The sequence below is a fragment of the Bufo gargarizans genome, chromosome 2, assembly GCF_014858855.1.
Source record: "Bufo gargarizans isolate SCDJY-AF-19 chromosome 2, ASM1485885v1, whole genome shotgun sequence".
Classification (NCBI taxonomy): domain Eukaryota; kingdom Metazoa; phylum Chordata; class Amphibia; order Anura; family Bufonidae; genus Bufo; species Bufo gargarizans.
This window is the reverse complement of record NC_058081.1, coordinates 200,826,173-200,898,261: the sequence shown is the minus strand read 5'-3', so window position 1 is coordinate 200,898,261 and position 72,089 is coordinate 200,826,173. Positions and strand designations below refer to the sequence as shown.

Genomic DNA, 72,089 nt, shown 5'->3' with positions numbered 1-72,089 from the left:
ATCACCCATGATCACCCCATATAAACTCCCTGATCACCCCCCTGTCATTGATCACCGCCCTGTCATTGATCACCCCCCTGTCAGGCTCCGTTCAGACGTCCGTATGATTTTTACGGATCCACTGATACATGGATCGGATCCGCAAAACGCATACGGACGTCTGAATGGAGCCTTACAGGGGGGTGATCAATGACAGGCGGGTGATCACCCATATACACTCCCTGATCACCCCCTGTCATTGATCACCCCCCTGTCATTGATCACCCCCCTGTAAGGCTCCATTCAGACGTCCGCATGATTTTTACGGATCCATGGATACATGGATCGGATCCGCAAAACGCATACGGACGTCTAAATGGAGCCTTACAGGGGGGTGATCAATGACAGGCGGGTGATCACCCATATACACTCCCTGATCACCCCCTGTCATTGATCACCCCCCTGTCATTGATCACCCCCCTGTAAGGCTCCATTCAGACGTCCGCATGATTTTTACGGATCCATGGATACATGGATCGGATCCGCAAAACGCATACGGACGTCTGAATGGAGCCTTACAGGGGGTGATCAATGACAGGCGGGTGATCACCCATATACACTCCCTGATCACCCCCCTGTAAGGCTCCATTCAGACGTCCGCATGTGTTTTGTGGATCCGATCCATGTATCCATGGATCCGTAAAAATCATGCGGATGTCTGAATGGAGCCTTACAGGGGGGGTGATCAGTGACAGGGGGGTGATCACCCTGATCACCCCCTGTCATTGATAACCCCCCTGTAAGGCTCCATTCAGACGTCCGCATGTCTTTTGTGGATCTGATCCATGTATCCATGGATCCGTAAAAAATCATGCGGATGTCTGAATGGAGCCTTACAGGGGGGGTGATCAGTGACAGGGGGGTGATCACCCTGATCACCCCGTCATTGATAACCCCCTGTAATGCTCCATTCAGACGTCCGCATGTCTTTTGTGGATCCGATCCATGTATCCATGTATCCGTAAAAAATCATGCGGATGTCTGAATGGAGCCTTACAGGGGGGGTGATCAGTGACAGGGGGGTGATCACCCTGATCACCCTGATCACCCCCTGTCATTGATAACCCCCCTGTAAGGCTCCATTCAGACGTCCGCATGTGTTTTGTGGATCCGATCCATGTATCCATGGATCCGTAAAAAATCATGCGGATGTCTGAATGGAGCCTTACAGGGGGGGTGATCAGTGACAGGGGGGTGATCACCCTGATCACCCTGATCACCCCCTGTCATTGATAACCCCCCTGTAAGGCTCCATTCAGACGTCCGCATGTCTTTTGTGGATCCGATCCATGTATCCATGGATCCGTAAAAAATCATGCGGATGTCTGAATGGAGCCTTACAGGGGGGGTGATCAGTGACAGGGGGGTGATCACCTTGATCACCCTGATCACCCGCTGTCATTGATAACCCCCCTGTAAGGCTCCATTCAGACGTCCGCATGTCTTTTGTGGATCCGATCCATGTATCCATGGATCCGTAAAAAATCATGCGGATGTCTGAATGGAGCCTTACAGGGGGGGTGATCAGTGACAGGGGGGTGATCACCCTGATCACCCTGATCACCCCCTGTCATTGATAACCCCCCTGTAAGGCTCCATTCAGACGTCCGCATGTGTTTTGCGGATCCGATCCGATTCCTGCCTTCTAACTAGCTGGTCGGTTGTACTCTGTGGTACTTCTGGAACAAGAGTCTCTATCTGAGGCCAGGCTGCAAGGAGAGGGGAACACATACAGCATATGGAGATGGCAGGTAAGCAAAACCAATAACACACTTACCTGCCACAGACACACTGATTGGAACCCGTGCACTAGTTCTGCTGTCCACACCAACATTAAAGGACACAGCACACACCACAAAACCACACAGGAACCCAGGACACCATAGCTGCAATAACATGATACAGGGGAATGTCTAATAAACATGCTGGACACCAAACACCACCAGACATGTAACACCAAACTAGACATACCAACACCCTGAACATAACCCACTCCATACAAATAGGGACAGGAAGGGAAGGAGACACCGGGATAACATTGACATCTATGACCACAAGGGTGGCCCTCACAGGACAGATGGAACACCCTGGACTGGAGCAGAGCTCCAGCACCAACGACAGTTGAAGTACCACTGACTCCAGCCAGGAAACCACAGAAGATATAAGCCAAGTGACCACACCCAGTCAGGGAGTTACCCTTACAGCACCAGACAGAGGGAGGCAACAACTTAAAGGGAAAGTGCACACACAAGCATACTAAACCACATGTTACCACCGGCAACAGCATGCGTGGCAACCATGTCACGGCAATTACCCAGAAGACCAAGACACTGCCACCGCATGCTCTCACAGCAACACGTTGCCGCGGGCAACCGCAAGTGTGGCAACAGTGTCACAGCGCAAACCAAAGGCTGTGACAGGATGGGGCCTTAACCCCTTAAGGACTCAGTCCTATTTCACCTTAAGGACTTGGCCATTTTTTGCAAATCTGACCAGTGTCACTTTATGTGGTAACTTTTTAAAACGCTTTGACTTACCCAGGCCATTCTGAGATTGTTTTTTCGTCATATATTGTACTTCATGACACTGGTAAAATGAAGTCCAAAAAAATTTTTTTTTCCATAAAAAAATACCTAATTTACCAAAAATTATAAAAAAAATGCAAATTTCAAAGTTTCAGTTTCTCTACTTCTGAAATACATAGTAATAACCCCCAAAATTGTGATGACTTTACATTCCCCATATGTCTACTTCATGTTTGAATTATTTTGGGAATGATATTTTATTTTTTGGGGATGTTACAAGGCTTAGAAGTTTAGAAGCAAATCTTGAAATTTTTCTGAAATTTACAAAAACCCAATTTTTAGGGACCACTAAAGCTCTGAAGTCACTTTGCGAGGCTTACATAATAGAAACCACCCAAAAATGACCCCATACTATAAACTACACCCCTCAAGGTATTCAAAACTGATTTTACATACTTCGTTAACCCTTTAGGTGTTGCACAAGAGTTATTGGCAAATGGGGATGAAATTTGAGAATTTCATTTTTTTGCCTAATTTTCCATTTTAACCCATTTTTTCCACTAACAAAGCAAGGGTTAACAGCCAAACAAGACTGTATCTTTATTGCCCTGACTGCCGTTTACAGAAACACCCCATATGTGGCCGTAAACTACTCTACAGCCACACAGCGGGGCGTAGAGTGAAAGGTGCGCCGTTTGGTTTTTGGAAGGCAGATTTTGCTGGACTGGTTTATTTACACCATGTCCCATTTGAAGCCCCCTGATGCACCCCTAGAGTAGAAACTCCATAAAAGTGACCCCATCTAAGAAACTACACCCCTCAAGGTATTCAAAAATGATTTTACAAACTTTGTTAACCCTTTAGGTGTTGCACAAGAGTTAATGGAAAATAGAGATACAATTTCAAAATTTCACTTTTTGGGCAGATTTTCCATTTCAATATTTTTTTTCCAGTTACAAAGCAAGGGTTAACAGCCAAACAAAACTCATTATTTATGGCCCTGATTCTGTAGTTTACAGAAACACCCCATATGTGGTCGTGAACTGCTGTACAGGCACACGGAAGGGCGCAGAAGGAAAGGAATGCCATACGGTTTTTGGAAGGCAGATTTTGCTGGACTGGTTTTTTTGACACCGTGTCCCATTTGAAGCCCCCCTGATGCACCCCTAGAGTAGAAACTCCAAAAAAGTGACCCCATTTTAGAAACTACGGGATAGGGTGGCAGTTTTGTTGGTACTAGTTTAGTTTACATATGATTTTTGGTTGCTCTATATTACACTTTTTGTGTGGCAAGGTAACAAGAAATAGCTGTTTTGGCACCGTTTTTTTTTTTGTTATTTAGAACATTCATCTGAAAGGTTAGATCATGTGGTAATTTTATAGAGCAGGTTGTCACGGACGCGGCGATCGCTAATATGTATAAATTATTTTTTATTTATGTAAGTTTTACACAATGATTTCATTTTTAAAACAAAAATAAGTTTTAGTGTCTCCATAGCCTAAGAGCCATAGTTTTTTCAGTTTTTGGGCGATTATCTTAAGTAGGGTCTCAATTTTTGCGGGATGAGATGACTGTTTGATTAGGACTATTTTAGGGTGCATATGATTTTTTGATTGCTTGCTATTACACTTTTTGTGACATAAGATGACAAAAAATAGCTTTTTTTACACCGTTTTTATTTTTTATTTTTTTCGGTGTTCATCTGAGGGGTTAGTTCATGTGATATTTTTATAGAGCCGGTCGATACGGACGCAGCGATACCTAATATGTATACTTTTTTTTATTTAAGTAAGTTTTACACAATGATTTCATTTTTGAAACAAAAAAAATCATGTTTTAGTATTTCCATAGTCTAAGAGCCATAGTTTTTTCAGTTTTGGGGCGATTATCTTGGGTAGGGTATGATTTTTGCGGGATGAGATGACGGTTTGATTGTTACAATTTTGATCACTTTTATTACCTTTTTTGGGAAGTAAGGTGGGCAAAATTTCAATTTCATCATAGTTTTTTATTTTTTATTATTATTATGGCGTTCACCGTTCAGGTAAAGTAACATGACTGTTTTATAGATCAAGTCGTTACGGGCGCGGCGATACCGAACATGTGTAGGGAATTTTATTTTTTTCATTTTTAATCAGTGATAAATGTGTTATTTGATTTTTACATTTTTTTTCACTTTTATTTACTTCTTTTTTACCCAGACCCACTTGGTTCTTGAAGATCCAGTGGGTCTGATGTCTGTATAATACAGTACAGTACAATATATATTGTACTGTACTGTATTTTACTTACACTTTGTCTGAACAGATCTATGCCTTCAGCACAGATCTGTTCAGCACCATGGACAGCGGGATGCCTGAGAAGGCGTCCTGTTGCCATGGGAACCTTCCCCGTCTGCTCAGTTGTGGCCACAACTTCGCAGACGGGGAAGGGTAAGGACGGGGGCTCCCTCCCTCTGTCACACCATCCTGTCGGGGGGCTGCAAAGGCACAGCAGCCCCCCGATGGGAGAGGGAAGGAGCCGCATCTTACTGTTAACTCTTTCCATACAGCGGTCCGTATGGACCGCTGTATAGAAAGGGTTAGACAGCTGACATCGCATCACCAATGTCAGCCGTTTATACCAGAGTGTCAGCAATGTGCTGACACTCTGGTATACCACTGTACACCAACGATTATTCAGCGGGAAGCCCGCAAGACCCCCCCTGCACCACCCGCCGCCATAAAACCATTCAGGGGTGCAGGGGGGGTGGAAAAAAATGTATATGGGGAATTTTAAAGTTTCTGATCCCCGTGGCCAGGGACCGCGGGGATCAGAATCAGCAAAAAGCACAGCAAACCGCAGGTCTGAATTGACCTGCGGTTTGCTGCAATCGCCGATACCGGGGGGTCATATGCCCCCCCCCCCCCGGCGTTGTGACAGGATGCCGGCTGAATGATTTCAGCCGGCATCCCGTTCAGATTAACCCCCGTGGCGCCAGAATCACGATTTAAAGTTAGGACGTACCGGTACGCCCTGAGTCCTTAAGGACTCGGGAAATAGGGCGTACCGGTACGCCCTGCGTCCTTAAGGGGTTATAGGCTGTGTACACCTTCGGATGTAAATTTTATTAAAAATATTTATTTATTTAAAATATTGAGCTGTCACAAAGGGTTAACCGTTTGTCTAGCTGTGTGAATTGTACTTTCACTTTGTGCCGGTCATCTAATAACGGCTATCTCTAATTTACTAAGTGGTCATAAACACTTATTTAAGCCACATTCTTATCAGTAATATAAAAACTGAGCTATAATGTGTTTATAAAGTCAGAGAGCAGATATAAGGAGCCCTTCAGATTAGCTGGGTGTTGGAGCAGAGACAAAATTCAGATCCCTCTATGAAAGCATCTCAGCCCTTTACAAAAAAAAAGGGTTCCAAATTTGTACTAAAGACCAATTTAAAAAATGATTTTTATTTCAAAATGAGTACAATGCAATAATAATAATTAAAAAAATGCCCCCAAAGGTGTTCATAGCCTTTAAGTAACCATGGGTTCGAGTCAATGGCTGCTGAAGATTAGCGTGCAATCGTAGCCCTTTAAAGCCGCTCTGTCACCAGGATCAACCCTATAAAACCAGACATACTGGCTGGTAGGTCTCATCATGCTGGCCAATCACAGCGCTTAGCTCATAGCCTGAGAGGCTTTTTTCTCTCTCAGGCTATGAGCTGAGCTCTGCGATTGGCCAGCGCTACAGCATGGGAGAATGAGCCGATGGCAGGTTCCCCTGGGTGGAGCCTAACTATGAAGATACCGGAGGCTATACCGGGAGAACGGAGTGGCGCCCAGGTATAACAGTAAGTGCAGGGGGATCCTACATGTAAGTGCAGGGGGATCTACATGTCTGTATAGTTAGTTTAGAAGTTTTATTCTGGTGAAAGGTCCTCTTTAAAACAATGTCTTTCTTTAGTCTGTTACTAAACAGCTGCAGAGAAAACAGTATTTTTATTCATATGCAAGTGAGAAGTTGGAGCACCAGGAGTCAGGGTTGAATTCTCTTACCACTGCTTTGTAACACCCCCTGTGCTCTGCACCAGGAGTGTCGTTAGGTCAAAACATTCAGGGCTGGAGGCCCATATGTTTTGTGTCCAGTGCCCCGAATATTTATGATGGTGGGATTTTTTTTATTTTTATTAGGCTATTCCGAGCCGTCTGAGTAATCCCACAGTCAACCCCTCTTGTACTTGTTCGGCTACTTGTAGGCTGCGCAGGCATGAGTTCAGAACGTTATTCATTTCGGTCCGCAATTCTGTTCTGCGGCGCGTGATCCCGTGAGACTCCGCCTTGGGAGGTCACGTGTCTCGCAGGATCACGCGCCGCAGAACATAAATGCGGACCGAAGTGAATGAAGTTCTGAACTCATGCACGCGCAGCCTGCAAGTAGAGGAACAAGTACAAGGGGGGTTGATGTGTTCCAACTGCTGTGATTAGTTTATAGTTGGGGGGTTTGCTTAAGTTTAAATTAGGCTGACCATAGGTTAGGGTGATCTGTGGGGTTGCCCAGACGGCTAGGCCCTTCACTGTAGTTTTTAACCCTTTCAGCAATCCCCCATTTACTGAAGGGGGACTGATGAAAGGGGTTAATAACTACTGTAAAGGCCCTCTTCCTGGTGGCGGTGAGGGCGTGGCTTCATGCGGTGGGGGCGTGGCTTCACATGGGCTCATAACCCGGATGTCTTCAGACCTTAGCAACGCCCCTGCTCTGCACACTCGCCCCTCCCCTTGATTGACAGGGCTAGACATGCTGATGGCAGAGCTGTGTCCTAGCATCTACATATCATATACTGTATGTACAGTCGTGGCCAAAAGTTTTGAGAATGACACAAATATTAGTTTTCACAAAGTTTGCTGCTAAACTGCTTTTAGATATTTGTTTCAGTTGTTTCTGTGATGTAGTGAAATATAATTACATGCACTTCATACGCTTTTATCGACAATTACATGACATTTATGCAAAGAGTCAGTATTTGCAGTGTTGGCCCTTCTTTTTCAGGACCTCTGCAATTTGACTGCGCATGCTCTCAATCAACTTCTGGGCCAATTCCTGACTGATAGCAACCCATTCTTTCATAATCTCTTCTTGGAGTTTGTCAGAATTTGTCGGTTTTTGTTTGTCCACCCGCCTCTTGAGGATTGACCACAAGTTCTCAATGGGATTAAGATCTGGGGAGTTTCCAGGCCATGGACCCAAAATGTCAACGTTTTGGTCCCCGAGCCACTTAGTTATCACTTTTGCCTTATGGCACGGTGCTCCATCGTGCTGGAAAATGCATTGTTCTTCACCAAACTGTTGTTGGATTGTTGGAAGAAGTTGCTGTTGGAGGGTGTTTTGGTACCATTCTTTATTCATGGCTGTGTTTTTGGGCAAAATTGTGAGTGAGCCCACTCCTTTGGATGAGAAGCAACCCCACACATGAATGGTCTCAGGATGCTTTACTGTTGGCATGACACAGGACTGATGGTAGCGCTCACCTTTTCTTCTCCGGATAGACGAACAGTGTGACTCTTATCGATATAATATCCCTCGGATTATAGATACGATTTTTTCTTGCAAATTATTTAGATGTTCGATTGTCTCTACTTACGAAAGACTTGATTTCACTTACTGCAGGGGCATCCCTCCTGCAGTACAGCTACTGACCCGGACCGGGAGCTTTTTCTTTTCGTAATGCACTGCTGTTGCGCTCAAATATCGGCATCCCACGTGATAGTTTGTGGTCACGTGACTTCGCTGCGAATGTGTACTGGGGAAAAACTAAGATCTTCTGTTCGTCTTTCTTTAATCTTTCCGATTTTTTTCCCAAGTGCGCACTTTTAAATCCTGCAGATTATATATTCGCAGAAGAACAGAAAAATGGAGCTCAGAGTACCAAAGAATAAAAATATTTTATTGAAGCATGATTAAAAATACACATAAATATAATGCCGTGAACAGGATAAATGAGAGCAGAGGAAAGGAAAAAAGTGCCACCCTGGGAGGGCACACAGGTCACTAGTACATGAATATATAACAGTCATAGAGAAATACTCGGTACAATGACCGATCTATGAGCCAAGTACATACACAGATATATGGCGGTGAGTAAAGGTCAACTAGGCACCAACCATGGCATAAACATGGTATGTTGGGCAAAAAACTGCAAAGTAATAGATGAATAGAAAGTAAGAAAACAACCAAATTGGAATAATGACCAGGTGGAATACCAAGGTCCAAAAGCCGTGGAGGTATACCCTGAAACCGGAACTCACCTAAAGCGGACCGTGTGTGAAACAACCCAGGATGGCGCTACCCCAACGCGCGTTTCGGCGTGCCTTCGTCAGGGGGTAGCGCCATTACTGTGAATCTAATATTTAAGACCTCTCTAAACCATGACGAGTCAATACTCACTCATCCCCAGGTGTGCATGTTGATTGGCGCACGAAAATCCCACACAAACACATCCGGCTGCCTCGCGCCCACCCCACGTGACCTAGTCACCTGATCGGACGGCTATGGCGTAAGGACGCTCGGGCCCGAGGTGCCGGAGGCGGTGCCAGGACGACGCGCGCACACATCACAGAGGGGGAGGAGAAAAAGGGCGCCAACACAAAAATACATACAATACATGAATCCCCCGTCCGTGAACACAATTATCTCCACCAGGAGCCATAATGTATAACAAGCAGCACAGCATGAAAAAAGCAAGAAGAGCGCCTACATACATGTCTATGTTGGGGGCACCAGTGATATTGAATAAAATATATACATAACACAATATCATAGGATATAGAATCAATATAGTATAGCACAAGTATACAATAGTGCATAAGAATAATAATATATGAGATGAAATAAAGTGTGATAGAAAGAATAAATGACATAAATAGGTATGCAAAAGTGAAAAAAAAGGGGGATGCTCAATGTGAAAAAATTCATACCATTTTTATACAGACACAATGTAAAATAAATCCATAATTATAGTGAATGACATACAGACATGCAGGGCTATATTAAGGCCTAAATTCCGTAATTAACATAAGCATAAATAATTAAGTACATGATTGTATTCCATAATTGACACAACCATAAATAATTGGGTACATAGTTATGGAAATAGAGGCATATAGTGATGAAAAAATGTGAAGACATAGATACATGAATACAATGCTATATTGAAACCAATAATCCATGATACTTATACAGTGCAGCGTGCAAAGAAAGTTTTTAGAATGTATACATAGTATACATGAATCAAATGATGACCAACAGAAACATCATAGAATAAAATTATAAGGTCACCAGAGTGACAATCAAAAAGATTTAGTGACAACACCCAAGGGAAGGGAAAGGGAAAGGATGGGAAGGGGGAAAGGGGGAAGGGGGAGTGAAGGGGAGGGGGGAGAAGGTAGCAGAAAAAGGGGGGGGGAGGGGGGGGTAATGGGTGGAATGGAGGGGAATGGGGAGGGAGGGAGAGGGAGGGAGGGAGAGGGGGGGAGGGAAGGGGAAGGAGAGGGAAGAAGGAAGGAAGCAAAGAGTTGTGTGCGAGGCACGTGATGCAAATGTATCTGCATAGATGACAAAATACAGTAAAAGCTCAAAAAGCGGGAACAAAAACGGACAGAGGAAATCCAATACAGTAGTGAATCAGGCGGAAGTTAAAACGGTGTGGCGTCCTGCCGGGACGCCGGGCGCGAGGCAGCCGGATGTGTTTGTGCGGGATTTTCGTGCGCCAATCAACATGCACACCTGGGGATGAGTGAGTATTGACTCGTCATTGGTTTAGAGAGGCCTTAAATATTAGATTCACAGTAATGGCGCTACCCCCTGATGAAACGCACGTTGGGGTAGCGCCATCCCGGGTTGTTTCACACACGGTCCGCTTTAGGTGAGTTCCTGTTTCAGGGTATAACTCCACGACTTTTGGACCTTGGTATTCCACCTGGTCGTTATTCCAATTTGGTTGTTTTCTTACTTTCCATCTATTACGTTGCAGTTCTTTGCCCAACATACCATGTTTCTGCCGTGGTTGGTCCCTAGTTGACCTTTACTCACCGCCATATATCTGTGTATGTACATGGCTCATAGATCGGTCATTGTACCGAGTATTTATCTATGACTGTTATATATTCATGTACTAGTGACCTGTGTGCCCTCCCAGGGTGGCGCTTTTTTCCTTTCCTCTGCTCTCATTTATCCTGTTTACGGCATCATATTTATGTATATTTTTAATCATGCTTCAATAAAATATTTTTATTCTTTGGTACTCTGAGCTCCATTTTTCTGTTATTATCTTCTGCTATTGTACTCGGGAGCTTGTACTTAGTTACCTTTTACGGGTGCCCCTTGTGGTCACATTGTGCGGGCACTGTCCTTCTCCCCCCTTGGGACACCCGGGATCGTTTTTTGTTTTCAGATTATATATTCGGTAGTTTGGTTTGTTATCCATGCCAGACATGTTTCAAGGTGACCTCACCTCTTCATCAGTGGCCTAAATGAAAACCAAACTCCTTTCTTCTTATATATTGTCGATGGTTGCATCCACAGGATAAGAGATAAATGTTTGATCACTGGGGTCTGACTGCTGGGCCACCCAGCGATCTTGAGAATGGGGATCCAGATGTGCTGCCAAACTGCCCTATGGTAATGAAAGGGTTAGTGTACATGCGAGGCCATCGGTCCAGTCACTTCCATGAGACTGCTGAGTACAGTGCTCCCAGCAGTCCCATAGAAGAGTGGTTGACGCACATGTGCACCACCACTCCATTCTCATGAGGCAGTTTGGCGGCACTTGCAGATCCCTGTCCTTCTGATCGCTGTGGCTCCTAGTAGACAGACTCCCAGCGATGAGACACTTATCCCCTAACTGACAGCACTCTAAATGTACTGTAGAAAATACCGTTCAGCTTCATTCATACATTACAAACACCAATACAAAACAACTGACATGCTACCAAATAGTGACATCATCAGACAAATAATCTAGCAACATTTACTAGAGGTGAAATAGCAGTTTTTTCTTCCTGTCTCATCATGCATAGTGTCTCTAATCAGGAGATATTTTTATACATATATCATTTACTATATTTTTTTTATTATTTTCCAGTCTCAAAAAATAAAAAAAATGCTTTTGATGTAATAGCTGTCGTTTGTAACAATCTTTTTAGATATACAAAATGTCCTTTAACTTGCTCTGACTGCGCTGTCCTGGAAAAAATAGCCAGTGGCTGTGCCAGATTTACTTCATGCCTGGATCACTAGCAGCTACTGAACCATTGGCCTTGCAAACATCAGCACTTCCACTGCATCCATTAAATGCTTCACTGGATTTCGCTGAGATAAGGATGTATTGCTTTGGTACTGTTCACAACACCTGAATTGTTTCATCAAAAGGCTATAATTATCTTGTATACAAGGATAAACTAGCACACACAAAAAGAAGGCACTACCAAATCGAATTATGTTAAAAATATATCACTAATAGATATATTGTAAGGCCTCATGCACACGACCGTTCTGTGCATCCGTGTCCGTTGTTCCGTTTTCCGTGATTTTCTGTGGAACCATTGACTTTTAATGGGTCAGTTGAAAACTCGGAAAATACACCGTTTGTCATCCGCGTCCGTGATCCGTGTTTCCTGTCCGTCAAAAAAATATGACCTGTCCTATTTTTTTGACGGACAACGGTTCGTGAACCCATTCAAGTCAATGGGTCAGTGAAAAAACACAGAGGCACACAAGATTGTCATCCGCGTCCGTGATCCGTGTCCGTTTTTTTCCTATCATTTTCAAGGCAAACTTGACTTAGATTTTTTTTTTTACTTTTCTGGTCTGGTGATCCTCCAAAAATCAAGGAAGACACACGGAAGAAAAAACGGACACGGATCACGGAACAACGGAACCCCGTTTTGCGGACCGTGAAAAAATACTGTCGTGTGCATGAGGCCTAAATCTGTTGAATTATTCATTCATTAATGTTAGTAAATGTGCTCCTCCATTGCTTGTAGCAGAGGTGTAACTAGGCAAGGATTCACTACGGAACCCCTCCGCACTTGGCAGTACCTTTTTTTTAATACTAAGACACCCCTTTACTCCACTCAGTGCCTAACTGTACTTAACCAATCCCACCCAGTCTCCTTAGGGTTATGGGTAAATAGCTTAAAGCGTAACTTTTAATAATAACCTTACAAATATTTTTACGGCAGTTTTAGCACTAAAAATAGCTGCCAGCCCCATTTTTGCAACTATTTAAGAGTGGTGAGGGTGTGACGGGTGCCTGGACTCTGAAAACAGGCATAATAGAGGCATCAAAAGTTTTTACTTAAGGCGCACAGACTGTCAGAGATGAGCCAAATTCATAAAATAAATCCCCCAAAATGATACACACATAATGTAAGTTCAATCTTTATTGTTTAAAAAGCAAAAATAAATACATATTAAAGCCAAAATACATACAGTGGTAGCAGTGCAGGACAGTACTGCGACAAATATACGTCCACCATCCCTCCAATAACAATGGCTCCTATTATTCGTTTTGCACAGTCAAGTAGGAGATTATAAGCCGCAATCTTAGTACAGATATTGTGTAACAAACACATATAAGAATATAAATAGCTCGTTTACGACGCAGTGTCCATACGAAAGGGGAAAGGGGTCACGTGACCATACTCACGTGACCTCCCGATATCTCGCTGGATTAGGGGCGTGTCATTGTTCTCTGACAGGTAGATGTAGGAGAGTTCGCTGCTCTCAGATGGGACGCGAAAGTTTGTGAGACCTTGACGGCCATCTTGGTGTGGGACTGTGAGCGAACAGGAGTGAATGTTTAATCAACACAGGTGAAGGATATTGAAGGTCCTATTGTTTCAATTTGATTGGAGTATCAGGGGGGTATATATATGGCTGCTTAGTGTAGTTGAGGGACACGCCCCCTGAAGAAGTGAGGCAAAACGAGCGTCGGGTTGGTGCCATCATTCCTCCTCTACTCCGGGTCATTATTTGCTTTTCTCATGCCTACCACTTTCCGTTTGCTAATTTTTGCATTTAGGATTTTGCACACAATGTTAAAACATGGTGCTGGTTGTATGTACTTGGAGTATGCCTTGTGGAGACTCCGTGTTTAGTATATATTCATTGGTATTAAATGGGTATGGCTATATGATGTGGCATGAGGTCAAGATATGAGATATTTGAGCTATTTATATTCTTATATGTGTTTGTTACACAATATCTGTACTAAGATTGTTGTTTATAATCTCCTACTTGACTGTGCAAAACGAATCATAGGAGCCATTGTTATTGGAGGGATGGTGGACGTATATTTGTCACAGTACTGTGTCTGCACTGCTACCACTGTATGTATTTTGACTTTAATATGTATTTATTTTTGCTTTTTAAACAATAAATATTGAATATACGTTATACGCTGCCTGTCCCAAAAAAAAGCTGCAAAAAAAGGGGGTTAGTCAGCACCTCCCAGTGCGCAGGTGCACGCAGCGAAGTCCTAGAGGAAAAAAAGACAATGCAGCAGCACCCTGCAAATCAGATAAAGTACAACAATGTCATAGTCACAAAAATTATAGTGCTAATGCTACGCTTATTTATAAAGTGAGATGCTTGGCCAATTCATTTTGTACAAAACCATCTGAGCCCAAGCATCTCACTTTATAAATAAGCTTAGCATTAGCACTATAATTTCTGTGACTATGGCATTGTTGTACTTTATGTGCTGCTGCATTGTCTTATCTCCCTGTCCAAATAAAAAGTCGCCACCTGGATTTAACTGAGCAAATAGTTATGAGCCTTCTATTGGATAATTACTGCATGGGCGATTATCTTTCAGCTGGCAACAAGTTATTTAACCCCAACTGGTGCAATGAGTTGCTTCTCATTTCTTAAACAACCTGTCGAAAGACACATCTTGTGGTCGTGGAAAAGATGTTAGTCTGTTTGAGAAGGGTCAAATCATTGGCATGCATCAAGCAGAGAAAACATCTAAGGAGATTGCAGAAACTACTAAAATTGGGTTAAGAACTGTCTAAAAGCATTATTAAAAACTGGAAGGATAGTGGGGACCCATCGTATTCGAGGAAGAAATGTGGCGGGAAAAAATCCTGAATCATCGTGATCGGCGATCACTTAAACGTTTGGTGAAATCAAATCGAAGAAAAACAACAGTGGAACTCAGGGCTATGTTTAATAGTGAAAGTAAGAGCATTTCCACACGCACAGTGCGAAGGGAACTCAAGGGATTGGGACTGAATAGCTGTGTAGCCGTAATAAAACCACTAATCAGTGAGGCAAACCAGAAAAAAAGGCTTCAATTTGCTAGGGAGCATAAAGATTGGACTCTGAAGCAATGGAAGAAGGTCATGTGATCTGATGAGTCTAGATTTACCCTGTTCCAGAGTGATGGGCGCATCAGGGTAAGAAGAGAGGCAGATGAAGTGATGCACCCATCTTGCCTAGTGCCTACTGTACAAGCCTGTGGGGGCAGTGCTATGATCTGGGGTTGTTGCAGTTGGTCAGGTCTATGTTCAGCAACAGTATGTGCTCCAAGAATGAGGTCAGCTGACTACCTGAACATACTGAATGACCAGGTTATTCCATCAATAGATTTTTTCTTCCCTGATGGCACGGGCATATTCCAAGATGACAATGCCAGGATTCATCGGGCTCAAATTGTGAAAGAGTGGTTCAGGAAGCATGAGACATCATTTTCACACATGGATTGGCCACTACAGCGTCCAGACCTTAACCCCATTGAGAATCTTTGAAGAAGCCTCTGGAGAAGGCTTTGCGCAGCAGTCAGACTCTACCATCATCAATGCAAGATCTTGGTAAAAAATTAATGCAACACTGGATGGAAACAATGGCACAACGAATACGTGCCGTAATCAAAGCTAAAGGCGGTCCAACGAAATAATAGGTTGGCACAAAAAGCCAGTCTTTGTAAATGACCCCCAATATTTTACCTTGTAAAACAAGGGTACATTGCAATAAATGAAAGAACCAACTGGTCCTACCGCATCCAAGGGAGCGACATCATCATCATCATCACGCCACCTGAGCTGGGCAGCATACAGCGCGGGACACAGGCTGGCACAGCTTTACTGAAAGCAGCATGAAGGTAGGTATTTTATTTTATTTTTTCATTTGACACTATGCTCTTGAACCATTATGAGGAAAGGGGAAAGAGGAGCACTATAGGGACATCTACTGGAGGCACTAAATAGGGACATTTTGTACTGGCACGCATTATGAGGGGCACAATGGGGATGTTAACTCAACTTGGGGCACTAAAAGGGGGTATTTTTTGCACTGGCATACACAATGGGGCATTTGCACACATTATGGGGGCACAATGGGACATTGGCGCTACTGGGGGAACTAAGAATATGTACTGTACTTTTTTACTGGCACACAAAAGGGGGACATTTTTGTACCGGCACCTATTATGGGGGCACTATGGGGACATTGACTCTACTGGGGTCACTAAGAGGGGGTATTTTTTGTAGTGGCACACAGAACAAGGGAATTTTTTGTACTAGCACACACTATAAGGGGCCACTTTTTACAGACACACATTTTAAGGGGTTGTTTTTTGCACTGGCACACATTATAAGGGGCATTTTTTTTGTAATGGCACACATAAGTGGGCATTTTTTGTAAGTATTTTTTTTTTTCTTTTTATTTAATAACTAATGGCCCTTGAATCTGGGATCTTTTGATCCCTTGTCCTAGAGATCTATTAGGGGGAATAGGATTCTGACACTGTGCCTGCTGAGCTTCTCATGCATAGTTCGGCAGGGGGCTTACTATGGCAGGCATGGAAGGTTTTCAGAAGCGATTTCACTGCAGGGGCTCTGATCAGAAGGCAGTGGGAGCCGTATCCCTCTGCCTTACCTCACAGATGCCATGATCAGCGTTGAACTCGGCATCTGAAGGGTTAAATAACGGGGTTCGGCACAATCGTCGTTCCCCATCATTGGGCCCAGGTGCCTGCTGTATGATATGCACATAGAGCAGGCTCACCGCATAACCCACTTCATACGAATGCGGGTGCATAATGCCGTACATGTATGTCGTTATGTGTTAAGCGGTTAATGGATGGCTGTCAATCACTGATAGTGACTCCTCCTTGAAAGCCCATAATGAGCAGGAATTTAAATGAATAAAATGTAAAAGTTATCCTAGCTTCCTATAAAACTATATATCAATCTGCTCAGCTCCTTCTGCACTATATCATTTTGCCTGTAGCTTACAATGCATTTTCATGGTGACAGATTCCCTTTATGTCAGCACCGCCTAAAAAAAATAAAACAGACAAATCACCGGCTCCAGATGGCTTTGACCCCTCTCCCCCGAAGAAATGATGTTTCATTATAGAGTTAGACAGACCCCTATTTATAATATTTAAGTATTCTATAATAACAGGCTCTGTCCCACAGGACTGGTGCATATCAAATGTAACAGCAGTCGAAAAGGGGTCAAAATGTGAGCCTGGAAACTACAGGCTGGTAGGTTTAAAGGGATTGTCTTTGTCTATTTGTATCTCTTTTATTTGAGTTTGAACAGCTAATTTTACTATTTTTATGTTTTTTTATTCCTCTAAAGCCTTACCTTTTGAATTGTGCTCCGTGGTAAGCGTGTATAAAATAATCTAACCAGAAAACCTAATCTGCTGTAAACTGTAAGTTGTTTTATAAGGGAGTATGCAGTTACATAAAACAGAGGACAAGTAAAACCTCATTAACACATTTTCATTTCTCAGAAGAGGTCGTCCGTATTGATTCTCCTACATTTAGTGAGGCATGCACACTGTTAAACACTGGATCAACAGTTGCATGTGACTTCTATTAAAAGCAGTGAAGCAGATTTAATGTGACTCTCCAGGGGGGGGGCATCACGTTCAACAAAATGATGGGGTCTTAATAATTAAAATCTGCCCAAAGATATTTTTCAGAGTATAATAAAACCAGGAAAGGTCAGACAACATCTACTGTGCAATCTCTATGTTTACACTGGGACCATTTCCTAACATATTAGCTGAACCACCCAAAGATTTTAAGGGTAAATCCACACTTAGAGGATACACTTATTTTCCATCACAGCAGTTTATTTGACAGAACATAAATTGACATGCTGCAAACCTAAAATCCGCACACAGAGGCAATGTATGGTATGTGTGGATTGTTCTCCTGAGCCGGCACAGTGGAGAAGGAGAGAGTCCCTCCCTCCGCACTGTGACGCGGCTGCCGCTGGCCACCAATGACAGTAGCACTGAGTAGGAGGGGAGGGACTGTTAACACTGCGCCACCAATGAAAGGATTAAGGGAAGGGTGGGGGAGACCACGGTGCCACCAATGCATATTATTAACCTCTTAATACAAATGTACGCAGCGGGCTCTTTCACACAGCCTGCACCCGCCCTCAATGACAGGGCACAGTGATCCGCTGAACCGCGTCCATTAACCACTCGGGTGCTGCACCTGAGGGGCAGGAAGCTGTCTTACATTCAGAACTGCCGCTGGATGCGCCAAAGTTATGGAGAGGCCTGCGCCTCTTCATAACCTCAACAGAACCACCGCCAGCCTAGGGCTTTATTAAGACCGGCATCTAAAACGCCACTCTTAATAAATGTGCCCCTAAATGTTTCCCGGTGTTTTGAGGCCACTTTCACACAGTCAGTATTTGGTCAGTATTTTGCATTAGTATTTGTCAGCCAAAGCCAAGGGTGGGTCTTACATATGGAAGAGGCATATATACGTTTTCTCAGTGTTTTGGACCCATTTCTGGTTTTCGCTTATTAATACTGATGTAAAATACTGACCAAATACTGACCGTGTTGAAGTGGCTTTATGCACATGGCCATATTCCGGATCCATAGCATGCAGATCCCAAATACATTGCGCACAGTACGCTATGGATGCTACTCAGATTTTATAAGGAGGTTGCTAAAGTACAGTCATATGGATTCAATGCAAATGTCGCTGTCCATACAGACTCTAAGGTACAATTTTTTAACAAAAGATTTGCATCAAGTGGCTCTGTCACCTGAATATGCCATATATTACAGGGAAAGGTCTGCTGTACTATTAGTTCAAATGCATTTGCTTGAAAATAAAAAAATCTGGAAAAATGCTGCAAAAACAAGGAGTTTTCCTAAAAATGCTATGAGACCAGAGTGGGGAGTGCTTTCTTCATGTATACAAAATCATAACTGTCTGCTGTATTCTTGTTAGGCTCTATTAACCAGATGGCACAGCATTTTTTGGGTGTTTGGGCTAATATCTAATAGTAGAGTGGACCTATCCCCATAATATGCTGTCATTGACTAGGGCAGTATATAGTGTCTGATCTGCTGTAACAATGTACACCAAATATGTGCCATGCTGTAAACATTTCTACCAGGCTAACAATGGTAAGACCCAGCATGACTGCCACTATGCTTATGTGACAGCCATGTTTTATGTGCCGTACCGATGGCAAGGCAGAGCTAAAAACAAAACACATGATCCGTGAGTTCCTATTTCCATGGGTCTCCTGCCATCTGCTGACAGATTACCATACAGCATTTGTCAGCCATGGAGGAGACTTCCTTTCACACACTCCTTTTATATGGATGCACGAGCTCCTACAAGCACCATCCAAAGATATCATTTCTAGGTCTCATGCTTTTTCAACTTGGTTCTCACCATCCAGAAAATAGCGATGTCTTGACGTATTGGTTGTTACCCATACCAACAAATTGTAAAAAATGTATAGCATATTAAAATGATTTCCTAGAATTAGTAGAACATATAATGAGGACAAAAGGAGTAAATTAACTTGCTGCAAACCAAGCACGGTGTGTACAGCATACAATCACTTCTTTCAAAACTGACTACCCAGCTGTGCCTCACCAACAACTGAAATGCAAAGATGTCAACCTGGGAGAGCCCTTAACAGGGTGATACTTGCGCAGCAGATGGGGAAAATTGAGAGCGGTCTTTCCGAGGTGCGTAGCTTGCCAGGACGTGGCTAAACTACTATTTAAGATACATTAGTGGCGGTTCCATACCTACCTCATTGCATAAATACAGCACCAGTGCCAAGCACAGTACATATATATACTACACCACAGCTAAGCATAGAACATACATGCAGCGCCAGTACAAAGCTCATTAAAAACATACATCACCAGAAACAAGCTCGGAACATAAATACAGCTCCAGTACAGTCAGTTCCATAAATATTGGGACATCGACACAACATTTTTGGCTCTATACACCACCACAATGGATTTGAAATGAAACGAACAAGATGTGCTTTAACTGCAGACTGTCAGCTTTAATTTGAGGGTATTTACATCCAAATCAGGTGAACGGTGTAGGAGCAGTTTGCCTATGTGCCTCCCACTTGTTAAGGAACCAAAAGTAATGGGACAATTGGCTTCTCAGCTGTTCCATGGCCAGGTGTGTGTTATTCCCTCATTATCCCAATTACAATGAGCAGATAAAAGGTCCAGAGTTCATTTCCAGTTTGCTATTTGCATTTGGAATCTGTTGCTGTCAACTCTCAAGATGAGATCCAAAGAGCTGTCACTATCAGTGAAGCAAGTCATCATTAGGGTGAAAAAAGAAAGCAAACCCATCAGAGAGATAGCAAACATTAGGCATGGCCAAAACAACTGTTTAGAACATTCCTAAAAAGAAGGAATGCACCGGTGAGCTCCGCAACACCAAAAGACCCGGAAGACCACGGAAAACAACTGTGGTGGATGACCGAAGAATTATTTCCCTGGTGAAGAAAACACCCTTCACAACAGTTGGCCAGATCAAGAACACTCTCCAGGAGGTAGGTGTATGAGTGTCAAAGTCAACAATCAAGAGAAGACTTCACCAGAGTGAATACAGAGGGTTCACCACAGATGTAAACCATTGGTGAGCCTCAATAACAGGAAGGGCAGATTAGAGTTTGCCAAACGACATCTTAAAAAGCCTTCACAGTTCTGGAACAACATCCAGTGGACAGATGAGACCAAGATCAACTTGTACCAGAGTGATGGGAAGAGAAGAGTATGGAGAAGGAAAGGAACTGCTCATGATCCTAAGCATACCACCTCATTAGTGAAACATGGTCGTGGTAGTGTCATGGCGTGGGCATGTATGGCTGCCAATGGAACTGGTTCTCTTGTATTTATTGATGATGTGACTGCTGAAAAAAGCAGCAGGATGAATTGCGAAGTGTTTCGGGCAATATTATCTGCTCATATTCAGCCAAATGCTTGAGAACTCATTGGATGGCGCTTCACAGTGCAGATGGACAATGACCCAAAGCATACTGCAAAAGCAACCAAAGAGTTTTTCGAGGGAAAGAAGTGGAATGTTATGCAATGGCCAAGTCAATTACCTGACCTGAATCCGATTGAGCATGCATTTCACTTGCTGAAGACAAAACTCAAGGGAAAATGCCCCAAGAACAAGCAGGAACTGAAGACAGTTGCAGTAGAGGCCTGGCAGAGCATCACCAGGGATGAAACCCAGCATCTGGTGATGTCTATGCGTTCCAGACTTCAGGCTGTAATTGACTGCAAAGGATTTGCAACCAAGTATTAAAAAGTGAAAGTTTAATTTAAGATTATTATTCTGTCCCATTACTTTTGGTCCCTTAACAAGTGGGAGGCACATATGCAAACTGTTGTAATTCCTACAACATTCAACTGATTTGGATGTAAATATCCTCAAATTAAAGCTGACAGTCTGCAGTTAAAGCACATCTTATTTGTTTCATTTCAAATCCATTGTGGTGGTGTATAGAGCCAAAAATGTTAGAATTGTGTCGATGTCCCAATATTCATGGATCTGACTGTATATACCACATCGGAGCTAAGCATGAAGCATACATGCAGTGCCGGTACCAAGCTCATTTAAAACATACTGCACCAAAAACAAGCTCAGAACATAAATACAGAGCCATGCTACATATATACAGCACTAGCTCAAAAAAACAACTCACTACCAATTCCATTTGCATAGTCGGGTTAGCCCTTGCAACATAAGGGTGTAATGTATGAAACCACAGCAACCAGTATGGCCTGTTGTAAAGGTAAGCTGGGTGTTGCTATCTCACAATCAAGAATGCTACCACCCATCGTTACACTGTAGACCACACGAGTGACTACAGCGCTGATCGAACACTGTTTGTGGCAGAACAAACGGTTATATTTAGTGACTTAAAGGTAACGTCTCCTGTGGAGTTCTTCTCTTTGCTTTGCTTTCCATTCAGAGTTTGCCACCCAGATGTCTTCAGTTTTTCACTTTACCAACACGACACCCTATATACCAACACAAAGTTCTTTTAGTGCCACACTCTGTGCTGTAGAATACAACCATACACACAGTGTTCCTAATGGTAGTGCCCCCTAGATATAGTGCCAGGTTCTTTTCTTCCCTTATATAGTACCAGGATCAGAATGGGTCGAGAATGAATCAAGACGAGAATGGATCAGGGCAACAATGAGAGTTTTGTTTCTGTAGTATGAAAGGGGCAGATTCTAGGGATGTTTTTGAGGTTCAGGTGGCATGAGTGGGCAAGAAATTGGGGTAAAAGAAAGACTGATGTCAAACATAGCCCTGGAGAGCAAGTATGCTGGCTTGGCATTATGGTAGTGCCACACACTGAGATGGAGATATCAGGTTTAGGTAGGTTAGTAGATGGTGAAAACACAAGAAGTTCAGTTTTTGAAAGGACAGACAGTCACTGATGTTCTGTAGCACAGCAGGGGTGATGTCACAGGATGAACTGCATAGTTGGGTGTTGTCAGCATAGAGATGGCGATGAAAACCAAATCTACTGTCTATCTGTAAGATAGGGGCTTTGCAGAAAGAAAAGAGGAGAGGGCCTAGGACTGAGGCTTGGGGAACCCCAACAGCAAGAGGAAAAGGAGAGGAAGAAGAGCCAGTGAAATGACACACTAAAGTAGCAGCCAGATAGAAAGAGAACCAGGACAGAGCATTATCCTTAAAGGAAATCTGTCACCCGGACATGCGTAACACTGCAGATAAGTAGTCCAGATCGCTATTTTTTATTTTACTACTACTCCCGATTCCCCCACTGTCAGCACTCAAAGTTGCTCTAATATACACAGTCCGGACTGCAGTGCTGTCTTAACAGAATGGAGAGGACTCATGTTCGCATGCACAGCAGTCCTGACAATGCATTTTCACACAGCTCTGAACAGGGAACAATGGGAACATACAAAATAGTGATATGGAATCCATATCTGCAGCACTACACATACAGTACAGACCAAAAGTTTGGACACACCTTCTCATTCAAAGAGTTTTCTTTATTTTCATGACTATGAAAATTGTAGATTCACACTGAAGGCATCAAAACTATGAATTAACACATGTGGAATTATATACATAACAAAAAAGTGTGAAACAACTGAAAATATGTCATATTCTAGGTTCTTCAAAGTAGCCACCTTTTGCTTTGATTACTGCTTTGCACACTCTTGGCATTCTCTTTATGAGCTTCAAGAGGTAGTCACCTGAAATGGTTTTCACTTCACAGGTGTGCCCTTTCAGGTTTAATAAGTGGGATTTCTTGCCTTATAAATGGGGTTGGGACCATCAGTTGCATTGTGGAGAAGTCAGGTGGATACACAGCTGATAGTCCTACTGAATAGACTGTTAGAATTTGTATTATGGCAAGAAAAAAGCAGCTAAGTAAAAAAAAAACAAGTGGCCATCATTACTTTAAGAAATGAAGGTCAGTCAGTCCGAAAAATTGGGAAAACTTTGAAAGTGTCCCCAAGTGCAGTCACAAAAACCATCAAGCGCTACAAAGAAACTGGCTCACATGCGGACCGCCCCAGGAAAGGAAGACCAAGAGTCACCTCTGCTGCAGAGGATAAGTTCATCCGAGTCACCAGCCTCAGAAATCGCAGGTTAACAGCAGCTCAGATTAGAGACCAGGTCAATGCCACACAGAGTTCTAGCAGCAGACACATCTCTAGAACAACTGTTAAGAGGAGACTGTGTGAATCAGGCCTTCATGGTAGAATATCTGCTAGGAAACCACTGCTAAGGACAGGCAACAAGCAGAAGAGACTTGTTTGGGCTAAAGAACACAAGGAATGGACATTAGACCAGTGGAAATCTGTGCTTTGGTCTGATGAGTCCAAATTTGAGATATTTGACCATGAAGGAGAGTGATGGGGTGCTGCGCCAGATGACCTGGCCTCCACAGTCACCGGACCTGAACCTAATCGAGATGGTTTGGGGTGAGCTGGACCGCAGAGTGAAGGCAAAAGGGCCAACAAGTGCTAAGCATCTCTGGGAACTCCTTCAAGACTGTTGGAAGACCATTTCAGGTGACTACCTCTTGAAGTGTCACGGCTGAGGATGGGGAAAACCCTCAGCCGTGCGGTGCCAGGTGATGGTAAGGTTGCTACTTGGCCAGAACCGCAGAATTAGGGAGCAGGTCACCTCCTAGCGCTTCCCTAATCTGACCCTGACTCCTAGCTGCATGAGCCGCCCTTAAAGGTAGGAGGGCCCATGCTCAGGAACCTTGGATCCCTTCTGACCCTCCGTTGTTCCCTGAACTAGGAGCTGGGTAGACAGCCCGTTCCTCCTGGACACGGAGAAACAGGAGTCTAAAGTGGCCAAGCTACAAGGGAACAGAAACAACTTATGGCAGTGACAGGCAAATGCAACCAACACAACACACTCACCTGCCACAGACAACAAAGCCTGGAACCCATGTGCAAGTGCTGCTGTTCAGAACACAAACGAACACAGGAACCCAGGACCATAAGCTGCAATAATAAGGAAACCCCACACACACCTTCATAACACCGTGTAACATAATTTTATGACCAGAAGGGTGGCCCCCACTGGCAGATGGTGATTACCCAGGAGGATGTCTCCAGCACTGCATGGCTGAAGAACCCCCTCTGACTACTGCTCTAAGCAGAGGCTTTATATCCCAAAGTAGCCACACCCATACTCAGACACACCCAGTGTCCACACAGAAAGAAGGGAGTTAACCCTTCCTACACCAGGCAGGGTAGTGAAGCCACACAAAGGGAAAAGCACACAAACACACTCACCTGTTACCGCCGGCAACGGCATGCGTGGCAACCATGTCCTGAAGAACAGCCAGCAGGCCGAGACACTGCCACCACATGCACACAAAACCAGACGTTGCCGCGGACAACCGCAAGTGAAGGGAGGTGTCTTAGTGCATACAAACATAACCTCGTGCACAACAAACAGACAATGTGCATACATAAAACTACACGTTGCCAAAGACAACCGCATGCACATCTGTTGTCCGCGGCAACCGCATTTGAGGCATACAACTAAGTGCCCCCAGCTGCGGTTGACACAACACCCAGACCGCGGGCAACTGCATGCGGCTCCCAAGTGCATACATACACACACACAACAGGTGAAACCGCATGCACTTGACAGTAAGCTGCCTAGCAACAGCTCAGGCTGCTATACTGCCAAGTACCCGATCAAGTTGCCAGCGACAACCACACGTGAGGCAACCTACAAGTAGCCCTCACCATGTGGTTGACAATAGAACCGAACCTCAGGCAACCGCATGTGGATCCAGAGTCACGACCAAGACCATGGGTCGTGACATGAAGCTCATAAAGAGAATGCCAAGAGTGTGCAAAGCAGTAATCAAAGCAAAAGGTGGCTACTTTGAAGAACCTAGAATATGACATATTTTCAGTTGTTTCACACTTTTTTGTTATGTATATAATTCCACATGTGTTAATTCATAGTTTTAATGCCTTCAGTGTGAATCTACAATTTTCATAGTCATGAAAATAAAGAAAACTCTTTGAATGAGAAGGTGTGTCCAAACTTTTGGTCTGTAGTGTATATTACTGTAGATAATGGTCCAAAATCAGGGTGACAGATTCCCTTTAAAGGGACACTGACAGGCCCAATTAGCATATTTAGGTATATATATGTCAGTACAGGTCTTCTAAAGTCTATTAAAATCATCTAAGTAGCCCCCCTGTCCACCTTATAAATACCGAAATATAAAGTTTTATAACCTGCTTGTCCAGTCACCAATCTGCCCAAGGGGCGGCGTTTCATGTCAAAATGCACCCAGCCAGCCGCTCCCAACTGCCGTTCTGAAGCCCCGCCCAGCTCATCAATATTCACTTCGCTGGGCTGCGGCTACAACTCTCCCGACTCACGATCCTGCGCATGACCCATTCAATCCTCTGGGCACGTCCTCCGTCCAATCTTCAGCGCATGCGCCCGGCCGGGGTCACATCGCGCCTGCGTACAGAGCGCTGCAGCCTCTGCTTTATGCGCATGTGCCGGGCACTTGAGTCGAGAGAGTTGTAGCCGCCGCCCAGCTAAGTGAATATTGATGAGCTTTGCGGGGCTTCAGAACGGCAGTTGGGAGCGGCTGGCTGGGTGCATTTTGAGATGAAACGCCGCCCCTTGGGCAGATTGGTGACCGGACAAGCAGGTTATAAAACTTTATATTTCGGTATTTATAAGGTGGACAGGGGGGGCTACTTAGATGATTTTAATAGACTTTAAAAGACCTGTACTGACATATATATACCTAAATATGCTAATTGGGCCTGTCAGTGTCCCTTTAAGGCCAATAGTTTGGAGGAAGGGGAGGAGGAGAGGGTGGTCAAATGCTGCAGAGAGATCCAGAAGAAAGAGCAGATGGTAGTCTCTGTTGTACTTAGCTGTTGGGAGGTCATTTGTCACTTTGGTGAGGGCACTTTGTGTAGAGTGTGGAATGTGGAAACCTGATTGTAGGGAGTTAGCAGACTTGTAGTGGATGAGGCGAGAGTAGACCAAGCTCTCTAGGAGTTCAGAGATGAAGCGGATCAAGTCTGCAGTTAGCTGTGCAGGATGGGTCAAGAGATGGTTTCTTCAGTAATGGGGTTATGACCGAATGCTTGAAAGAGATGTTATTGCGCCACCTGCATCACAAAAAAAAAAACACTGAATGGTGGGGGCAGGGAACTAATGGTTTCCTTGTCCTGCCAGCTGCTCAGTTGTATCTATGTCCTGTGGATGCAGATAAATTTGAGTGTAAGAGGGTCTGGAAACAAATTAATTGACTCGGGGGGCCCAAAACCTGGGTGACTCCTAGGACAACCAGTAGAGTTAACAGGTCTGTGATTGGTGCCTCACAGCTTGATAAGTCTCTAGTTCTTACATATGGGTATATTCACACACAGTGATCGTGTCACATTTTTTACTGCAATTTGCTAAAAAAAATCTCACTTGTTTGCCACAGCTGTGCTGTAGACGCTGCAAAAGAAGAACTGACGTTAGCAGCCCTTCACGTTTCATACTGAAGTAACTTCTAATGAAATGGGATATTTCAGAGCATCTCCCAAGCTTTTAATGGGATTGTCTGAGTTGCTTAAAAAGGAAAATCATCAGTTTTTAGCAAACAAAACATGGATGAACCCCTTGGAAACAAATGACCATTGTACTCTTCAATGAATGAGTGAATAATTGGAGCTTGGCTATGAACACTGCTCAGGCACTAAAATGACTGATCCTAAAGTCATATGTTAAAAGTAAAAAAATATATATATTTGTAAATATAAGATAAAAAAAGATTGAGGTTGATAATGTTTTAATGGCTAACTGAAAAGATGATGACAAAACTGCAAGATTTCAAAGGGGTATTCCCATCTTAGACAATGGGGGCATATCGCTAGGATATGCCCCCATTGTCTGATAGGTGCGGGTCCCTCCACTGGGACCAACACCTGTATCGAAAACGGAGCGGTGAGCGCTGTGGCTGGAGGACCCCAGATTTCCCGGGGTCCGTCCACCACCAAGCGCTAATCTCCGCCTCTCCCATAGAAGTGAATGGCCCATGCTCCCATTCATTTCTATGGGGCAGACGGCAATAGCCGAGCCAGCGCTCAGCTATTTTTGATGGCCCCATAGAAATGAATGGAGGACGGCTGCGCATGTGCAGTGCGCTCTCCTTCACTTTCGGGGCTCTGTTCTCGATATAGGTGCGGGTCCTAGCGGTGGGACCTGCACCTATAAGACAATGGGGGCATATCCTAGCGACATGCCCCCCCTTGTCTGAGATGAGAAAACCCCTTTAAGGCTACTTGGGCCTCTTCATCAGGCGTCTCTTAAGACAGTGTCTGAAGAGTCACATATTTATACACCAAAGTACATGGGAATAATGAGGTAGATGAGACAAGTGATGTAAAGCCAATCAATATGAGTGGAGGAGTAAAGAAACTATTGTTGGAGAAATTATACATCAGGATTATAGATAAGAAGTGGGAAAGTTTTATTGTCCTCTAATTGATGTTCTGTCCATGAAGGCTATGGACCCAAGAGATCTAAAACAAGAAAATGATGAATGAGACGAGCCTGCCGGCCCGCCCCCTTCCCCGTCCACAATTTTAGACCTATTGCAGCGTTATTCTGTCCGGGATGGGGACGCAGCCAAACGGAACAGAATGCATTCAGATGTATTCAGTTTCGTTCAGTTTTGACCCCGTTGACAACGAATGGGAATAAAACAAAAACGTTTTCCCCCCGCTATTGAGATCCCATGATGGATCTCAATAGCGGAAAAGGAAAGCGCAGATGTGAAAGGGGGTACCATCTTTATGTGGACAATTTTTACACAAGTGTGGCCCTCTTTAGGCATTTGTTTCTAGAACGGATTGGCGCCTGTGGCACCGCGCGAACTAGTCGCGCGGGCTTCCCCCAACGGCTCGTTACCACCCGTCTTGCAAGGGGGCAGAGGGCCGCACTGTGTAACGAAGAACTGCTCGCGGTGAAATGGAGAGACAAGCGTGACGTTTACATGCTCTCCTCCATTCACGCAGACACGACAATACAAATTGAGCGAGCAACCCGTGTCATTGAAAAGCCCCTCTCAGTCCACGACTATAACCTTCACATGGGAGGGGTGGACTTCAATGACCAGATGTTGTCTCCGTATTTAGTTTCCCGCAGAACCAGACGCTGGTATAAGAAGGTGTCTGTATATTTAATTCAATTGGCTCTGTATAATAGTTTTGTTCTCTACAGTAAGGCTGGGAGAACTGGATCCTTCCTCAAATTTCAGGAAGAGATCATCGAGAACCTCCTGTATCCAGGAGGTTCCGTGGCCCCATCCACCAGTGTAGTTAGTCGTCTACACGAGCGACATTTCCCCAGTGTCGTTCCTGGTACCTCAAACCGACCGCCACCCCGAAAAAGATGTCGTGTCTGTAGCAGGAGTGGAATAAGGCGTGACACCCACTATTTCTGTCCTGACTGTCCTGACCACCCTGCCCTATGCTTTGGAGAGTGTTTCCGGAAGTACCACTCACAGGTACACTATTAGCATAGGGATCATCTCACTAGGACAGGCACACAGGGCTATTAGGGCCCATTCACTGACACAGCTGCTGCAAACCTCTCCTTTCACCCGGGACAAATTGCATAACGCACTTCGCCACATCTTTGGGCGATTTGCGCTTTGCACATTGACCCATGGGGAAGGAGAGGTTTGTTCTATAAAGGTAAAAAAAAAAAAGCACCAGTAAGCAAAAAGGTTAATGTTTAGTTCAAAAAGTTAAAGTTTATATATTCTGTTTCAAAGTTAATAAAATTATTGCGTTGCGGCCTGGTTTTTTCTTTTTTTTTTTTTTACCTTCCAGGTGGACCAACCGATCGACTAGCTGCAGCACTGATGTGCATTCTGACAGAAGCATTGCGCTGCTGTCAGATTACACGCAAGTCGGTGTATGCGGCGCTGCAAGACGAGATTTCTACTCTGCAGTAACAGATACGTTTGCCGAGGCATACGAGCTGAGGAGGAGGCGGCGTTCCTATGCTTTGGCAAACACTTTGTATGTAAAAAAAAATAAAATCCCGGCAATGATTTATTCATCCACATCGATTGATGTGAATGGAGAAATCTGGTTTGCCAGGGCATACGAGCTAAGTGGGTATAGATGTTGGGCGGAGCTCCTATGTCCTGGCAGACGCCTTTCCCCTCCTTTTTTTTTTTGGGCAGAGATTTTTTCATCCACATTGATCGACGCGAATGAAGAAATCTGTGCCGTTCATTTTTTTCTTTCAGCCCAGAGACTGAACGGAAAAAAAAATCTTATTACCTGTATGCTCAATATAAGGAGAATAGCAGAAACTCCTAATGCTGGCCATACATGTAATGATTGCAGAGACCCTCAAATGCCAGGGCAGTACAAACACCCCACAACTGACCCCATTTTAGAAAGAAGACACCCCAAGGTATTTGCTGAGGGGAATATTGAGTCCATGAAAGATTAAAATTTTTGTCCTAAGTTAGCGGAAAGTGAGACTTTGTGAGAAAAAACAAAAGAAAAATCAATTTCCGCTAACTTATGCCAAAAAATATAAATTCTATGAACTTGCCAGGCCCCTCATTAAATACCTTGGGGTGTCTTCTTTCCAAAGTGGGGTCACATGTGGGGTATTTATACTGCCCTGGCTTTTTAGGGGCCCTAAAGCGTGAGAAGAAGTCTGGGATCCAAATGTCTAAAAATGCCCTCCTAAAAGGAATTTGGGCACCTTTGCGCATCTAGGCTGCAAAAAAGTGCCACACATCTGGTATCGCCGTACTCAGGAGAAGTTGGGGAATGTGTTTTGGGGTGTCATTTTACATATACCCATGCTGGGTGAGAGAAATATCTTGGCAAAAGACAACTTTTCCAATTTTTTTATACAAAGTTGGCATTTGACCAATATATTTATCTCACCCAGAATGGGTATATGTAAAATGACACCCCAAAACACATTCCCCAACTTCTCCTGAGTACGGCGATACCAGATGTGTGACACTTTTTTGTAGCCTAGGTGGGCAAAGGGGCACACATTCCAAAGTGCACCTTTCGGATTTCACCGGTCATTTTTTACAGATTTTGATTGCAAAGTACTTCTCACACATATGGGCCCCTAAATTGCCAGGGCAGTATAACTACCCCACAAGTGACCCCATTTTGGAAAGAAGACACCCCAAGGTATTCCGTGAGGGGCACGGCGAGTTCCTAGAATTTTTTATTTTTTGTCACAAGTTAGCGGAAAATGATGATTTTTTTTTTTTCCTTACAAAGTCTCATATTCCACTAACTTGCGACAAAAAATAAAAAATTCTAGGAACTCGCCATGTCCCTTACGGAATACCTTGGGGTGTCTTCTTTCCAAAATGGGGTCACTTGTGGGGTAGTTATACTGCCCTGGCAATTTAGGGGCCCATATGTGTGAGAAGTACTTTGCAATCAAAATGTGTAAAAAATGGCCTGCGAAATCCGAAAGGTGCACTTTGGAATATGTGCCCCTTTGCCCACCTTGGCAGCAAAAAAGTGTCACACATCTGGTATCGCTGTACTCAGGAGAAGTTGGGGAATGTGTTTTGGGGTGTCATTTTACATATACCCATGCTGGGTGAGAAAAATATCTTGGTCAAATGCCAACTTTGTATAAAAAAATGGGAAAAGTTGTCTTTTGCCAAGATATTTCTCTCACCCAGCATGGGTATATGTAAAATGACACCCCAAAACACATTCCCCAACTTCTCCTGAGTACGGCGATACCAGATGTGTCACACTTTTTTGCAGCCTAGGTGGGCAAAGGGACCCACATTCCAAAGTGCACCTTTCGGATTTCACCGGTCATTTTTTACAGATTTTGATTGCAAAGTACTTCTCACACATATGGGCCCCTAAATTGCCAGGGCAGTATAACTACGCCACAAGTGACCCCATTTTGGAAAGAAGACACCCCAAGGTATTCTGTGAGGGGCATGGCGAGTTCCTAAAATTTTTTATTTTTTGTCGCAAGTTAGTGGAATATGAGACTTTGTAAGAAAAAAAATAATAAAAAAAATAATCATCATTTTCCGCTAACTTGTGACAAAAAATAAAAAGTTCTATGAACTCACTATGCCCATCAGCGAATACCTTAGGGTGTCTACTTTCCGAAATGGGGTCATTTGTGGGGTTTTTCTACTGTTTGGGCATTGTAGAACCTCAGGAAACATGACAGGTGCTCAGAAAGTCAGAGCTGCTTCAAAAAGCGGAAATTCACATTTTTGTACCATAGTTTGTAAACGCTATAACTTTTACCCAAACCATTTTTTTTGCCCAAACATTTTTTTTTTATCAAAGACATGTAGAACTATAAATTTAGCGAAAAATTTATATATGGATGTCGTTTTTTTTGCAAAATTTTACAGCTGAAAGTGAAAAATTTCATTTTTTTGCAAAAAAAACCATTAAATTTCGATTAATAAAAAAAAAATTAAAAATGTCAGCAGCAATGAAATACCACCAAATGAAAGCTCTATTAGTGAGAAGAAAAGGAGGTAAAATTCATTTGGGTGGTAAGTTGCATGACCGAGCGATAAACGGTGAAAGTAGTGTAGTGCAGAAGTGTAAAAAGTGGCCTGGTCATGAAGGGGGTTTTAGCTAGCGGGGTTGAAGTGGTTAATATTGTTGTGGAAATTTTATTAGGATGTGTATTTAATATATTGTGTTGTCACGGCGGACAAGCACTCAGACACACAGAACAACCAACAACCGGGCTCTGAGCGAGAAGCAGTGGAAGGGTCACCTCCTAGCTAATCCCTGACCTCTCTCCCTGCACTGCTCAGCCCACAGGCAGACCTTGGTGGTAGGAATGTTGTGTCCTCGTGCCTGGGCTAATACACCCTAAATTCCCTGAGATGGTGAAAAGGGGAAATAGGAGCAGCCTGCTCGCACAGAACCTGGATGGGAGAGAAGATACCAACACAACTAAAACAGCAAACAACAAGAACAGAAACCACACTTATCTTATCAAAGCTGGGACAGAAAACCTTCCTTGCTTGCTTGCTAGGCCAGACAGATTTCTATAACCCGCTCAGAGCACTGGAATTGAGAGCCATTTAAACTAATGACCCCACCCAGTGCACCTGATGGGAGGTGGATCCAGCACGACTCCAAAACAAACACTAAACACGTGCTGCTATTCTGGCCGACCTCCGCACATAGTCAGAGCCGGGCATGACATGTGTATTGTCATCATGTCTCTCAGTGTCAGGGTAAACCATTGGAGTGGATATCTTCCCGTGTATGTCCTGTCACAGCTGCTTGGCGCAGAGGTCTCCGTTGGAGAATGGTCCATTTGCTAAGCACTGGGCTGTGGGCCGGGGGAGACTGATGTGTTCAGCAGAGCAGTGTTTTGTTGGCTGATGTATGGATGCCGGCTAGGGCCCCCGCGCAAGATGCGGATTTATTGGCTTGGCGTGGATGCATTTGTTAAGAGAACAATATATGAAAGGAACGTGCGTTTGTTGTCTCTAGTGCGCCTGATCAGCCGCTGGAGATAATAACGCTGTACTGTAAATAAACATGCATGTGGATCATAGTAACTTTATCTGGCATTGATCACTGAGCAAGGCTGGATAAAGTTCGCTCCAGTGGTAATGGTAGGTTATTGTATACATGTGTTTGTTAGCTGGCTATGTTATTCTAAATGATGGTGTCTTGTCTTCCTATGTCATCACTTCCTGTATGTCATCACTTCCTGCATCCTTGTCTTGGGCCAGCCCCTTTTACACCTTTTGTTAGTCAATAAAAGACTCAGACTGAGCAGGGCGGGAGGAGTGCTCAGCAAGAATTCAATCAATATGGTAGCACTTGGGTCTGGCTCTGACTGCGGCTGAGGGAATAAGGATTTACCTTTTTCCTTACACAAACTTTGATGTGAGCTGATTACAACTATTAATATTTCTACAACAATATGTATGTCCTATATTGGCCAGCAATTGCTATGTGATTAATTAGAACTGTATGATTTCATATTGGACACTAGCGCTTTTTGAAAACTTCAACATTCGCTGATGACTAAGTGGATTTCTTACACCCATTTAGAGTACTTTCCCACTTGCGTTGTGAAGATCCGTCCAGAACCGGAAATCCGTATGCAAATGGCTAGCATTTGTAGACGGATCCGGATGCGTCTAACAAATGCATTGAAACACCGGATTCGTCTCTCCGGTGTCACCTGGAAAAAACGGATCCGGTATTTATCAGTTTTGCTGGAACACTTGGTGCATTAATGCATTTCAATGGAAAATAATGCCGGATCCGGCATTCCGGCAAGTGTTCCAGAATTTTGGACGGAGAAAATACTGCAGCATGCTGCGGTATTTTCTACGGCCAAATATCGTAAGAGAGACTGAACTGAAGACATCCTGAACGGATTGCTCTCCATTCAGAATGCATGGAGATAAAACTGATCAGTTATTTTCCGGTATTGAGCCCCTGGGACAGAACTCAATACCGGAAAACTTTAACGCAAGTGTGAAAGTACTCTTATCTTTATAGCTTGCTGTTTGCTGTGTTTATGCTTATAATGTACCTTGAGACGTGTCTCGTGTTTCTAAAGGCGCATTTACACTGTGCCGATGATCAATAATTGGGAAGGAAGCGTTCCTTCCCGACAACTGCCTGCTCATCAGTAGAGGTGAAGTGCTGGTCCCTTCCACCGTATTAGGGCTCATGCACACGAACGTTTTTTCCGTTCTGTATACGGGCCGTATACGAAACCATTCATTTCAATGGTTCCGCAAAAGATGCGGACAGCACTCTGTGTGCTGTCCGCATCCGTTGCTCCGTTCCAATCCCCCGCAAAAATGATGAGGCATGTCCTATTCTTGTCCGTTTTGCGGACAAGAATAGGCATTTCTATAATGGGCCTCCTGTTCCGTTCTGCACTCATCATCATACAAATTCATTGTCTCTGGGCAGCAGATCACTCTTTACACCATATGATCTGCTCTCCAGAAAAGATGATTGAGGTGTCCATACCAAAAATCATTTCACCCAGTGTTTCAGATGTTCATCAGGTGATCTGCGGCACCATTACATGGGCAGATTATCGGGAACGAACCTTCATGCTTAAAGCATTTACTTCTATAAGCCTCCTCTGTGGATTGCCTTAATAAATGCAGGTTTCATTGCATCGGAGAGCCAAGATCACTGACGTCATCCATGTTCTGCCAGCAGGTTACACTGACCATTGGTAGGAGATGCTCTAGTCTAGAACAGTGGTCCCAAACTTTTTTTTACACCGTGGACCAGTTTTATGCAAGACAATTTTCCCAGGGACCGGGTGGGGTGGGGGGAGGTGGTGGTTTTCTGCGGTGGGGCTTATGGGGTGGGCGGGGCTTAGGGGTTGCTGGTTGGCGCTGACTGATTCACGTGCATAAGGCTACTTTCACACTGGCGTTTCTGGGTCCGCTTGTGAAATCCGTTTCAGGGCTCTCACAAACGGCCAAAACGGATCAGTTCAGCCCCAATGCATTCTGAATGGATAAGGATCCGCTCAGAATGCATTAATTTGTAGTTATTCCCCCCTTTCAGCAGTAGTCCCCCCTTTACTGTAGTTATTCTCCCCTTTCAGCACAGTCCCCCTTCACAGATGACCAGACAGTAGGAGTACCTCGGACAGACCTGCGCACTCCGCGCACCTCAGAGTCTGTTCCCGACTTGTGTTCCCGCGCCTGCACAAACGAGAATTGACTGGCGCACGCGATGCTGGACATGTGAGTGTGACGTCATGTGATCTGGTTGTGACAGGGAGACCTGCTAATTGATACTTAAAGAGCCCGTACCCGCCAATAACCACAAAAAAGGAGGACTTCTGGCCGGCCGTCCTGGCCTCGTGCCGGACGGAGAACCAGGCGTCTAAAAATCGGAAGTCTGGCCACCCTAATTGCCGCGGCCCAGCAAACAATCTTCCAGGGCCCGGTCCGGCAGTTGGGGACCGCTGCTCTAGAAATCCCTTTCTCAGCCTAGCAGTGGGGTAATTAGAAATGATTGGGCCCAACAGCAAATTTCTGAACAAGGCCCCCCTTCCCCCTCCTCAAGTGCATCCCTAACTCCTGTGGCTAGTCAAGACAGCTCTCTCAGACCAGGTCCGGCAGCCGCTCGGATTCCTACACGTATATACGGTCACTGTATATAATGTCATTGTATAATTCTGGGGCCCTGACATTAAGGGTCCATTCACACATCCGCATGAATGGGTCCGCATCCGTTCCGCAGTCCCCAAAAAAAGATAGAGCATACCCTAGAAATTTCTATCATTTTGCCATATGCGGTCTGCAAAATGCGGAACGCACACGGCCGGTGTCCGTGTTTTGCGGATACGCAATTTGTGGACCTGGTTCCTCTCTGTGTATTAGAGCCCTTTTTTTTATATTATTTAATGCAGTTGGTATTTTAGAAATTTCTATATTCGGATTATTTCTGTACTATTTTGCAAGGGAAAGCTATTGAAGTGTGTAGACGTGACGGAAAAATGGATCTTTCCTCCAAAGTCCAAAAAGTTGGGAGGTATACCAGTCGTCCTAACAGAACCACCAGGTTGCACTTCCTGTAGTCACAACTAAATGGGGAAAAATACCAACATCTTTGTAAAAACAAACCTAACTGCCTGATGAAATATGGCCATTTTCATGAGGTGTGGGCTGAACCTGCCACCTATAATGTGGTGTGAAGAGTGAACCAGTGCATTTCACCATGGAGACACTGGGCAGGGACAACTCCTAGGCAGTCACGTGTGCCTGTAGGGACTGATATAAGCACCACACAGCTCCGCTTGGAAGACAACCCCCCACAGCCATTAGGCCTGCCTTCTAAATCTCCCCAGTTCCTGTGCGCTCACTACGCATGCGCACAGGCAGCAACGCTTTATCAATAGTGCGCAAGGGTGCTTCCTTTCGGTAGAACTCCGTCTCTGACGTCACTGCGCCGGAAGCTTTGCGCCCGTGGCCCTCGGTGGCGTCGCTCCGCATACAAAGACAGGCCACCGCCATCTTTCGTACAGGCCGGGCGGAGAGCTCGGGTCCCGGGCATGACCCCGCTGTCTCCTCGGGCCTCCGCCGGGCGGAAATGAGGCCAAGATGTCGGTGTCTGGGCTGAAGGCCGAGCTGCGACTCCTTGAGTCTATCTTCGGTAAAGAGCACGAAAGGTTCCGGATCGTCAGCTGGAGACTGGACGAGCTGCACTGTGTGTTCATCCAGAGCACCGGGGGGGCCCTGACTATTCACTGCAACATTACGGTGTGTACATGGAGGATGGACGCGCACATCAGCTGACGGCTCTGTGTACATGGAGAGGGCTGCGGTACCGCCAGTGCACGGAGCAGTTATAGAGCATGGTTGTGGGGGCATTATTCTGCTGGTGCCCACAGTATGGCAGGCGAGGTCCTCTCCATGGTAAACCTTACCTAGACTGGCAGATCCTAATCTCATGTCTGTGGAGCCCCCAACACCGATTAATTGTCTAATATAGGGGAGGGCAGGACACCTAAAATATTATCACCACAACCGGATCGCCAAGTGTACGCGGTAGAGGCTGCGGTCCGCTAGCGACAGATCCTCCGCAATCACCGAGTGAAAGCGTTTCTGACAATTGGGGGTCAGTGTGACACGCAGCGATGCAGCGAAAAATCTAAGGCTGGGTTTGCATCACGTTTGATGTATATGTTAGAAGAAAAAAACTACCAAAAACGTGTCGCAGCACAGTCTGGCAAAAAAACAACAACTTATTTTTACAATAAAACTCTATGGTGAACGGATGCCGCTGTATGGCATCGGTCGGAGGCATCCGTTTAACGTATAAGGAAAACATGATGCGAACCCTCCTCCAAGGCCCCTTGCACTCGAACTATATGGATTGTGTCAGGATGAAACTCGCAAGCAAGTTGTCAGTCTTGTCTGCCATTTCGTTCAGTTTTTCCTGCGCGGATTTAATTGCTTTTGATGCGTCTTTCACGTGCGTGATAAAAAAAAAAATGTAAGGTTTACAAACATCTCTTAGCAACCATCAGTGAAAAACACATTGCATCCGGATGTAATGCAAAGCGTCTTTCACTGACGGCCCATTCACTTCTATGGGGCCTGCGTTGCGTGAAAAACTCAGAATATAGAGCATGGTGCGATTTTTCACGCAACGCAAAAGTAATGTGTGAAAAAAAACGCTTATGTACACAGACCCATTGAACTGAATGGGTCAGTATTCAGTGCGGTGCAATGCGTCCACTTCACGCATTGCACCTACGTGGAAAACTCGCTCGTGTGAAAGGGGCCTAACACTGCTGGATTATGTCGCAAGTGACTTTTGTTCCATTGACTTCAATGTAACTCGGGCATGGCACGCAGCGTGGCTGTAACTCTCACGGTTAAATCCCAGCTCTAAAACGGTCGCGTGACAGCGAGTGGCACATATTTTTGGGTTGCCTTGTAGCGCTACTCTTACGCTTTTCCCCAACCAAGCCAAATTGTTGCAGATTCCTTGCAGGTAAGTCCAGCCTTGTACAGACAGTACCAGCAAAGTGGATGCGATTTTTAAACCTTCATCCACACGCTGCGCACAAATACACAGTGGAAACCAGTGTGACCTGCAGTGCGGCTATGAAATCTCCGGTATGTCCGTTTATGCTGTGGATCTCCGCGGATTTCACCTGCAGCCTTTTCTGAGGTAAAAAAACATGTGTTTTTTGTTGCTGTCTCTTCAGGCAAGGGAGGACATTCCTCTCGGACTTGTTCACACAGCAGAATTTGCCCAGACGCCGGGATTTGCCCCGGATCTTACACTTTGCATAGCAAAGTGTAAAATCTGCACTGAAAATCCACCCAAACGATTGAGGTGCTGCAGATTTCAAAATCTGCACTGACGTGTACGCTGTCTTGTTGAAGTTGTGATTTTAAAAAGCTCACCTACTTAGCTGGTACTGTTAGGCCTCTTGCACACAAACTTTTTATTTAATTTTTTACATTTGCGTTCCGTATACGGAACTATTAATTTCAATGGATCTGCAAAAATAAACAGAATGTACTCCGCATTCTTTCCGTAATTCCGTTTTTCCGTTCGATTAAAAGATAGAACATGTCCTATTATTGTCTACATAACGGACAAGCATAGTGCTGTTCCGTAAAAAAAAGAATGCACACGGACGTCATCCATATTTTTTGCGGACTGCAAAATACTGAAAAAGCCATAGTCGTGTGCAAAGAGGCCTTATGCCGTATATTTTCCACATGAAAATCAATGCGTAATACGCATCGTGTGTACGGTCACTTTAAGGGCACATGCACGATCAGCCAAGCATGTTTGCAGTGGAGTTAGGGGTGACTGCTGACTGCCATTACTCCCAGCTTAGGCTACTTTCACTTTAGCGTTTTTCTTTTCCGGCATAGAGTTCCGTCACAGGGGCTCTATACCGGAAAAGAACTGATCAGGCATGCATTCTGAATGGAGAGTAATCCGTTCAGGATGTCTTCAGTTCAGTCATTTTGACTGATCAGGCAAAAGAGAAAACCGTAGCGTGCTACGGTTTTCTCAGGCGAAAAAAACTGAAGACTTGCCTGAATGCCGGATCCGGCATTTTTTTCCATAGGAATGTATTAGTGCCGGATCCGGCATTCAAAATGCCGGATCCGTCCTTCCGGTCTGCGCATGCGCAGACCTTTAAAAATGAGAAGAAAAAAAACTGATCCGTTTTGCCTGATGACACCGGAAAAACGGATCCGGTATTGCAATGCATTTTTCTGACTGACCAGGCATTTTTAAGACTGATCAGGATCCTGATCAGTCTGAAAAATGCCTGATCAGTCAGAAAAAATGACATCTGTTTGCATACAGTTTGCCTGATCAGACAGTCAGTTCAGGCACGGACTGCTGCCGGAATCAAACGACGCAAGTGTGAAAGTACCCTTAAAGGGTGACTTGGCTTTCACAAAACTTCTTGCTATGTTGTAGCAACATGTCCAACAATTGGTCTGTGGGGGTCTGATTGCTGAGACCCCGATCAAGAACAAGGAGCGAGACCTGCTCACATGCTCTCTCCTCGCTGCAGGAGTTGGGCTCAGTAGAAAGTCTATGGGCCCATCTCGATTTTTGTCTCCTGCGGCGAGGAGATGGCGCTCTATGCATGTGCCTCTCACTACTTCATCTAGTAAGTGTTACGGCTCATCAGACCTCCGTAACCCTTTATTGAAGAAAGAGATGCCCGATCCTGCTTTAGGCCCCGGGTTCTGGAATGTACTGGATTCCAGTGACGGCATTATGTCCGTGGCATCTAATACATTCCAGACCTTTAGGCCCCTTTCACACAAGCGAGTTTTCCTTGCGGGTGTAATGCGTGACGTGAACGCATAGCACCCGCACTGAATCCTGACCCATTCATTTCAATGGGTTTGTGTACATAAGCGTTGTTTTTCACGCATCACTTCTGTGTTGCGTGAAAATCGCAGCATGTTCTATATCTGGCCCCATAGAAGTGAATGGAGCTGCGTGAATCAGCAAGTGCGGATGCGATGCGTTTTTCACTGATGGTTGCTAAGAGATGTTGTTTGTAAACCTTTATTTATTTTTTATCACCGCATCAAAACGCATTGCACCAGCACGGAAAAAACTGAACGCAATTGCAGACAAAACTGACTGAACCTTCTTGCAAAATGGTGTGAGTTTACTGAACGCATCCGGACCTAATCCGTCACGCTCATGTGAAAGGGGCCTAAGGCTGGGTTCACACCTGAGCGTTTTACAGCGCGTTCCTACGCGCTGTAAAACGCTCAACAAGGAGAAACCAATGATTCCCTATGGGAATGGTTCACACTTGGGCGTTTTACAGCGCGTACGATCGCGCTGTAAAACGCCCGACGCTCCAAAAAGTACATGAGCGACTTTTGGGGCGTTTGTGGCCATAGGACACTGTAGTGAATCACACAAACGCGCGTCAAACGCGCGTTTACTATTACAAAAACGCGCATAAAAATGCGCGTCTAAAACGCGCGTTTGCGCAACGCTCAAGTGTGAACCCAGCCTAAGGGTTACATAGCATCATAAATTAATATAATGCTATGTGACCCCGGCAGTGCTGGAATGTCAGGCCGGGTGCCTGAAAGGGGTCTTAAGTGCTACTGTTTTTATTTTTTTTGTTTTAAGAAACGTCATGAAATTTGATTTTGGATATTTTTTTTTCCCTACTATAGAGGTCTATGGGAAGATATCTGAAAAATGCAACCAGGGCATGCTACAATTCAACCCTTTTCTGACGTAGTGACTGCATTTTTGCGTTTGTTTTTTGCTCCCTGCTTTCCTGGAGCCATAACTTTTTCGAATTTTTTCCGTTCACGTGGCTGTAAATGAGGGCTTGTTTTTTGCAGGACAAGTTCTACTTTTTAATGCCACACTTTAATATTGCATACAATGTGATGGGAGGTGGGGAATTTTTATATTTTTTTCAAATGGGGTGGAATATAAAAAAAAAAATTCTGCTACAGTCTCACGGGTTTTGTTTTTACAGTGTTCACAATGCAATAAAACTAACTTGTGCTCCTCATTCTCCAGGTCAGTATGATTATAGCAATCCCACATATGTATAGTTTTTAATACTAAAAATACTTGTCATAGCCGTTTTCTGACCCCCATAACTTTTTTTTTTTTTTTTTTTTTTTTAGATGTGTGAGCGCTCATTTTTTTTCCTGGACAATCTGTAGTTTTTGCTGATACTCTTGGAGTGTGTGACTTTTTGATCACTTATTACTTTTTTTTTTATTTAATTTTTTTCCTGTTACACTTTACCGTATGTTTTTTTATTTTTTTTGTTTTTTTTTTTAAAGCTCTGGTGTTTTCGCATGTGGCGATTCCTGTGTTTTTATTTTAGGGGTCATTAGCATTTTTGTATTTTTTTTTCTAAACTTTTTAAACTTTTTTTACTTAGGCCTCATGCACACGACCGTTGTGTGCATCCGTAGCCGTTGTGCCGTTCTCCGTTTTTTTTCGCGGACCCATTGACTTTCAATGGGTCTGTGGAAAAATCGGAAAAAATGTACCGTTTGGCAGCCGCATCCATGATCCGTGTTTCCTGGCCGTGAAAAAAATATGACCTGTCCTATTTTTTTCACGGCCAACGGTTCACGGACCCATTCAAGTCAATGGGTCCATGAAAAATCACGGATGCACACAAGATTGTCATCCGTGTCCGTTTTTTCCTATCATTTCAATGGTAAACTTGACTTATTTTTTTTTTTTTTTTTTCATGTCCGTGCATCCTCCAAAAATCAAGGAAGACCCACGGACGAAAAAACGGTCACGGACCTACGGACCCCGTTTTGGCGGACCTTTAAAAGAAACGGTCGTGTGCATGAGGCCTTAGGTCCTCAATTGGACCTCAACTTGCAATCGTCAGATCAGCCACCTGCTGGCCTGAGCTGTAATATACTAGTACAAGCTCAGGCTTATTACTTCCTTGAGCTCTGCCTGCGGGGATGCGTTCCTTATCTGGATTCTAGCCCTCTGACACTGTGGTTATCTGGGGGGTTAAATGTCTGCAATATGACAAATCTAATGTTACATTTTGCATTTTATTTCTGTGCATAGATTGACCAGTGGATTTAGAAATCTGCAACTTATCATTTGTTTGTGTATTATTTATTTTTTTTTTAGATTGAGGTCTGCAGAAAATACACAAGTAACACATGTGGATTTTGTGCCGAAATCTGCACAAATATCCATGCAGAATTTCTGTTTAACCCACACCCCTGAGCAGCTACCCTTTAAGATGGAATCTCATGCAGGGGCAGCCAGAAGGCCCAGTACACATGAAATCATTAGCCAGCTGATCCTGTCAAGATTGGTGGGTTTGCCCAAGTTTTCTCTTGGGTATTGCCAGCCTTAGTAGCAGTAAAGTAGCCCATTGATTATGGGTAGCCAGCCAGTCAGCATGATGAACCCTATTAAATAAAGCATATTACCTGGTAGGGTTGCTTCTATTGATTTAAAACAATTGTTTGTAGCTTGAACGGCTGCAGAGAGTACTTGAGTGGTTTGAGCTCCAGGGGGCTGGCAGTAGCACTTGGAGCACTGCTACAGCGATGTCCCTGCCCCTCCCCCTTTGATAGTTGAGATAGCCCTGTCTTCTTGCCTCTGCCGCTTTGCCACCAGTATGTTTCCTCTGTAAATAGTGTAAATCACTGGTGCCAGTGTGTTTTAAGCAAAATTGTGCATTCCCCTAGGGATGTGTGATTTTGCTACTGCTCTATGGCTTATATTTGGTTGCCCTCACGCCTTGGTGGCAGCAGGACCTTTGGCGAAGGAAGGAAGTGCTGGACTGGGACAAGAGAATACTTTACGCTTCCCTCAGCACATGCGCTGCCTGTGAAGTCGCCTCCACTTCCAGGTGGACAGACCTTGCTGACGGAGGAGCGCTGGATGAAATGCCCTGCATAGGTGTAAAGTAGAACTGACCTAGTTGCCCATAGCAATCAGATTGCTACTTTCATTTTCCAAAGGAGCTGTCCAAAAAATGTATTATTTTTGGGAAAGTTTTTGCTTTGTGGGTCTCCTCCTCCTCCTCCTCCTCCCCCCCCAACAAGGGCTCTGTATAGCACTTGAGAAACAAAGGAAGTTACCAGATTGTTTAAACATTTCAAATAATCCAGTAATTCATCCATGAGACTTTCGAGTGACTGTGTGAAATCTCTAAGGACAAGCTCCTCACGCGCTAAGCATTTTTTCTCTGTATTGGGCTGTTCCGTGACTAACTTTAATCATCTGATCTAGGTTAATTTCAGTGACCAATCAGATTTGTTCTTGGTCACGTTCATCTCTTTGGTCCTAGATGGTGGTCTGTCTGCTGATAATATAGAGCATAATATGTCCATGTCCATTTATAATTATTGTTTTTGACCATAATATGTCCATGGCTTGTGTGATGAGAAGACTCGGTACTGGATGATGCTGAAGCTATAGGATTAAACCTTCTAAGCTGGTGTGGTTAGTCAGTCCTGATAGTCGCCATTCTGTTTGGTTAAGTACATGTTAGTGCAAGTCATCACATACCATCTTGTCTCGGGGGTTGCGTCAACCTGGTATTCCCCACCTGCGCTGTTAGTCAAGTTAAAGTTGGCTGCGGAGTTCTTGCAGTACCACATCACTGCTATGTTCAGCTGGAAATCCCGGTTAGGTTGTGGATAGTGTTGAGCGAACTTCTGTTTTTAAGTTCGGCGTCTAAAGTTCGGCTTCTGGTTAGCGGAGAATCCCGATATGGATTCCGAATTCCGTTGTGGTCCGTGGTAGCGGAATCAATAATCGGCCATTATTGATTCCGCTACCACGGACCACAACGGTATTCGGAATCCATATCGGGATTCTCCGCTAACCGGAAGCCGAACTTTAGACGCCGAACTTAAAACAGAAGTTCGCTCAACACTAGTTGTGGATTGTGACAGGTGGTTTTGAAAATGATTCATCCAAAGAATAACGTCCTAAAAGAAAACGTTGTTGCAGATAATAAATGCACCTACAAAAAAATACACGTTTTTTTCATAAGTGACTATTTTTTGGGACCCGATCCTCAGGATAGGTTGTCAGTGTGTGATTGGTGGGGGTCCGACTCGGGTCTTTGAAAAGGCTGTGGTGCTCCAGTGAGTGCTGCTGCTGCTCCCTCGTGGCTTACAAAGCTTAGTGCCGTCCATTGGATAGCGGCTATGCTTAGTATTGCTCGTGTATAAAAAAAAAAAAAAAAAAAAAGCTAAAATAAAAATGACAAAATAAGATATATCCCTAAAAAAAAAAGGCACAAAATTATTTACGGAACTGAACAGAAAAAAGGTTATGGCTTTCAAAGACAGATATACTAAAACAATAAAAAAAAATTGCTAAGGTGGGGGGGGGATTAATGGCCCAGTCTTGAAGTGGTTAAAGACCTGAACAGACCCGATTGGAGGGTAGGTAGAAAGACCTACCTACAAATAAGATGTTAGCAGAAATATGTGACTGCCTGTTTATTGCTTTTACTGGACATGTGGGAGAGGAAATTATAACAGTTTGATTTTTTTTTTTTAAATGTCTCCTTTTCTGACTAGGAATCCTATCCTTCTTCTGCACCAATATGGTTTGTGGAATCAGATGACCCAAATCTGACTTCTGTCTTGGAACGCCTGGAGGATATTAAGAAAAGCAACACTCTGGTGAGTTGCCTTATTAAAGGGGTTGTCTGAGAGTTAGTAAGAACTTATGGTAGCTGCAGGAAATGTTGTAACCTTCCTCACCTGTTATATCCCCTGCTGCTGCTCCCCCATATATTCATTTATTTTTCTGGAGCAATGCCGTCCTGTACATCCACAAGACTGCTGCAGCCAGTCACTGGCTGCAGTAGTGATGCTAGTGTGTTTGCTGAGACTAGTAACTGGCTGTAGCAGCAGTTTGGATGTATAGCAGGGGATCGATTCGGGTAAATCAACAAAAAACACCAGGAACCTCCAGAGCAGTGGTAGGGGAATCAACGTGATTAGTATTTCTTATATTCTTAGATAACAGCTTTGTTTATTAAAAAAATCCTGACTAATCCAGATAACTTTTTCTATCCTGACTCCCAGGGATACTGATTAATATAATCTAAGTTCCTTAACGCTGGGTTCACACCTAAGCGTTTCGCAAACGCGCAATTTTGTCGCGCGTTTTTTGTAATAGTAAACGCGCGTTTGGGTGATTGACAGCAGTGTTGCCCAAAGAGTCTATGGCCCAAACGCGCGTCAAACGCGCCAAAAAAAGCTCCTGTACTTGTTTGAGCGTCGGGCGTTTTACAGCGCGATCGTACGCGCTGTAAAACGCCCAGGTGTGAACCATTCCCATAGGGAATCATTGGTTCTTGCCTGTTGTGCGTTTTACAGCGCGTAGGAACGCGCTGTAAAACGCTCAGGTGTGAACCCAGCGTAAAGGAATGTACTCCTTCGGGACAATTTTTTTTTTTTTTCTTATAAATGTAAGTTGTTGTTTTTTTTTTTTTTTTTTTTTTCAAAAAATAAATTTACAACATTGGTCATAAACATGGGTATAAAGGAACAGGTTCCTAATACAAAATATCTGACCATAATCGTAGATTAAAGTTACATCCACTTTTTTTTTTTTAAAGAGTACATTTTGAAATAAATACTCTTTTGAATGCAAACTAACTTAACCTGCTATCAACAGGTGATTTTTATCTCTTAACTAAAGAAGCTTGATAACTCAAACAATCCACTGATCACCATAAATGACATGTTGAGCAAAAGAACTCTAGTAGATGTTAGTATCTTTATTATATCAATCTATGTTAATACCTAAATAGGCAAAATAATATTGCACAGAATTTTATTTGACTTTATTTGACTTTTGTCAGTTGCACTAGTGTGAAAGATTTTCAGTCTAGAATCTGCCAGCTATAAATAATTCTGTAGAAGAACCCGTTACCTAAAGAAAAAAGAAAACTGGGAAAGAAAAGGAAAAAAAGGGGGAAGAAATTAACACGAAACAAGAACTTTGTCACATGTTTATAGAAGTGTGTTTCTCTTCTCAAAATTTCAGGAGTATCCTATCCATCTAAATATTTAACCACCTTGTCCGATGAAATAGTCATTCCATTTAGACCAGTTCTTTATTTTTTATTTTTTCAATTGGCCTTTATTAAAAATATTGAGCTGTTCTGTCACAAAGTGTTTACAGTTTTTCTAACTGTGTGACTGGTACTTTCACTTTGTGCCAATCATCTAATAAACCTTATCTCTAAAGTACTAAAAGGTCATCAATGCTTATTTAAGCCACAGACTACGTTTAGTTTTAGTTTTCCAGTATGGAGTTCCGTCATAGGATCTCAATACTGGAAAAAAAACGCTTCAGTTTTGTCCCCATTCATTGTCAATGGGGACATAACTGAACAGAATGGAATGCTCCAAAATGCATTCCCATACCAGACCGCAAACCGCAACATGTTGTAGTTTGCTTTCCATCCTGGGATGCGGAGCAAGACGGATCCTGCATGACCCCCAATGCAGCGCAATGGGGACGGATCCGTCTTTTCTAAATAAAAAATATATAAAATCTGCCCCAATAGAAAATGGATCCGTCCACCCTATTGACCTTAAATGGAGTTCATGACTCATCCATCCTGGCATTGTTAAAGATAATACAACCGGATCCGTTCAGAACAGATGCAGGTGGTTGTATTATCAGTAACGGAAGCGTTTTTGCTGAACCCTGCCGTACTGTGAAAGTAGCCCAAGTAAGATAAGAACTGAGCTTTGCGTGTTAAGAAGGTCAGAGAAAGGGAGCTGTCAGCTGAGCTGCCTGACGGAACAGAGTAAAACAGACATTAGCCGCTGGTGTCTGCTGTACAAAACAGCAGGCACCATTTTTAAACACCTGACATGGGAAGTAATAGTATGTCACGTGTCGGGAAGGGGTCAATGTGTCCTCACTAGTAGTGTGTAGAATTTTTGTATTTATTTTATTATATATCCTTTTCTAAATCTTTACATGCTTCGTGCTGGGAGATGCATCTACCATTCTCCACCCATGGAGGGGTCAGCTTGTCTGTCTAATCCTGTACAAGCTGTAATGTAACATGACATGTGTAACTGTAGGTCGAGAAGGAAGAGCTTGCATATGGAAAAGTGAATAAAATACGTAGGGTGCCTAGGACAAGTAGTTGGGGCATAGTTAAAGGGATTCTGTCACGAGAAATGAGTCCTATAAGCTAAACATGGCGATGTCCCTTGTAAAACACTGAATCCTAAAGTGACTTTATCAAATGCCCCTGTGGCTCTATATTCATAAAAAAGGTTTATATCGCCTGTCACTCACTTCAAAATGTGTCCAAGGGGACGTCTCGTGGTGAAAAGTGCCCGGCTGCAGCCATCTCGTTTAGGTGCCCAGCGCTGCCTTCTGAGCCCTCCCTTTTTATTCGATCCGCCTACCTCAGTTCATCGCCGCCTCTTGTACGTCCGCTCGCTTCAGCCAGATCCCGCGCCAGTGCATGCGCACTTCGCTAAACGGGGCCGCTGCCAGTAGTCCGCACGGGCGCATCAGGTTATACCTCGTGTGCCGGCGCGGGATCTGGCTGAAGCAAGCGGACGTACGAGAGGCGGCGATGAACTGAGGTAGGCGGATCGAATGAAAGGGAGGGCTCAGAAGGCGGTGTTGGGCACCTAAACGAGATGGCTGCAGCCGGGCACCCTTCACCATGAGACGTCCCCTTGGACACATTTTGAAGTGATTGACAGGTGATATAAACCTGTGTTTTTTTTATGAATATAGAGCCCCAGGGGCATTTGATAGTCACTTTAGGATTCAGTGTTTTACAAGGGACATCGCCATGTTTAGCTTATAGGACTCATTTCTCATGACAGAATCCCTTTAAGGAATAATTTATCTGTAGTGCTTGGTTACTAGCACAGCCCACCAAATAATGACTGCTGTTCCAGAAAAAGCCCCAAGCCTGTCCTCTTGAAGGTTATGTTGACTGTTTGTTCTTTTTGGATGCTGCGGACCTGCTTGTGGCTTGGCTCTGAATGGAGCTAAACCGCCAGCACACACTTGCCATGGCTTCAGGCGGCACCTGTCTGGACACTGCGTCTAGAAGCAACTGCCGTACATACAGGCCCTGCTGGTGTCAAGTACTCGTTGACAAAAATGCACCAATGAAAGGTTGTGTGACAGTAAAGATGATGCATATAAGTGATTACAATATGGGGAAACTGCGCACCTGAAAGTAGGCTTTTGCTCCCTGTTGAGCCGCCTCTAGCCTGTGACTCTCATTAACCCCAATGTTGGCATTGTGTGAGATAAATGATGGGGGTCAAGTCTTAAAGGGATTATCCAAACTATAAAACATGTTCCCCATGCCTGGGCCCCTCATATAGATTATACTCAACCGCGTCGATCGGATCCCCACATGACCGGTACTGCATTTCCCCCCCCCCGATTCGGGGACGAGCAGCAACGCAGGTGCCAAGGAGCGGGCTCAGTATAATCTATATGAGGGGCCTGGGCATTCTCCCCCTTCTCTTCTAATACAAATTTCTTAGTACTACAAAAGAAATGATCAGCAGTGTGTGTGTGTCCCTCCCCCATGCCTTGTCTGAACAGAGATTAAGCTCTGCGCTCTCTTGCAGATTTTTGTGCAGACCGTTTCAAGAACATGCTGATAAGGGCTCATGTACTGGAACGTGTGCTGTTCATTGGGGACCGCAAATTGCAGTTCCCAATGCATGGTCACCGTCCGTAAGGCTTGTGCTGGCGCATGAGGACCCATTCAACTGGAATGGGTCTTCAATCCGTCTACACCGCAAAAAAAAAAAAAAGTTTTTAGCGGTGTGGATGCATGGACCAAAATGCCACGGAAGTGCTCCGTGGCCTTCCACTTCATATTTCCACACCATATCTTCTGGATTGCAGACCAATTCAAGTCAATGGGTCCACATCTGTGATAGTGTGCCTATGCCTATATTGCGGGCCCCCATACGGGCATGGCCGACACACGTTGTGTGCACGATGAGCCATAATCCTGCACACTTGCAGACAAGTTTAGATGTAGCGTTAACTTCCAGATTTTGTGGATAAGGCTGAACATGAAAGTCAGATGATTCCTTTAGTGACTAGTAGTAGTCTCAGCACTGGGTTGGGCTGCTTGCATCATAAAAACCCTATGAATGTCATCAAACATCTAGTCTTTCATATTTTAACATGGGTGTGCTTCAGACTTTATGACGATGTGGGTGTGCCGTACTTCAGCCTTAGAAATGATGACTCGTACTATGTCATACTGTTAAGGTAAGCCTTCAGAAGTGTAATAACAGGTGCACTCTGCGGTCTTACTGACCCCTTATACTAATGTTAAAATTTAGAGATTAGCCAACATATCCTACTATGGGGGACAGGTCTGAGCCCGAGCACCACGCCAAGGTTTCTCAAGTAGCTCAATGTTGTTTGGTTATCACTTCCACATAATTGCTATCTTGTGTAGAATGTCTATTGTGGTACCTGTGGTTCGCTGCGGGCATCCTCCACTGTATGCATTTTTGCTGGGGATCGCCATTAGCAACGGGCCAAAAGGGCAGGATTTGCTCCCCTGTATATATGTGCATAACTGCATACGGGTTTGAGCACTTCCTGCCTGTTTAACACCACACCATTTTTTCTGTAAGCCTTCAGAAGTGTTTTATGGTTCTTAAAATCCATCCAGTGTTTATATGCATACAATGTGTATTACGTGGTTATACAGACACACCATAAGCACATTAAAACATATGCCGCAGGAGGATGAGGTTCCGGTCCTGAGGAATGGTGTCGTGCGGCTTTTACTAGAACTGAAATGAGTTTGCTCTTGTGGTTTCAGCTCCTGCAGCAATTGAAGCGCTTGATTTGTGACCTGTGCAGATTGTACAATCTCCCCCAGCACCCCGACGTGGAAATGCTGGATCAGCCTCTGCCAACAGGACAGGTATCCGTCATCCCTTCCTAGCGGTATATAGACTAATGACGCACACTGGCAGAAAGCAGATGTAAAATATATTACATTTATTAAAAAAGGAGGAAAACTATTAAATTTAGCATGTATGTACACTGGTGAGTACACCCCTCAACAATAGAAGCTGCTTGTAGCTTGCCACTTGGGCTATATGGTTCCAATGCTCATTCTCTTCCGCGCCACATCTTGAGCAGAACATATAGATTGCGGTAGAGTGTCTTGTTCCCTGTTCTCGGCCATTGACATTTCCTGACAGCACCAAAAACATGCTTGATGCCTTAGGCCTCGTTCACACTTCAGTGTTTTGGTCAGTGATTTTCCATCAGTGATTTGTGAGCCAAAACCAGGACTGGAGCCTCCACAGAGATGAGGTATAAGGGGAAGATCTGCACCTGTCCTGTGTTTTTTAAAGCTGCACCTGGTTTGGGCTCACAAATCACTGATGGAAATCACTGACCAAGGGCAATGTCAAAAGACTAATTCTCTGATCCAGTCAGGATTTTTCTTCGACCTGCAGTACAACCCCCTGGGTGTCATCACTGACGTCACATGCATCGCTACATTTTCAGCTGCCCCTGTGTCCAGTCATAGTCTAGATGCTAAAGCGATAACACAGTATAGTACATTTGCCAGGAAACGGCCATAATCGGTAGTTTGGCTTGTAAACGCACACAACTGCGGTGGTGGTGTTGGTGACTCAAAAGGGAGTGCATGAAAAGGCATTTTGGGGACACCACCTCCATCGGATTCTGGTTAAGGTAGGCTGATTAGTGAACAGTGTTTAGAGGTTTATAGGGGTTATCCAAATGTATTTATTTATTTTTAATTTGCCCCGGCCAGCAGTACCTATAGACAAATTCCTTCTCCCCTGCCGCACTGACTGGGTGACGTGCGCTGCTGCAGCCAATGACTGAATTCAGCAGTGATGTGTCCCCAAGCGGCATGTGATCCAGCAGTGACTTGCATCACTGCAGCAGCAGATGTCCCCCAGTCAGTGCAGCTGTTGACAGATGAGGACCAGAAGACCAGTGAAGGAATCCAGAGAGCAGGTATCTATACGGTATGGAGTGCACACATGAGTTAGTGCGACATCTAGTGGCTGGACTGTTAATAGCCATAGAAATGGATGGTGAGCCTGCCATGTATCCCAGTGCTGTGTGTTTTTTTTTTTTTTTTTTTTTATACAGCAAAACTCCTAATGGGACACTTGTTTTTTTTTGGTCTAATACTCTGTGGCTCACATCTAATCTTAATTCCTGACTTGGAGAATATACGCTATTGAGTTGATTCAGTTAAACAAAAAAAAAAAAGCTTGTGTCCCTATAAATGTTCTACCTTACTGACTAGAAGCAAACCTTTTGTTTATAGTGGTCCTGTGTTATTTCTGCCCTCTGCGTCTTGCTAAGGCCTAATTCAAATCTGTATCTTCATTGGGAGCCTGTCTCAGATTCTGGAAAGTGTTCCAGCATGCTGCGCAATTTTGTTCAGTGAAATGCCGAACTTCCTAATGCAGACCCCATTATAGTGGGATCTGTCCACCCCCATTGGTTTACGTTCTAGATTGTTTGCATGTTCTGTTTCTAGGACAAAACAGTGGTAATCAATAGCTGAGGTGTGAACATGGCCTAACCTACAGAGAGCAGAAAAAGCAGATGGAAGGGTGTTACATATGACTGCAGCTTTTAACCGGGGGCAACAGTTGCAAAAGTAGAGCCTTTAATGACCACAAATTTTTGTTGATCTCAACAAACCACCCCCCACCCCTCCTGTGTGCGTATAGATAGATAGATAGATAGATCATTTTTATTTTATTTTTTTAAACTTTATTTCTTTTTAAATGCTTGCAGAATGGCACAACAGAGGAAGTTACATCTGAAGAGGAAGAGGAGGAAGACATGGGTGAGGTAAGAGAAAATAAAGTTTGGTCTGGATCACCCAGTGGTGGCAGCAGACCGCACACAGCTTTCCAGGCCTCATTTGGCGGGAGCCTTAATGTGAACATTAAGTGGGGGTCCACTTTCTATTATTGGGGTATGTTCACATTAGGGGTGGGCGATATGGCCTAAAATCTATATTGCGATATAACTTTAAGCATGTGTTGGGACAGTATTGGGAACAGTATATTGTTTTCTATATTGCGGGGGGGGGGGGGGGTGTTTAAACTTTTTTTTTATTTAATAACTATTAGCCTCCTTAAGGGCTAGAACCCTTGTCATATTCACCCTAATAGAGCTCTCTGCCCCCCAGCCCCTGATATGCCCTCTCCCTCTTATCAGCCCCCTCTGGTAACTCAAACCCCCCCCCCCCCCCCCTCCCCAGTATTAATCATTGGTGGCAGTGGCCACAGGGTCCCCCTCCCCCATCATTGGTGGCAGTGGGCAGTTCCGATCTGAGTCCCAGCAGTGCAATGCTGGGGCTCCGATCAGTTACCATGGCAGTCAGGAGTCACGCTACTGAAGTCCTGGCTACCATGGTATGTTAGTGAGCAGCATTATACCCACGTGCGCCGTGGCCACCGGGCGCTCCTTCTCATAGGTCTGTGCGGCACATTGCTAATGCTATAAGCATTAGCAATGCGCCGCACAGACAGAAGGAGCGCCCGGTGGCCACAGCGCCACGGGAGTATAATGCTGCTCACTAACATACCATGGCAGCCAGGACTTCAGTAGCGTGACTTCTGACTGCCATGGTAACCGATCTTCAGTACCGCTCTGTGGTCATATCGCGGTCCGGCGATATGCACAAAATCCATATCGTGGCACAAATTTATATCTCATATCGCCCACCCCTAGTTCACATGACTGTTTTTGAGAATGTACCAACAAAACTCAGTGGGGAATTTTTTTATTTTTTTTATTTTATTTTTTTGGCTTTAAAACAAAAAAAAACTGGTGTTTACTTCAGTACAAAATAGCTTGTGAGTTTTGACAAAGATCCATGCAAAAAATTAGCAGACACATACAGAGCGTTTTTTATGCTTCCCAATCATTTCAATAGAAGATTAAGTGTGGATTCTGCCCCAAAATAGGCCACAATGTGTCGTTCTCTTCCCCCCCCCCCCCCCCCCCCAACGGGGGGGGGGGGGGGGGGGGGAAGCAACTACTGCTTTCCATTGAAATGAATGGGAGGCTGTTTTGAAACATTTTTGGAGCTGATTTTGAGGTGGAAATGAATCAGTGTGAACTGGCCCTTAGAATGCCTGCTGATTTGGGTCCTGCTATGAACAGCTCACACTAAGTCTGCTGTTGTCTATGTGGACATGCAGTACAGCGTTAATTACCATACTATTTTATTACATAATTTGACTTGAATGATGAGCATTGCCACCTGTTGATTTTACTACTTCATTACTGTGCCAGGAGGCACCCAGGGTGATAACTGCTGATGGCAGGAGCCCCGCTGTCGGCTAGTCATAACTAAAAGGGCCTTTTACAGCAACAGTAATACCTGACGCGTTCCTGTAGGAATCTTGCAGAGAACATAGCAGATCCCTTTCATGTCTGGCTGACAGGAGCCAGAGCAGTGGGGCTTGGGGTTCCTGATCTACAGTGGTGACAGCCTCTCTGCAGAGTATAGGGTGGAGGAACTGCTGGGGTTTGATGTATTCTAACCCATTAGGGACCAGGCTCATTTTCACCTTAAGGACCAGGCCATTTTTTGCAAATCTGACCAGTGTCACTTTAAGTGGTAACTTTTTAAAACGCTTTGACTTATCCAGGCCATTCTGAGATCGTTTTTTTCGTCACATATTGTACTTCATGACGCTCGTAAAATAAAGTCCCAAAAAAATGTATTTATAAAAAAATACAATTTTTTTAAAAATTGCAAATTTCCAAGTTTCAATTTTTCTACTTCTATAATACATAGTAATACCTACAAAAATAATTACTTTACATTCCCCATATGTCTACTTCATGTTTGGATCATTTTGGGAATTACATTTTATTTTTTGGGGATGTTACAAGGCTTAGAAGTTTAGAAGCAAATCTTGAAATTTTACAGAAATTTTCAAAAACCTGTTAACCCTTTAGGTGTTCCACAAGGATTAATGGAAAATAGATACAATTTCAAAATTTAACTTTTTTTTGGCAGATTTTCCATTTTAATTTTTTCCAGTTGCAAACCAAGGGTTACCAGCCAAACAAAACTCAATATTTATGGCCCTGATTCTGTAGTTTACAGAAACACCCCCATATGTGGTCGTAAACTGCTGTACGGGCACACGGCAGGGTGCAGAAGGAAAGGAATGCCATACGGTTTTTGGAAGGCAGATTTTGCTGGACTGTTTTTGACACCATGTCCCATTTGAAGACCCCCTGATGCACCCCTAGAGTAGAAACTTCAAAAAAGTGACCCTATTTTAGAAACTACGGGATAGGGTGGCAGTTTTGTTTGTACTATTTTAGGGTACATATGATTTTTGGTTGCTCTATATTACACTTTTTGTGAGGCAAGGTAACAAAAAATAGCTGTTTTGGTACTGTTTTTTTATTTTGTTATTTAAAACATTCATCTAACAGGTTAGATCATGTGGTATTTTTATAGGCCAGGTTGTCATGGACACGACGATGCCTAATATGTGTACTTTTTTATTTTATTTATGTAAGTTTTACACAATGACTTCATTTTTGAAACAAAAAAATCATGTTTTATTGTCATTTTTTTTCGTTTTTGGGCGATTATCTTGGGTAGGGTATGATTTTTTGCGGGATGAGATGACTGGCGCTATTTTGGGGTGCATATGACTTTTTGATCACTTGCTATTACACTTTTTGTGATGTAAGGTGACAAAAAATGGTTTATTTAGCACAGTTTTTATTTTTAACGGTGTTCATCTGAGGGGTTAGGTCATGCAATATTTTTAGAGAGCCGGTCGATACGGACGCAGCGACTTAAACTTTTGGGGGGTCTAATCCTTTACAATGCATTCCAATACTTCTGTATTGGAATGCATTGGCTGTATGAATAATACAGTGAGTAGTACTCATACAGCTCCTGGCCTTTGAGATCCAGGGGGCTCACAGGCACGTCACAGGAAGGCATTGCGCTGCCTTCCATGCCATCGGGTACCCCCTACAGCCCCATGGGGACCCGATGGCATCACCGCCTGCCGCCGCACCATAAAAAGCTGCAAACCACAGGTCTGAGTTGACCTGCGGTTTGCGGCGATCACCGACGCGGGGGGGGGGGGGGGGGGGGGACGACGACGACACAGGACCCCCGCGCATTTAGCCAAGGTGCCTGCTCAACGATTTGAGCAGGCACCTTGTTCCGATCGCCTGCCGGGCGGCGGTGATCGGAAATGCACATGGCATACCGGGACAACATGCTTTACTGGTACGTCATGTGTCCTAAAGAGATTAAGGTCTGCCCAAAATCTGCACCAGATTTTGCTGCAGATTTCACAGCTAAAACTCAGGATTTGCACAAATTTCACCCTCTGCATTGCAAAATCGGACGCAAACTGACATGTTGTTGATAAAAAAAATTGCAAGTCCTGTTGTGTTGGTTTCTGTGCAGACGCTCTGCAGTGTGTGGACGAGATTTCCGAAACCTCTCATGCTCTTCACTGCTACTCTGAATAGTGCAGTTCTGCTGTGTGGAACATCAACCGTGTTTACCCTACATGTGGCCCTACCCTTAATATTCTGTTTACTCCACACGCTGAAACCAGGGCTACTCTACCCAATTTATCCTTATTAAAAATAAAAAACGTTCCTTACAGTCCATTCATTGAAAGACTAGGCAAACTGTGGCAGGCAGATCAAGTCTCCTGTTTTTATTTAAGGATATTGAAGATTTGGATCATTACGACATGAAGGAGGAGGAGCCAGTGGATGGTAAGAAATCTGAGGATGAAGGCATTGAAAAAGAAAATCTTGCCATCTTAGAGAAGATTCGAAAGAATCAAAGACAGGACCACCTTAACGTAAGTGAATATGTTGTTCTATGCTTCCTTTTTGTTTTTTTATGTATATACTCGGAGGCTGGACATCAAGGAAAGTTGAAAGGTCCGCGCTTACTAGTGGTCGTTTCCTACTTTGTGTCTGACTTTATAATGGAAGCAAAGTTACATCCTGTGCAGACTGCATTGTGTACATTCAGACTTGCCCATAGGGCTCCGTTGGAACAGTATATTTCTTTATTTTACTACTGTAGTTGAGGCTATTGTCACTTTACAGTGGTTTGACAACTAAAAATGTAACTTTCTTTTCTTGCATTAGGGTGCAGTTTCTGGCTCTGTACAAGCTTCTGACCGTCTTATGAAAGAGCTCAGGGATATATACAGGTCACAGAGTTATAAAACAGGTCAGTACATTGTACGTCAGTGATGCTCCCTTAGATAACTTGTGTCTTTTATTTCATTGACAAGATGGTATCTACTCCGAGCAGACAGGAGAACCATACCTTTTTTTAATTGAAATTTGTGCCTCTAACGTGGCTTGTCCATTCCCTTGGCCGCCTCTAGTTACTGGATGTCTCCTCTGTCAAGCAGACACGTTCTTGCCCTCCAAATCCATCAGCACAATGCCGGCCTGTGTCCTTATTACAGGATAGGATGTATTAGTGAATCATTTTGCCAGGCTTGACATTCTCTTTTTGCGGGTTTATGCTAATGGACAAGCATGTTTATGTGTATTTGTACCAATCTGTGAAATAGTGATGTAGTTGAATCCGTTCTCACGCCTGCCAAAAATCTGAATATTTATTTCCCCTTTTTACAGTTTATGGTCTCTTCATTGTAGAAGCTGCAGCAGTCGTGGGGCACATTCAGCTTGCCCCTCTACTTGTGTCTAACCAATGTTCTTCCTCCTGTACCCCAATTTGTGGTCTTTATGCATAGCCATCCTTTTCTGACCCTTTTTTTCTCTTTTCTTTTCTAGGAATTTATTCAGTAGAGCTTGTAAGTGACAGTCTGTACGAGTGGCACGTTAAGCTGCTTAAGTAAGCTCATGTTTCTGTTAACATACATTTTTCAGCTTGTTTTGGGGTAAAATATAATGCTTCTAGCTGATTCTAATGTAAGCTGTAGTGGTTACTATGGAAAGTACCAGGCGTGTCAGGTGCCTCTTTCCATAGACTTTGGTTGCTGTATTTTCACTGCCTGGTGCACGTCCCCAGTTCACACAGGGAGATGTTCTGCTGACAGCGATGATTCTTAGGCTCACGTAAAGGATGTGATCATTTGACATATGCCTACTCATTTGTTGGCTAAACGCTGCCTGCCATATTTACATGGGCCAGTATTTGGGAACAAGCATTTTTCATCCTCTGGATGGGTCATCCATATGAGATTGTCGGCAGTCTGACTTCTGGGACCCCTGCAGATCAACTGTTCGAAAAGGCCACTGTGCATTGTGGGGGTTTAGGCCTCTTCCTAGACCTATGACATCACATTCATCGGTCACATGGCCTAGTTGCAATCAAATGGACCAAGCTGAGAGGAAGCTGCGCAGCCGATCGGGGGGATGTTGGGCGTTGGACCCCTGCTGATCTCATATTGATGACCTATCCTGAAGATAGACACTCAACGTGAAAATCCCAGAAAACCCATTTAAACAGTTAGATTGTCGGCTTTAAAACAAGCAGTGATATCTTGCTCCAGTCCTCCCCCCCCCCCCCCCCCCCCCCCCCCTTCCTTCCCTGCCACTGTCTGCGATTAATGCATTCTACAGCCAGATTTGTGGCCTGTGTTGCAGAGTCCCACCACAGGTGGTCCACATGACATCATGGCTCCTGTGCCGGGTCTCACACAATGACATGATCACGCGAGACCCGCAACAGGAGGTCGTGGAGAGATCATTTTGACCTCTTGTGCCACTCTACTGCCTCATAGGATTCAGGCTGCTGGGCTTGAAGCCTATGAGACTGAACGGCTGCAGATGCGGCCGTGATGGCGCCCCTTTATGTGTAGCAAGGTGGTGCCCTAAGCAGGCTCCTGCCCTCGCCTACCCCTTTTCCTGGCGCTGATGTATCTTATAGGGAAAAGGTAAAGCACATTCTCAATACTAGCAGTCAGTTATAAAGAAGAATTAAATGTAGTTATTTTCTGGAATGTAGAGAGCAGCTCTTGGTCCTACTCCTGCAGGTGACTTTACTGATCTTGTATTCAAATAATATGTACTGGGTCATTGAAGTTTCTGTTGCTTCTAAATATGTAGTACTGGGCGGATTCATACTGTTCGTATACTCTATGTTGAGGTTAAAAAAATAAAATATAAAAGTGTAGTCCTAGAATATAGTCTATTTAGCAATTGCTGATAAACAGATTACCAAGATGCTTTGTGTGTTTTCTCCTAGGGTTGATCCAGATAGTCCATTACATAGTGACCTTCTGGTCCTAAAAGAAAAGGAGGGCACAGAATCCATTTTACTGAATTTTTCCTTTAAGGTAACACATGAATAATGTCAAGTTGGGTGTATTGTTCTGGTGTTCTAGGCTTCTATTGAAAATCATAATCTATGAATTAAACGGCAGATTTGTTTTTAATGGCTACAGCTTTTTTTTTTTTTTTTTTATATATCCATTTATGATGCATCTGTCTTAGGCTTGATTTCACACGACTGCGCTTGTTCTGGGGGAAACATGGGCCTTATGTCAGCCATGGCTCCCCTGACACAAACTGACTGCATCATAGTAACTTGATAGTTCATATCTGATAGTGGGTATATTGTACCATAATCGAATGATGTGAGTACAATACAATAGAGCCCCTATCAGATATGAAATGGCTGTATGCTTAATCACTGTTGGGGTCAGGGGAGCCAGTGTCGGTGTGGGAGATGAGGCCGACACATGGCTTTTGTTTCCTGGACCATGCGTGGTCGTGTGAATTGGCCCTGAATGCTAACGTCTGGTATTAACAAACATACCATATTTTCAAATGTGGACTTGTAAATGTAGAGCAAATCTCCAACAGAGAAACTTGTTAGTAGGGAGATTCCACTGTGCTACTTTCACAAGTGGCATATGGGTGCTTTTGTGTACCTTACATCAATGACGTGAACTGTCGGCATCATGGGTATTAGATGATTACACCCGCAATTAAGCTGAGACTTGCATGCATAATACAAGCGCTCATATGAAACTTACCCTAGGGTGGTTGCACGTGTTGTAAGCGGTAGGGATCGACCGATTATCGGTTTTACCGATATTCAGGCTTTTCAATGTTTTCGGTATCTGTATCTATTTTGCTGGTAACTAATCGGGAACAAGGATTGCGCGATCAGTGTTTCCTCAGCAGCACAGGGGAGAAGGAAGCAGTCTCTCCCTCCCCCTGTGCTGCTGCTGCCACTGCCACCAATGAGGAGTGGAGGGGCTGTGGTCACTGCGCCACCAATGATGTTCACATTCAACAGGAGGCAAAAGCTGGCTGCAGAATTATATAGCCGCGCCCGACCTCTGAGTGGTAGCTGCGATCTGTGGCGGTTAACCCATGCCACACCTAAGGTGTTAACTGCCATGGATCGCAGCTACCGCTCAGAGGTCGGGTGTGGCTATATGATTCTGCATTTAGAGCCTACAATAACCCAAAAACAGTACCTCACTCCCCAACCTACTGCAACTTGTACAAAAAAAAGAGCAAGGATTTTTTCAAGGTAAAAAATCTCATTTTATTCAATATAAATCACATGATCATTACAGGTATTGCTCAATAGGGACAGGACATGGAGACTGAGCCACAAGGGGCTATACAATGTGGAGAATCACAATGGGGGATAATGTGACCATACCCAGCAGAGAACAACAATATACCAGAGGCCGTGAGCAAAAGTGTAGTTGCGGGTGCAAATGCTGATCCCCTAGTATAAAACAACTACTGACTATTGCTCACAACCTCTGTCCGGGGATGCTGTGAGGTGTCAATGGACGGTGCAGTACTACTAATAAAGATGGCATATAACAATGAACTGCAAACCTCTCGTCCCACCCTGATCCAGCTACCAAGTTACCTACCCATGTTGCTGCTGTAGAATGGTAACACGACTCCCCCACTGTTTCAACCTCGACACGTGTTTCGCCACGTAGGCTTCGTCAGGAGACGAAGCCTACGTGGCGAAACACGTGTCGAGGTTGAAACAGTGGGGGAGTCGTGTTACCATTCTACAGCAGCAACATGGGTAGGTAACTTGGTAGCTGGATCAGGGTGGGACGAGAGGTTTGCAGTTCATTGTTATATGCCATCTTTATTAGTAGTACTGCACCGTCCATTGACACCTCACAGCATCCCCGGACAGAGGTTGTGAGCAATAGTCAGTAGTTGTTTTATACTAGGGGATCAGCATTTGCACCCGCAACTACACTTTTGCTCACGGCCTCTGGTATATTGTTGTTCTCTGCTGGGTATGGTCACATTATCCCCCATTGTGATTCTCCACATTGTATAGCCCCTTGTGGCTCAGTCTCCATGTCCTGTCCCTATTGAGCAATACCTGTAATGATCATGTGATTTATATTGAATAAAATGAGATTTTTTACCTTGAAAAAATCCTTGCTCTTTTTTTTGTACAAGCTATATGATTCTGCAGCCAGCACCCGCCTCCTGTATATGAATTAATGGGCGAGTTATCTTCATTGGTGGCGCAGTGTGCCCCACCCAAGCCCCCCAGTATTAATCATTGGTGGCAGTGGCAGCTTTTGATCGGAGCCCCAGCAGTGTAAAGCCTCAGTCACACGTCAGTGTTTGGTCAGTGATTTCCATCAGTGATTGTGAGCCAAAACCAGGATTGGAGCTTCCACAGACATCAGGTATAAGGGAAAGATCTGCTCCTGTTCTGTGTTTAGAGCCACACCTGGTTTGGGCTCAAAATCACTGACCGAACACTGACGTGTGAATGAGGCATAAGCCTGGGTCTCCAATCGGTTACCATGGCAGCCAGAACGGTACTGAAGCCCTGGCTGCCATGGTAAGCTCCCTGCAGCAGCAGGGAGAGCGTGAAGTCCTATTCACCCTAATAGAGATCTATCAGGGTGAATAGGGCAAGGGTTCTAGCCCCTAAGAGGGCTAAAAGTTAGTAAAAAAAAAAAGTTAATATTTTGGTGTTTTAGTATAAATCAAAGAAAGATTTACAAAGCAAAAGCTACACGTTAACAATAAACTTCATGTTCAGCAGATTTGTGTAGGAATTTTTTGTTTTTTCAAAAATGAAAATGCACAGAATATCAGTATAAATTATCGGCCTGAAAGCTCAGATATCCGTATCTGCTCTAAAAAAATCTAGATCGGTCGATCCCTGATAAGGGGTTTACGATTCACTCGCTTCATCTACAGTGGCCCTGTTCTAGTTAGCTGAGGTCACATGACCTGTGATGTCGGCTTTTTTTTCCCCCTGCTTTGATGATCCGGGAGCAGGTCTTCCTCTGTGCACAGAGCTGTCGCTGTGCGCTGTGCTTGTTTGAGCGACAAGTTACGTCCCCTGCACTGCCCTATCTTCTGGCTGAGCTGTCTGTCCTGTGTCTCCCCTCCCACTGGATTTTTCAGCAAAGTTTAACCCCTTCTACAATCAGCAGCACACTTGTAGTCCTACACATAAAACTTGAGTATCCAAGCAGTCAGTGCAGCAATTGTATTCACTCCTTTTGCAGAGCAGGGGAAGGGGAAAACCTCAGATTGTTACACGCTCTGCAACTGCATGTCAGAACAGAACTAGGGAAATTGGTAAATCTAAACAAATTTTTTTTGCCTAAAACTTGCTGAACTTGTGTATATATTGCTGACCCTCAGATTTAGTGCTTTTATTTTATTTTTTTACGCAACTTGGACAACCCCATTAAGCTATACCAGTGAAAACCATCAATATTGTTGGGGGTCTAACAACCCCCATCCCTTGCCAGTTAGGCAACTTTCACACTGGCGTTTCTGAGTCTGCTTGTGAGATCCGTTTCAGGGCTCTTACAAGCGGCCCAAAACGGATCAGCTCAGCCCCAATGCATTCTAAATGGATAAGGATCCGTTCAGAATGCATTAGTTTGGCTGCGTTTGGTCTCCGTTCCACTTTTGAGGCAGAGCCTGACTATGCGGTTCCAAACAGATCCGTCCTGACTTCCATTGTAAGTCAATGGGGACGGATCCGTTTTCACTGACACAATATGGTGCAATTGAAAACTTGTCCATCCCACATTGATTTTCAATGTAAGTCAGTATGGATCAGTTTTGACTTAGACTTTTATTTTTAAAGAATAATGCAAACGGATCCGTTCTGAACAAATACAACCGTTTGCATTATCTGTGTGGATCCGTCTATGCAGATACATGACTGATCTGCACCGAACACGGGTGTGAAAGTAGCCTAAGCTGTTCGGGAGTAGTTCTGGTGCTGGAGCTCCCAAATGGCTGGCTGATGGAGGTGTAGGGTGTTGACCCTCACAGATCTGATAGATGGCGTATCCTCAGGATACGCCATCAGTATAAAAATCTCATACAATTGTAACAATTGGGTAGGCATCTTCCACTTTTTTCTTTTTTCTTTTTTTTTTTTTTTTTTTATAAAATACAGCTAGAGGTTTATCTAAAGCAGTAATTTGCCACCTAATATTGGTATAATTAAACTAATTCCTTAAAGGCTATGTACACCTTCGGTGGCAATTTTTATTTGGGGCTAAAAAAATCATTTTCAATTTGCTTTTATTCAAAAATGCTGAGCTGTTATGTCACAAAGGGTTAACTGTTTTCTATCTGACTGTTTTACTTTGACTATAATCTAATAACCCTTTCTCTAAACTACTAAAAGGTCAAACACTTATTTAAGCCACATTCTTAGCAGTAAGATCAGAATTGAGCTATAATGAGTGTTTATAATGTCAGAGCAAAAATAAGGAGTCTGTCTGCTCCCCAGATGACGGAAAAGACAGAAAATTCACGGGCAGCTAGTAGAGCATCTCGGCTCTGTACACAAAAAAGGATTCCATATTGTTAAGGGAGCATTCACACGACTGGTGGTTTTGCGGTCCGTATATCACGGATCAGTGTGTTCCGTATGTCTTCAGTTATGTTTCAGTTCCGTAAGTCCGTAGAATACGGACGTGGTGCTTCTGTGTGTCATCCGTTTTTCACGGTCCGCAAAAAAAACTGAAGGGTTAAAATTAAATGTCCATTCCTCATAATCGCTAATTCTACCAAGCCAACCATAGTAAACCAGGTCTAAGTTGAATTCGCAATGCGATTACTTTAAAGTTTTATATTAATCGCATTGCGATTTTAACTTTTGATCGGAGCCCCAGCAGTGTAAGCCTGGGTCTCCAATCGGTTACCATGGCAGCCAGGACGTTACTGAAGCCCTGGCTGCCATGGTAAGCTTTAAAGCTGTGTTTCTAATGGGTCAGCTTGCTAGAATTAACACTAATATGGAATATAGCAGTGCTAAGTTAAAATCCCAAAGCGATTAATATAACTTGAAGTAATCGCATTGCGATTTCACCTTAGCACTGCTATATTCCATATTCGTTAACTTTGTTAATTCTAGCAAGCTGACCCATTAGAAACCCAGCTCTAAGTTGAAATCGCAATGCGATATTAATCGCATTGCGATTTCAACGTAATTCTCAAATCCGACAGTACATTCTAGTATGGAGGCGTTCCCATGGTTATGGGGACGCTCCATGAGCACGAAAGTCTGCATGAAATGGGGTTTCCTAGAATGTTTTCAGTCCAGGGGTCCGCAAAAAATGGATGACATACGGATGCATTTCCGTGTGCTATCAGTTTTTCACGGACCCAATGACTTTCTATGGGGCCACGGACCGCGATTTGTGGCCAAGTATAGGACATGTTCTAAAATAAAAGTAACAGACACACGGAACGGAGAGTACACGGGATGAGAATAAAAGGCATTCTGCAATTTTCGCGGACCCATTGAAATGAATGGGTCTGTGCATTGTCTGCCAAAATTGCGGAACGGACACAGAAGAAAAACACATTCGTGTGAATGCTCCCTAATAAAGAGGACCAAATGAAGAAATAAGTACAATGTAGTAATAAAAAAAAATTACCCCCAAAGGTGTACATAGCCTTTAAAGAGAGTCTGCCACCAAAATTTGATAATATAAACTGCTTACATGGTGCTCTAGCACAACTACACAAGATTCCAATGGTACCTTTGTTGTATTCTGCAGACTTTAACCGTCTGAAAAAACGTAGATTTATCTATATGCAAATGAGGGCTCGCAAGTGCCATGGGGTGGGGTTCTTGTTGTAGGTGCCCAGGCTGCTCTGCCTTTTTTAGATTACCCCTCCCCAGCCTCTTGCTGGTCCCGCCCTATAAGGTTGTTTCATCATCCCAAGTACCGGCCAAGATCCGGCGCGTGCGCGATGCCCATTGTGGGGAGCGGCATCGCTTTATGTTGTGCACATGCGCCAGCGGATCGGAAGCAAGCAGGGAGACTGGAGGCAAGCGAAAGGTAAGTATATCCACATTGCAGTGCGCATGCCCGGGCCGGCGGTGAACTGCGCCCGGGCCGGATCTCGGCCGGCAAACTAACACCTGTTTTATTTCTACTTGGCTGTTCTCAGAGGTACACTGCAAATAATCCATGGTTCACATACAGTTAAAACTGTCTATTTTTATGCTCTGTATTTGTGCTTTTTACGTTTTTTTTTTTTTTTTTTTTTTTTTTTTTTTTTTCCACCTATGGCCTGTAATATGTATTTTATTTTTTATTTTCTTTTGCTCCAGGATAATTTTCCGTTTGATCCTCCATTTGTGCGAGTGGTATCCCCTGTTCTTTCTGGGGGGTGAGTATTAAATTGTTAAGCAGGCTTAGGCCAAATGCGCACGGCCGTGTTCCACGGCCGAGAGCGGTCTGTGGTGTACCGGGCTGGATTCCTGTTCAGAGCAGGAGCGCACGGAGTCATTGGTTGCTATGACGCCGTGCGCCTCATGCCGCTGCTGTATAGTAATACACTCATATAGTGTATTATTGTGCAGCGGCGGCATGAAGCGCACGGCGTCATAGCAACCAATGACTCCGTGCGCTCCTGCTCTGAACAGGAATCCAGCTCGGCATACCGCGGAACACGGCCGTGTGCATTCGGCCTTAATTGTAGTATTGTATAGATAAACCTGTCAGACTGATTTTCTATTGTAAAGTATGGGTACCAGTAATTATTCCATATTGTGCAACACTTCAAAATGTAAGGGGTGGACGTCTGCCCTATAGTATTCCCGCGAGATCCTGAGATTGAAGTCCTCCTATGTTTGCCTGCAAAGCTGCGCCATGGCCACCAGGCTGTGCTGGGAATTTTTGTGAGATCCATTAAAGGGGTTATACAGCAATGAATAATGACTAGAGATGAGCGAACTTGTGTTTTATGTTCGGCGTCTAAAGTCCGGCTTCCGGTTAGCGGAGAATCCCGATATGGATTCCGAATACCGTTGTGGTCCCTGGTAGCGGAATCAATAATGGCCGATTATTGATTCCGCTACCACGGACCACAACGGAAGTCGGAATCCATATCGGGAACCATATCGGGATTCTCCGCTAACCGGAAGCCGAACTTTAGACGCCGAACTTAAAACAGAAGTTCGCTCATCACTAATAATGACCTATCCTCAGCATAGGTCATCAGTATCACATCAGCAGGTGTCTGAGTTCAGCAGCCCCGCCGATCAGCTGTTTTAGGAAGCCATTGTGCTCACTGGAGCTTTCCAAGCAAAGCGCCATACATAGTAAAGAGGCTGTGGGGCTGAGCTGCCACTCACTAGACCATGTGATAGGTGGTCGCCCCTTCCCCATACATCATAAAGTGATGATCTTACTGATATGCCATCACTTGTAATGGGAAAACCCCTTTAAACCATCCCTGTCACATGCAGATTAAATCTGTCTGGACATAATCTGTGGAAAGACCCTCTCACAGTACTTCAAATTATCTACAGCATGGATCAGCAACCTCCAGCACTCCAGCTGTTTAGAAACTACAACTCCCAGAATGCGCCATTCACTTCTATGAGAGTTAGAACAGCCGAGCATGTTTGCATGCTGGGAGTTGTTGCTCCATAACAGCTGGAGTGCTGAAGTTTGGAGATCCTTGATCTACGGTTAAAGTCTGCATTTAAACCAGTATGAGATGAAAATGTTAATAAAAGATGAGAAAATACTAATGAAATAGTAGTTTCAGTGGCTGTTTTTATATCCAATAAAATTGGTCCCTGCTGCATGATGGACTGGAAGTGCACTGGTTTCACTTTGTTCTCTAGTACAACTCTTGGTCTCTCTCGTTTTAGGTATGTTCTGGGTGGAGGTGCTCTGTGCATGGAGCTTCTTACTAAACAGGTAGAGAACAATATCATTGATCGTGGTTTTGATAAACTGTGTATTATAAATCTGCTTAAATGAGTTTAAAAAAGACCCTTTTCTCTCCATTGCGATCCTGTATTTTACAAGAGGATCCACCCTTTTTAAGCAGCTTCCAGTAGATTAGCTCAGGATTTGCTATATGCTATGTGAAGACAATGATTTCCCTAATAAAAGACTGAATAATGCCATTGTAGTTAAAGGGGTTGGCCACTTTCTGTTTACTGTAGACCAATGTGTTTGTGAGATGAATATATGCCACTTACTAATATAGCCTTTGTTAAAATTCATGGACCTGACATGGATTTGATTACCCTCGTCGCATGACCCTCCATCAGCGGCCATCTTATGGACAAGACCTTTGTGGACAGCAGAAAAGACTTTGTAAACAAGGGAGCATAGCTTATAAAATAGACCAGAATTTCAACAAAGACTATATTAGTGCCATGTAATCATCTCGCAAACACATTGGTCAACAATAACCAGAAAGTTGACAACCCCTTTAACATATCTGTAAAGAATGAATCAAGGCAACTGGACATACTGTAGATTTCTTGAAAACGTTTCACTCGTTCTTCCAACGAGCTTTCTCAATTCTGGGTGATTGTACAAAAATTCTGGGAATAAATATGTAACTGAATCCACATCTGGTAATTATACCCAGCATTGGGTCAAAGGTTTTCAAGAAATCTACAGTACGTCCAGTTGCATTGATTTATTCTTTACAGATATATACTATGACCTGGATAAATGAGAACCTTCAGACATACCACCCCTTTAACGTTTTAAGATGTCTTGTGTGTTTTACTCTTTTAGGGCTGGAGCAGTGCCTACTCAATAGAGTCTGTTATCATGCAAATCAATGCTACCCTAGTTAAAGGGAAAGCTCGTGTGCAATTTGGAGCCAATAAGGTGAGGCTTAGTTTTAGCTGCCTGTGTGTGAATACTGTGAAATGCCACATCAACATTGACTTATTTTTTCTTTTTTTTCCCCCTCAATCAGAATCAGTATAATCTCGCTCGAGCACAGCAATCCTACAAATCACTAGTACAGATCCACGAGAAGAATGGTATTTTCTTGTATACATTTAACGTAATCTCTTCAGAAGTAGTGGCCATAGCATGCAAACCACTGGGTGATTTACTAATTAAAATGCGCTGAAATTCTGGTGTAATTTGGCGCAAAAAAGTACATGCTTAGCAGTGCATTTCTTTAGTTTTTTCAACTCTTCGAATGTGTGGCCCAATGAAAGGGCTTACTATGCGACAGTGTGCACCAAACTTTTGGCACATGATTCTGGCGTAAGGTAAGCCAACCAATAGATAGATTAAACTAGATTGTCTAAGACCCCATGACCGTATTTTTTTCGCCTGCATCAGATCCACATTATTTGCAGATTGGATGCAGGCCCTTTTTTTTTTTTTTTTTTTTTTTTTTAGGGGGCCGCCAAAAATGTGGGTCCGTACAGTGTGCGCTGTTCGGTCTGCAGAACATAGAATAGTTATTTTACTTGGCCGCAAAAGATGGTTCACCTACCTATTGAAGTCAGTGGGTCCACCAAAAATGGATGCCACACTGATGTCGTCCATGTTTTGGGAATGTACCCTAAAAGTGCGCCAGTTATCATCCAGCCTCAGATACTGATAAATCTGGCACGTTTTTAGACTGTTTTGAAATTTACAGTCTTAAAATTAGACAGCATTGGTAAATCTGCTCCAGTGATGGGATATCCTCCTGCCCAAGTATGATGTAGAATTGTTCAGGTTTCATGTCATAGGATGTGTGTTTGAGTATATTTTTCACATTATTTAAGATCTGTTTGCTGTCAGTGAATTGGAATAATCTTGAAGGACTGAAATCCTGCCCTGGCCTAATGCTTCTCACATGAGTGCTACTTTTTTGTTGATCACCATGGAATTTAGTTTTTTACCTTCTCCCAACCATTGTCTTATATGTGCACCTATCCTATACACAATGAGTACTGTAAAGTCTATAAATCCTGTTTCTCTGCAGTAACTTTGTATTTCTTCTCATTTGTAGGTTGGTACACTCCTCCAAAAGAAGATGGGTAACTTGAACCGAACTTGGACCAAGATTTAAACCATTTTGTTTTTCTATTTTCCAAAACAGATCCAGTCTTGCCCTTTTTTGGTCCTCTGTACAGCATATGTTAGTTTATTAGATAAAGGAACTGTCAGACCTGACCTGTATATTAGACCACGTCTGCGCCTCTAGCAATGAGAGGAGCAGCCGCCTTTACCGAAAAGGCCACTCCAAATATTTTAACATCCTATTTAAATCAAAAGGTATAGCTTAGTTACAGCATTCCACTTTTATTAGACTGTTGTAAATTGCTTTCACTTTGTTCATGTGTTTTTTGTTTTGTTTTTTGTTTTGTTTTTTTGTTAGCAGAATGTTTTCTGCAAAAATAAATAGCTTTGTATAGTTTCATTTAAAACCAAGCAAATGTTTGATACCTTTTGAAACATAAGAATGCCATTTATAAAAAAAAGTGTTAAAGGGATTCGGTCACCAGGATTAACGATATGGAATATTTATATGTGCCCATTAGTCTTAATGCAGTGTTTCCAATCATCCCTCTGTTTATGACCTGTGTGCCTTTATATTCTTATAAAAATCGGTCTTATTCATATGTCAATCAACTCTGTCAGGAGCCCAAGAGGTTGTCCCACGATCTCCTGGAGCCCGGCCGCGCCCATCGATCCGGAGCCCAGCACCACCTACTACCATATATTCACTGCACTATCCTGACTATGCGCAGTGGACAAGTGGAAGCCGATGCCAGTAGACCGCACGGGCGCAGACTACAGTGTCCACTGCGCCTGCGCGAGACTACGGCGCAGAGATAACATGACGTCAGGATACTGCAGTGAATATAAAGTAGTAGGCGGTGCTGGGCTCCGGATCGATGGGCACGGCCGGCTCGAGGAGACCGTGGAACAACCTCTTGGGCTCCTGACAGAGGTGATTGACATATGAATAATTTTTTTTTTTTTATAAGAATATAAGGCACAGAGGGATGATTGGAAACTCTGCATTAAGACTAATGGGCACATATAAATATCTCAATCGTTAATCCTGGTGACAGAATCCCTTTTAAAGCAGGTGACTCTAGCAAATTGGCTACAGTCAAATATCAGAGGAAATTGTAGCATTGCCAAATGTGTTGTGGGTAGAGATACATAAAATGCCATTAAATTTAAATCTCTTAATGGCTTAAAAATTGTCAGCTTGGGGATTATTTTTGTTTTTCTTTCCCCATTTTTTGGGGGATATTAGAAAATTGCAGTGATAAATCTTTCAGAAATGTTGAGGATTTTACAATTGACTGCATTTTTGTCTAATGTTATGCGGGTGATCTTCCTGCGACAACCTGGTGAAAGCTCTATGCTACACAGGCTACTGCTTATGGCCCAGTAACTACTGTAACCGTGTGCATTTAGCATCCTGCGTTTTTCAACTTGAGAAGTTTGTGCGTTGTTTCCAGATTGGACTATGATCATTGGTTCCCAATGGATTATTAAAGGGGTTGGCACACAAACTGCGTCTATTTACAGGAGAGGTGACAAATGTATGGTCGCCGGTGTTCTGACCACTGGGGGAACCTTCTGTGAATGGAGCAGTGGTTTGCATGTGTGACCACCACTCCATTCACTGGGTTCAGCAGGAGCACTATAGATGTAAATGGTGTGGTGGTCACACATGCACACTACTGTTTCATTCACATAGGATTCTAGATACCCTAGGAACACTCGTGATCACTGGGGTCACCGTGATTAAACCACCAAAAATCATATATTTTTTTACTTACCCTGTGGTTTAAATGTTTTTTATGGACCCAACCCCTAAGTTTGTAGCATGTGCATCTGCATAGCTGTACTAAAACTGCCCCTGTAACATAGGCCTCGACCTGTTCAGTTTGTTGGCTAGTGTCTCAGTAGGGTTTTATTTGGGGGTAGTTCGCCTAACACCCCCGGTTCCTTTTATTCCTTTTGGTACTTTCCTTCTTCCCTTTTGATTGTAGTTTATTCTGATGCCAGAGAAGTTTAACAATGTTGCTTGAGAAGAGTATTAACTTTAGTTTTCGTACTACTTTTTTATTCTTAACGGGTTGTTGCAATTCTGTCGATTTTTTAATGAAAGCGAACTGGCACATATAATCAAGGATTTGAATAGGCAAGTAACTGTACAGCAAAGTAGAAAGCGTGCCACTTTTGTGTTCAGGGTGACTCCAGCTCCAAGCAGAATGAGTTTCATAGGCCAGGGGTCAGCAACCTTCGGCACTCCAGATACTGTGAAACTACAACTCCCAGCATGCAAACTTACTCGGCTGCTCTTGTAACTCCCACAGAAGTGAAAGGAGGATTCTGGGAGTTGTAGTTTCAGAACGGCTGACGAAAGTTGTTGATCCCTGTCATAGGCTTTAAAGGGAATCTGTCACCTATTTTGAGCCTAGAATACTGTTAACATAGCAATTTGGAATAAAGTACCTTCATTCCTGCATGTGTTTTTTTTATTTTTTTTTATTCAACTTTTCATTCAGATGAAAAAGCTATTTTTCTGTTATGCAAATTAAGTCTCAAGGTGCACAGAGGGGCGTTATTCCTCTGCTCCAGTGCCCAGTAACGCCCCCCCTGCAGTGCCCAGCCCGCCTTTCTTCCAAGCCCAGCACGCCTTCTAAGAAATGTACTCCCACATCCTTGCTGAACGGCACTGCCCCCTCCACTAGTCATTTAATTTATTCACTGCACCGTCCTTGCTTCCTCCTCTTGGCCTCCGAAATCCCGCACAGGCGCAGTATCGCTGAGTGCATGCTCCTGAGGGCAACGGCCTCAATAGTGTCACTGGGCATGCGCCGAGCCCAGTGACGTAATCAGAGCACTGTTGCCCTCTGGAGCAGGAGTATTGTACAGGCACTCAGCGATACTGCGCCTGCGCGGGATTTCGGAGGCCGAGAGGAGTAGGCAAGGACGGTGCAGTGAATAAATTAAATGACGTAGTGGAGGGGGCAGCTCCGATGTGGGAGTACATTGATTTCTTAGGAGGCGTGCTGGGCTTGGAAGAAAGGCGGGCTGGGCACTGCGGGGGAGGGGGGGTTTACTGGGCTCTAGAGCAGAGGAATAACGCCCCTCTGGGCACCTTGACACTTAATTTGCATATCAGAAAAATCGCTTTTTCATCTGAATGAAAAGTTGAATAAAAGAAAGGACACATGCAGGAATGAAGGTATTGTATTGCACATTGCTATGTTAACAGTATTATAGGCTCCAAATAGTTGACTGGTTCCCTTTAAGAACTTGAGATCAGCCCAACATTTATTTTTATTTTTCTCCTCGCCAAATTTCTTTATTTGTAAGTAGACATTTAACTTTTGTTGTATAGTAAGGATTAAAGGTGGGGTTTTGCTTGATTTGTTGCCTTTTTGTGTTTTAATGGGGTGACTCTGTGCATTCTGTGACAGGAAATGGAATTTCTTTGGACACAAGTAAATTGTTCAATAAAATGCTTTGTTTTAGGGAAGAGACTTCTCCCCCCCCCACCTAATGGTAGTCTGACATTTCAAATATCAAACTGTGAAAGGTAGAATAGAGCCATAAAAAGTTTACTCAAATCTGTGTATTTTCTTTCTGAAGATATTTGACCCATTCTAACGTGTCGGTCTGGCTACTTGGATACTGCTGTTCCTGTGTGCGTGGGTTGTTCCCTTTTCTTTACAGATTGACCCCATTAGGCTCTCTGCTGTCGTATCTTCATGTGTATATGTTTACCTCTAACACTTGGTGTGCAGAGCAATGTGGCGCAAAGCTTTTGTTCTGGATCTTGCCATTTAACTTCTGAATCTCCCA

The 72,089-nt window shown here is 43.9% G+C and overlaps 1 protein-coding gene across 1 annotated transcript; it reads left to right on the top strand.

Annotated features, from left to right (window-relative positions):
• The first annotated feature begins 36,306 nt into the window (after positions 1–36,306).
• On the top strand, positions 36,307–68,680 carry UBE2Q2 (ubiquitin conjugating enzyme E2 Q2). Its single transcript, XM_044283400.1, has 13 exons — positions 36,307–36,695; positions 44,508–44,612; positions 49,796–49,900; positions 51,775–51,831; positions 55,716–55,856; positions 56,152–56,236; positions 56,812–56,872; positions 58,229–58,319; positions 64,601–64,659; positions 66,152–66,200; positions 67,038–67,133; positions 67,225–67,291; positions 68,263–68,680. Exons 1-13 carry the CDS (start codon positions 36,537–36,539, stop codon positions 68,292–68,294), a joined length of 1,107 nt encoding a protein of 368 aa, XP_044139335.1. The 5' UTR covers positions 36,307–36,536; the 3' UTR covers positions 68,295–68,680.
• The last annotated feature ends 3,409 nt before the right edge of the window (positions 68,681–72,089 follow it).

Coding starts and splice junctions, on each gene's coding strand:
- UBE2Q2 (XM_044283400.1), top strand. CDS start 36,537: ATGTCGGTGTCTGGGCTGAAGGCCGAGCTGCGACTCCTTGAGTCTATC. Junction 51,832..55,715: donor AGGAGGAAGACATGGGTGAG/GTAAGAGAAAAT, acceptor TTTTTATTTAAG/GATATTGAAGATTTGGATCA. Junction 55,857..56,151: donor AAAGACAGGACCACCTTAAC/GTAAGTGAATAT, acceptor TTCTTGCATTAG/GGTGCAGTTTCTGGCTCTGT.